Source organism: Miscanthus floridulus, chromosome 18, assembly GCF_019320115.1.
Source record: "Miscanthus floridulus cultivar M001 chromosome 18, ASM1932011v1, whole genome shotgun sequence".
NCBI classification, from domain to species: Eukaryota; Viridiplantae; Streptophyta; class Magnoliopsida; order Poales; family Poaceae; genus Miscanthus; species Miscanthus floridulus.
The window spans coordinates 116,627,926-116,695,228 of NC_089597.1; the positions used below are offsets into that span (position 1 = coordinate 116,627,926).

Below are 67,303 nucleotides of genomic sequence, written 5' to 3' on the forward strand. Positions count from 1 at the left end.
TACGCATCGCAGAAGTGGCACCCTGCGTCATCGGCTGAGAAGAGCCGACTGGTGTCCTCAAAGAGGCTGAAGATGTGCCACCCGACCGCGCGGGGAGTGGCAGTTCCTCATAAGGAGTGTCCATGCAGCTCAACTTCTGAGCTAGCTTCCTGCAGCTCTTCTTTACCTTCTGCATAAATAGACGTTAAAGTTAGTTCATTAGCCAAACGCATATACAATAAAGACATATTTTCGAAACGGACAAGTTTATGTTTACCTCCACAAAAGCTGCGAGAATGCCTGGCCCCTGCCCTCTAGACTCGTGAAGCCAGAACGCTGCTTCGTTGGACAGCCTTGCCAATTGTGTCGCCTGGGTACAGAAACGCGGTTGGACAGTTTTAGTACACATACTTAATACCAAAAGGATAACAAATTGTACCATTTAAGTATCTTACCATGTATCTTTGAAGCGGGGCTCTCTGTAGCTGTGTGTCCTCCCTAGTGGTAACGTCGTACACATCTTCGATGACATCTTCCTCCGAGTCCTCGTCAATCGCCACGTTAGTGTACGGAGGCTTGATATGTGTCCTTGTAGACCTGTGAAGCCACCGTAGGTACTCATCGAAGGTGTGCTGGTCATGTGGAGGACCCGCATGGACTGCATGTGGTACCCTGGTCTACCACAAATGGATGTACGAGCTGTGTGTCACGCGCCAATCCTTGGTCTTGTACCTCTTCCTACGGTCAAACCTGCAACAAAACGATATTAGTTGTACCAAACACACCTCTGAATTGTAGCATTGTTATTAATCAATAATGCACCCGTACAATACTTGATTGGTGGAGTAAAGCGGTGGTGGGTAGCCTGTCATTCTTCCAAACTGTCTGTAGACCCGGATGGGCAAGTGAATCTCGACCACATGGAAGAAAATAAGAGGGACGTCGTAGCGATACTCGTGTGACTCGTCCCTAGTGACAGGACTCAGATAGTCCTGGAGCTCCGGAGAATCTCAAGGACACCAAAACACCTAAAATTTCATAATTGTGTTAGGTTGTGATATAGTATACATCGAAGAAGACACTAATACGATAGTATAGAGAGCGTAACCTGGTGCTATGTGAGGACGTCGAGACCGTTCGTATACTCCCTGTACTTGCGCCATGCATTCCCTCTAACTAACTGTGCTTCCGTCCAGATATAAAGAGCTGTAGGGAGTGTATCATGTCCCTTCCATTGCTGCATTGAACACGATAATAAATTAGCAACAAATAATCTCATCATATCTAACTGCCTGGAAGAATATAATGAACCGAAGTACTTACCGGTAAACCATTATTAAGGGGCCTCCCAACGGGCAATCGTTCCCAACACCAAACCTGGAGTAGGTAGGAGCAACCCCTAAGGTTTGCATGTCCTGAGGTGCGATGGCAGGCAACGCATAGCTGTTGGTACGTCCATGCTAGGACTACGCTGCCCCAGCTATACCCCGCTATGTTCTCCCACGGCTAGCGAAGTATGTCAAGGAAGATCCAGCTGATGGCGTTGCTCGTGGCGTCTAGGAAGAGGAAAGCACCAAGAAAGTGCCAGAGCCACACTCGAGCGAACCTGTCGATCTATGCCTCCTCAGCTTGTGGGTCCAAGTACTCAAAGCGCTCTGTGATCCAGGACGATGAAACACCGGAACTTTTCCTATAATTGATCAAAGAAAATGAGACCCGATGCCAGCTGTAAAGCAATGTAAGTATTAAATAGGCTTGAATTACTCACTTATTTTTCTTGGAAGCATCGTCATCCGATGGAAGAAAATCAATAAACTGAGCCACCAGCTCCCTCCAGTGATCGTTGTCAACTATCCCTGTCACTGAAAGTTCCTCCAACCGAAGGCCTAAAATAGCCTTGACGTCCTGCAACGTCAAGGTCATCTCGCCACAAGGTAGGTGGAATGTGTGGGTCTCAGGCCTCCACCTATTATAAGAATAGAACGACTGTTAGTTGCCTCCAATTTGTTACAAGAAAGTTTACGTACAAAGAATGCACTCGCACATGTCCACAGCTGCAGTAAGTAGTGCTGGATCAAGGGGCGGAAGACCGTGGTTGACAACACGGACAAGCTCGAGGAAGCCGGCACGCCGTATGTATGGCGTATAACGCTCGTCCCACTGATGCGCCCTAGTGTGAGTGCAGGGCCTCAAAGGAGGCAAGGACACCTCTGCGTCATTGTCACTCAAGATGTGTGCTCGGTGCTGGTCGTCGTACTCCACCTCCAGAATGGGGTACAACGGGTGCTGCGTGGGAGGGGCCATCCTGTTACAAATTGATAAACAAAGCGTTAGAGTATTCAAATTAACAAAATTCAAGTTAACATTAGTAAGTTCACAAACAAATCATAAACAAATTCACTAACCTAACTAGCCTAAATCTCTAAACCCAAAATCCTAACTATACTAGATAATAAATACATAATCAATCCATATAAAACTTTGGTTCTAAAATTATAAGTAATCTCTCCGTCTCAAAATAAATACACATCTTGCTTCTCGAGTAGTCAAATATGTTTAAGTTTGATCAAAACTAAATAAACGGTATCAATATTTCTATCTCCTAATAAGTTTATTACGAAAGTATACTCCATGCTTAATGTAATAGTACATATTATGTTTCATAAATATTAGTACGCTATTATATAAATTTGGTCAAAGACACTAATAGTAGATACAAAAAATACTAACTATACTACATAATAATAAAAAAATATGAAATCGAGAGGAGAGGTACCTTAGGAGCGGGCGGTCTTGATGCGCCACATTCGTGGCGTGGCCCGGCTAGGGCATTGCGTGGCAAGGGAGTGGGCCGAGACGCGGCGTGGGCGAGGCCAAGGCCGGCTGTGCGCGCGGGCGCGAGGAAGCCGGGCGCGTGGGGCGGGTGACTGGCGGGGGGCGCTGCGTGCCGGGCGGCGGCGCGGGTGCGGGGGCGCGTGCGGCGTGGGGGCAGGCTTTCGGTTCGTCGGGCGGCCGGGCAGGCCGGCGTGCGTGCGGCGCATCTGCTCCTGCGCGGGGTATATATATGCTCCTGACCGCGCCATGGTCGGTGGTGCTGTAGGACCCAGCCATGTCAGCGCCCCCCCGGCCGGCCCGCGCCACGTCAGCCCTGTGACGCGCCACCATGCATGGCGCGGCACATGCATTTGGCTGCGCCATGGCAATAGGCGCGGCCAAAAGTGTTAGTTTTTAAAAAAACGACAGTGTTAGATTTAAAATTATATTAAAAAAGGGTTAAAATTAAAAAAAATTATCATAGTGTTGTTGGTTTCATTATTTGTTGTCATAATATTGAGTTTAATATTGCATAGGTAGTGAAACGAGCTCACGTAGTGCAAATAAAAAGTAACGAAGTAGTAGATTACCTAATTCAACACACACAACACATGAAATGGCATGTGATAACATGTACCAAACTAGGGTACAGAGATCGTGGACTAAACCAAATATGCCTTAGGTAATTGAAGCAAACAACAAGCACATGAAATGACATGTGAGAACACGTGTCAAACAAGGGTACATAGTTCCTTCGACTAACCCTAACATGCCTTAGGTGATTAAACCAAAAAAACAAACACACGGATGTGGCCCCACTACTAGAGAACAGACTTTAGAATGATGTCCCAATTTGGCATTAGCCTCAGCATTTTTTGCCCCCGGGACTAAAGGTTCCTGTCCAACGATCGTTCGCGGGGCAGGGATCTTTAGTCCCGGCTGGTATTACCATCCGGGACTAAAGGTGGTAATACCAGCTGGGACTAAAGCTTTTAGTCCTGGTTTGGGTGATGCCCCGGGAATAAAGATTAATCTTTAGTCCCGGTTTGGCCCCCTAACCGGGACTAATTATCCCGGCCTATAGACCAGCTCATTTCTTCCTCTCCGAGCCCGAGCCATTCCATTCAAACTCATTGTCTCTATTCTTCAGCTCAGTGTTTTCCTAAACGCAAAACGGTAAACAGTCGGTCACCTACCGTTTAGCCATTATTTAGGCAAAACGTCCCATTAAACGGGCTAAATGGCCAATTAAACGAAGTAAACGGGTGATTAAACGAAAACGGTGCACCACCGTGTAGCGTTTACACGGTGTTCAAACGGGCTAAACGATCGTTTAGGCGAACAGAGTCAGCTTGCTGTTGTTCTTGCTCTCTCCTCCTCCATTGGTGTTGCTCTTCGATTTTGGAGGTAACAAACTTAATCCTCTTATGTTTTATTAGTAGCTTATCTTATTTTGCGATGTAGATGCATGTGTAACTTTATATGTTGGACTTTATTATGATTTTATGTCATTTTTAGCTCAAAATCACATGATGATTTGCATATATGTTTGGATAAACAAAAGTTAAATTAGTTCATCAAAATCACTTGATAGTTTAGTATTGCTAGTATATGTAGTACATTTCATGGTTTAGTTAGATAAATAAATATTTTTATTTTTTAATATATTACTTTAGAAATGAGAAATTTACAATAGTTTACAAAAATAAGTATAGAAAGTAACTTGATATGGTGGATTTGATTATGATTTCTATGTCATTTTTAGCTCAAAATCACATGATGATTTACAATAGTAAAATCACTTGATAGTTTGGTATTTTACTATTATACATAGTACATATTTCATGGTTTAGTTAGATAAATAAATAATTTTAGTTTTGTTTAAATATATTATTTTAGAAAATGTGAAATTTACACTAGTTTGCAAAAATAAGTATAGAAAGTAGATGACAACTGGTACCGGATCCTCGGCCTCTCGTTCGGTTGCGAAACGACTGAGGCCAGAACTCCCTCTCATTATCTGCGGCAAGTGTAAGTAGAAGATTGTGATGGAGTACCGAGTCAAGAGATAGGGACCCAACAAGGGTCGTGTTTTCTACAAGTGTCCGGATCGCGATGTGAGTTTCTTACGCATTTGATTATTATGGCTAATTGACATGCTTTTCTTGAATATTTTTGACTAAATATTTTTTGGCTTTAATTTCAGTGGGAGGGCAATGGATGCGATGGTTGGTACTGGGAGGAAGATTATGCTACATACAGTGCAGAATTCGGGTGCGCTTGAGGTAGCGACTGCTGATGATGAGGCAGTGAGCCAGTAGGAGAAGCTTATTGATATTCAATAGACGAATGATTTGTCTGTTTTAGTTGCGTACGGTCACGAAATAATTATGTTACTGAAGTGCATTGTAGTTTTAGTTTGTTTAGTGATAGTTGGGATTGCTTACGTTGTAGCCAGGCTTAGTTAATTAATCAACCGTGTGTGTGTCATCTATGTTAGTGTAATAAAATACTTAATTATGTTCAAGGTTTTCATAATTTGTCGTGTAATGCAGATTATGTCACACCATTGGATGTACAATGCCGATCGCCGCTCCCAAGGACTTTATTGAGGGCGTGCACTATTTCTTAGGTGTGGCCGAGGCAAATAAGCGGGATGGTTTCATGTGATGTCCATGTGCCCTATGTAAGAATTTAAAGGAATATTCAAGCTCAATGAGTCTTCATTCACATTTGCTTAAGTCAGGTTTCATGTCAAACTATATATGTTGGACTAAGCATGGAGAAAGCGGGGTCATGATGGAAGAAGGTGAAGGAGAAGATTTAGACATTGATGACATTATTGCTCAGTATGGTGCCTTTGATGATACTACAATAGGGGGAGATGAAGAAGATGTAGCGGCAGAAGATGATCTCGGTGATGCTCTTGGCGATGCCATTCGTGATGCACAACAAGAATGCGAAAGTGAAAAAGAGAAAGTTAAGTTCGAGCGTATGCTTGAGGATCATAGGAAGTTGCTATACCCAATGGCCGAAGAGGGGCAAAAAAGGCTGGGTACAACACTGGAATTGCTACAGTGGAAGACAAAGAATGGTGTATCCGACTAAGGCATTTGGGAATTTATTGAACCTCATAAAGAAGATGCTTCCGAAGCCAAATGAATTGCCCACCACTACGTACGAAGCAAAAAAGGTTGTCTGCCCTTTGGGATTAAAAATCCAGAAGATACATGCATGTCCTAATGACTGCATCCTCTACCATGGCAATGTAATACGAGAATTTGGATGAATGTCCGGTATGTAAAGCAGCACGGTATAAGATCAGGCGCGATGATCCTAGTGACGTCGAGGGTGAACAACGTCCTAGAAAGAAAATCCCTACCAAGGTTATGTGGTATGCTCCTATAATACCACGCTTAAAATGTTTGTTCAGAAATAAAGACCATGCAAAGTTATTGCAGGTGGCATAAAGAAGACCGTAAGGTAGACTAATATGCTGAGACACCCAGCTGATGGGTCCCAGTGGAGAGCGATAGACAGGGAATTTCTAGAGTTTGCAAATGAGGCTAGAAACTTAAGGTTCGCCTTAAGTACAGATGGTATGAATCCTTTTGGGGAGCAGAGCACTAGTCATAGCACTTGGCCAGTTACTCTATGTATCTACAACCTTCCTCCATGGTTATGCATGAAGTGGAAGTTCATTATGATGCCGATCCTCATCCAAGGTCCGAGGCAACCTAGCAACGACATTGATGTCTATCTGAAGCCATTAGTTGAAGAACTTCTAGTTTTATGGAACAAACCAGGTGTACGTGTCTGGGATGAGTACAAACAAGAACACTTTGACCTACGAGCAATGTTGTTCGTAACAATCAATGATTGGCCTACTTTAAGTAATCTTTCAGGTCAGACAAACAAAGGATATAATGCATGCACACATTGTTTTGATGACCTTGACAGTATATATTTGAAAAGATGTCGAAAGGTCGTGTACCTTGGCCATCGTCGATTCCTTCCTTTGAATCACCAAGTAAGAAAGAAAGGGAAGCATTTTAAAGGTAAGCCAGACCACCGGAAGAAGCCTCATAACCGAACTAGGGAAGATGTACTCGCAATGGTCAAGGATGTGAAAGTAGTATTTGGAAAGGGACAAGGCAGCGAATCTGTTCCCAAAGATGCTAAGGGACACGCACCCATGTGGAAGAAGAAGTCCATCTTTTGGGAGCTACCCTATTGGCAAGTCCTAGAGGTCCGCAACACAATCGACGTGATGCACCTGACAAAGAATCTTTGTGTGAACCTGTTATGATTCATGGGTGTGTACGGGAAGCCAAAGGATTCACTTGAAGCACGCCAGGACTTGCAGGGCATGAAAGAACGAGACAACCTTCATCCAGAGAAGACAGATGATGGACGTCATTACTTAAGTCCTGCTAGCTACACGCTTAGCAAAGAAGAGAGGGACAGCATGTTCGAATGTCTAAGCAGCATCAAGGTCCCATCGGGATTCTCCTCCAATATAAAGGGTATAATAAATGTGCCAGAGAAGAAATTCCTAAACTTAAAGTCCCACGACTGCCACGTGCTTATGACGCAATTGCTTCCAGTTGCTTTAAGAGGAATTCTACCTCCACATGTACGTCTAGCCACCGTGAAGCTATGTGCATTCCTCAATGCAATTTCTCAGAAGGCAATCAATCTAGTGGAACTAGCTACTCTACAGAATGATGTGGTTCAATGTCTTGTCAGCTTTGAGTTGGTGTTCCCTCCATCCTTCTTTAATATCATGACACACCTCCTAGTTCATTTGGTGAAGGAGATTAGTATTCTTGGACCTGTGTTCTTACATAACATGTTCCCCTTCGAGAGGTTTATGGGAGTCTTGAAGAAATATGTGAAAGTCCGTTCTAAGCCTGAAGGAAGCATCGCCCAGGGCTATGGAACAGAGGAGGTCATTGAGTTCTGTGTTGACTTTATTCCTGACCTTGCCCCGATTGGCGTTCCCGAATCAGCGACACGAGGGGAGACTCAGTGGTAAAGGAACTTTAGGGAAGAAAACATATATTGGCATGGAAGACGATTATTTCAATAAAGCACACTACATAGTTCTTCAGAACTCGTCATTGGTGCATCCGTACATCGAGATACATAAGGAGTTCTTACGATCCAAGTTTCCAGGGAAGACTGAAGCTTGGATTAGGCGTCAGCACATGGAAAGTTTCAGTGGTTGGTTGCGAAAAGAATGTCAAGGCGATGACAATATTGATGAGCAACTGTATTTGTTGGCTAGGCAACCATCGTGGCATATCCTCACGTACCAAGGGTACGAGATAAATGGGAATACATTTTACACAGTTGCCCAAGATAAAAGGAGCACCAATCAAAATAGTGGTGTTCGCATAGATGGCATAGATCCAAATGGGAATATACAAACATATTATGGCCGCATAGAAGAGATATGGGAACTAGACTACGCACCTAATTTTAAAGTCCCTTTGTTCCGGTGCCAATGGGTGAAGCTGACCGGAGGAGGGGTAACAGTCGACAAAGAGTATGGAATGACAACAGTGGACCTCAACAATATTGGGTACAAAGACGAACCATTCGTCCTTGCTGCCGATGTGAGTCAGGTGTTCTATGTGAAAGACATGTCTACAAAATCAAAGAGAGGAAAAAACGAAGACATCAACTCAATGATCAATGAGCCAAAGCGCCACATAGTTCTTTCTAGGAAAATAAATATAGTGGGAATTGAAGACAAGTCAGACATGTCAGAAGATTATGAAAGAAATGTCCTGAATTCCACCCTTCATAGTGAAGAAAGATCCAAGCATCATGTTAAATGATGAAGACACTCCATGGTTACGACAAGATCATAACCAAGGGTCATACGTCAAGAAGAAATTCACTGTTGTGCCCGCATGATACAACGATGCATGTTTAATATATTATGTTTTAGAGACAGATATTATGTAATATGTTATGACTTCACATTGTAATATGTTTAATATATGTTTCAAATTTCACAAGTGTGTGACATAGTTTTAGAAAGTCTATATGAGATTCAAGAATTTATGACTAGTGTTTGATAAAACTTTCTCAAATGGGAAAATGAGCTATGTAACAATTGTAGATCTTGCTGAGATGATCAAACTTGGTATTCAGAGTTTTTTCATCTGAGGTCATTTAGTGTCTCATTTGAGCAAGTTTGACCAAGTCAAATTTGGTCAAATGAAAAAACAACACTTTGACTCTAGTATTATGAACTCTAAATGACTTCAAATTGAAAAGTTTTGAATATCAAGTTTGTTAAACTCATCAAGATCTACAATTGTTGTTTTGGTCAACTTTCCATTTGAGAAAGTTTGGATGGTTCAAATTTGTGATTTTTAAATTTCGACGCCTACAAACTAGTTTTCGGAACCCTAGATTGTCTCAAATTGAAAAGTTTTGAATACCAAGTTTGTTCAGCTCATCAAGATCTACAATCCTTATATAGGCCATTTTTTCATTTGAGAAAGTTTGAATAAAATGTAGTTCAAATTTCACAAGTGTGTGACATAGTTTTAGAAAGTCTATGAGATTCAAGAATTTGTGACTAGTGTTTGATAAAACTTTCTCAAATGGGAAAATGAGCTATGTAACAATTGTAGATCTTGCTGAGATGATCAAACTTGGTATTCAGAGATTTTTCATCTGAGGTCATTTAGTGTCTCATTTGAGCAAGTTTGACCAAGTCAAATTTGGTCAAATGAAAAAACAACACTTTGACTCTAGTATTATGAACTCTAAATGACTTCAAATTGAAAAGTTTTGAATACCAAGTTTGTTAAACTCATCAAGATCTACAATTGTTGTTTTGGTCAACTTTCCATTTGAGATAGTTTGGACGGTTCAAATTTGTGATTTTTAAATTTCGACGCCTACAAACTAGTTTTCGGAACCCTAGATTGTCTCAAATTGAAAAGTTTTGAATACCAAGTTTGTTCAGCTCATCAAGATATACAATTGTTGTTTTGGTCAACTTTCCATTTGAGAAAGTTTAGATGGTTCAAATTTGTGATTTTTAAATTTCGACGCCTACAAACTAGTTTTCGGAACCCTAGATTGTCTCAAATTGAAAAGTTTTGAATATTAAGTTTGTTCAACTCATCAAGATCTACAATCCTTATATAGGCCATTTTTTCATTTGAAAAAGTTGTAGAACAAAAATACTATATTTTCTTTATTTTTATAGGTTCAACAAAAATTTCCTGTCATTTTGGTCAAAAAACCGAGAAAAAATTGAAACATTGACGTTACAATAATGTGATAATAAATTTCCTATCGAATAATATTAGTTTTATTAATTTTAAGTTACAAATATATTTTTGCATTAACAAAATACTTAGTATTAGTAACATTTATATTCTATATTCATAAAAGAAATAAAAAACTTTAGGTTACAAAATTTTCCTATTTACAATAAATAATTAGTTAATCAATAGTATTTTTTAAAATAAATATTGCAAAGTATTGAAGTTGCTATATAATTAATTGATTAACCTAGTATTAAACAAGGAGAACAAAATCAAAATCCCAGGCCTTTCCAATTACTCTGGCGGGCTGCTAAAATTTTCAGGCCTTCAGTCCCGGCCCAGGCCAGGAACCGGGACTAAAGGGTGGGCGGAATTGCCCGCTCAAAAATACCTTTAGTCCCGGCTGGTAACACCAACCGAGACTAAAGCTCCTTTAGTCCCGGCTGGTAAGCCGAGCCGGGACTAAAGGGTTGGACCTTTAGTCCCGGTTCGGCTTACCAGCCGGGACTAAATGGCGTTTAGTCCCGGCCTATATATATCGAACGGTTCCTGTTCTGTTCATCTTCTACTTTTCGATCTACACGTCGATCTCGTCTCTGCCGCGCCCGGCCGTCGAGCTCGTCTCTGCCGCACCGCCGTCGTCGTCTACCCCCGCCCGGCCTCGTCGTCGAGCCCCGCCCAGCGGCCGTCGAGCTCGTCTCCGCCATACGTCGTCCTCGCGTGAGGTGCTCAGCTCAGCCCCATGGCCGGCCAGCACGCCCTGCCCGGCCCGCCATCCACCCCAGCTAGCCTGCTAGCTAGCTGCTCTCGGTCATATTTTTTTTACAAAGTTTCTAGTTTTTTAGATTGTTTTTGATATATATGTTAGATTAAAATGTATGTTAAATTTAATTACTAGTTTATTTAGATAGTTTTTGATAGTTTTTTAGATAGTTTTTGATATATATGTTAGATTTAAATGTATTAAAATTTAATTAGTAGTTTATTCTTAGTTTTTTAGTTAGTTTTTTAGATAGTTTTTGATATATGTTAATTAGATTTAAATGTATTAAAATTTAATTAGTACTTTATTTAGATAGTTTTTTAGATAGTTTTTTATTATAGTTTTTGATATATTTAGTAATTATTATTCTATCTCTCTCTATATATGTGTTAGATTTAATTTTGATTTAGTAATTCTATCTATGTATATATGTTAGGTTTAATTAGATTTAGTAATTAATTCTATCTAGATATATGTGTGTTATTTTATTTAATTGGATTTAGTAATTATATTCTATCTCTCTATATATATGTTAGATTTAATTTTGTTTTAGTAATTGACACATGCATATTTTATTAGTAATTCTATCTCTATATCACATGCATATTTTATTTTAGTAATTCTATCTATATATCACTTGGATATTTTATTAGTAATTCTATCTATATCACATGCATATCTAGAGAGAGATTCTATATGTATACATATGTACTTAATTATTTCTATGTGTATATATACATGTACTTATTTCCATGTGTTGAGAGAGAGAGAAAATTGTATCTAGAGAGACATTCTATGTGTTATCACATGCATATCTAGAGATATATACATATGCACTTATTTCTATGTGTTGAGAGAGAGAGAAAATTGTATCATTCTATGTGTATATATACATGTACTTATTTCTATGTTTTTGGATCGAAAGTGTTTTTGATTCGATTCCAAAGCCTATACCTTATTATTGTTTATCCTTATGAAATATTATGTGTTATTATATTTAATTGGATTTAGTAATTCTATATGTGTTATCACATGTACTTATGTTATGTGCCATAGTAATTCTATCTATGTGTTATCTTGAAGATACAAATGGCTGCTCCGGATGATAACTTGAATGATGACATAATGGCGGATATTATCAACGCCGGCACCAATGCGGATGTAGATGACACGAGTCAGTACTTTGCTGATTATGAGGATATCCTGAATATCCCGGTGGTTGAAGATCAACAAATTGTCGCGCAAGAAAATACTGGCGAGGTATATTCGATTATCTATCATCTCTTATAGATGCATGCGTACGTATATTTGTTGTTAATCGTTGTGTTTCTACTCATGTAGCCGGTCTCTAGATCTACATCAACCACCGGCAAGAGTAGGAAAGTCCGAGGGCCAAAAAAGCCATTAGAGGGCCGTTTCATAATATCAGAATTCGACACCGACACCGGCAAACCATTGGGACCACATGCTCAGACATATGTCAATCAATGTGGGTTCATTGTAAGGGATAGGATCCCAGTTAGTGCTCGTGAATGGAAGCAGAAGATATCCGCTCCTAATGTTAGTTTTGTATCTGATCATGACAAGAACCTAGCTTGGAGAGATATCACTCAGCATTTCACATTACAAGCAGATGATGCTTTGAAGGAGCTAGTGAGGGATTGGACAATGAAGAAGATGGCAACATTGTTCCAGAGTTGGAAGAAGACATTGTATAAAAGGTTTATCTTGAAGAATGATACGCCGGATTTCAATGCTAAGGCGTTTGTCAAGTTGGAGTCCCATTGGGATGACTTCGTACAATACAAGACATCTCAAGAGAGTGAGGAACGTGTGATGAGGAATCAGCAGAATGCCCGACAGAAGCAATACCATCATCGCATGGGATCAGGTGGTTATAGGAGTGCTATTCCCAAGTGGCAGAACCTAGAAGCAGAGATTACTGCCAAGGGAATCATACCTGAAACAATAGAGAAGAACTGGCCTCAACGCGCGAAGAATTGGTTCTACGCTCATGGGGGAAGCCTAGACCCAGACACTGGCAAGCTAATTTTCGGCCAAAAAATTGAGAGAGCAACACAGAGACTAGCTCGTGCTAGGGAAGAAGCTGATAGTGGTGTTTTCAAGCCCAACAGAGAGAAGGATGAATTGACATATGCCCTAGAGAATCCCGAACACGGTGGTCGAACAAGAGGCTATGGGGCGGTTCCGTGGCTACAAGCATTCCCAGCAGACAAGGATACCTACAGAAGCCGCCAGAGAAAGAAGGATGAGGAGGCAGACCGAATCCGTGTATTGGAGCAATTTGTTAATGAGTCACGACAAGCATTGCTTGAATCACGTGAACGAGAAAAATCTCTTGAGGCAAGAATGCAGGAGGAGATCAAGAGGCAAGTGCAGCTAGCAATGAGTCAAATGCAATCGCAATCAACGCCGAGGAGTCACCATTAGCCCCGTTGGTCAGATGAAAAGCAGTTGTGCTTCCACGGAGCTGCCAGTTATTCAAGATGACGCTGGGTTGCGCTTCCCTGTTGATGACATTACCGAGCCTCTAACAACATGTGAGCTGCACATTCAGATGGTAATAATGCATCAATCATGGTGGCTGTCGGGGTTGTATCTCCAATAGACCGAACGAAGACACCAAGAATCCATGGGTCAGTTATTCAACCTAGATATGCTAGCGTCTCGGTCGATAGAGTGCTCAAAGGTTACAGCAATGTTCCTCTTGACATTGAAGGCGGTGATGGGGAGAAGACACTAGGAGAAGCAGAGAAGACATTTATTCAATGGCGCAAACGCTTCATCATCATTCCTGGGGCGCCACCGCTTCCCCTACCTCACCCTAGGTACGAATGAAAGTGAATGAAATATTATTTTCCATTAATTTTATATTGGCTTCAAAAATAATTGACTCACAACTTGTTTTTGTAGCAGGGTCTCCCCCCAGCCTAGCCCAATCATTCATTCCCCATCTCATCACAGTGTCGCGGGGGGCGAGACGACTTCATCCCCACGGCGATCTCCAACTCCTACACCGGCCCCATCGCCTCCACAACGATCTCCAACTCCTACACCGGCCCCACCGCCTCCACAACGATCTCCAACGCCTCCACGCCGGTCTCCAACACCGGCCTCATCGCCTCCACGCCGGTCTCCAACACCGCCCCCACCCCCTCCACAGCGACGCACTACAGAGACGTCTAAGGTCCCAGCGGCAAAGAAGACCCCAAAAAAAGAGTTATTTCTCAAGAAATACTTCCTGAAAAGACTGATGAGCAAATAGCAGCTGAAGAAGACAAAAAAGTGAAAGATTTTTTTATAGATATCCAAAAGCAGAGACAAGCGAAGCTTAAGGAGAAGCCGTACTTTTACATACCACGAGATCTGCTGAGGCAGAAGGTCGAAGCTCACAAGAAAAAGATGCTTAAACTTCGTAAGCCTCCGCCACTATCAGACTATGACCGCTCCCTCGTGAAGTCACATGATGCAGATAAGAAAAGGAAAAGAGCATCAGGGAAGGATGTCCCATAGCTCGGACAACAGAAGCAACCAATGCAAAATCTTGTTGTTGCTAATGAATATGGTTCCAACATAGAAGTCTATCGACCAGACAACTCTGGAGAAGTGTCGGTTCAAGACCTTAATGCTTTTTTTGAACTAACTGGTTTAACCTTGGATCAATTGACGGGCAAAGCTCCAATCCAGAACCTAGAAGTTGATACCTGGAAGACTTATAAATTTGGCAAAAGTCTGTACAACCCTGTGGCTCTGAATGAATTGGGTACGCAAATGTACTTGCTCAACAAGTGGTACATGCAGGCGTGTGGCAGGGGTGAGGAGTGGATCTTTGTCAGATTTAGAGACCATCATTACTTCCGTGGCGATGACATCTTACATATTAGTTTCGAAGAATTGCATCAACTATACCACATGGACGCTCTGGACAAATCAATCATTAGCTCCTTTTGTTTGTAAGTGATTCTTACTTTTATTTAATAAACTCACTTCCATGCGTACGTGTATATAATTATCCTCACATGTAACTTATATTTATATACAGATTCCAGATGTCAGAGCTCCAAAGAATACAAGACACCAGTGTTGGCTTCATTGATCCTTATATCGTATTCAAAACCGATATTATTGTCAAGGAGCAGTGGGTATCTGAAGCACAGAAGAATATCATGAGGTTCTTCGTGAAGCAGCACGACAAGACAACAATACTTTTCCCGTACAACTTTGAGTAAGTGTTAATAATAATGTAGTCTACACATTTTATGTAATATCAATACAACTTATATGCATGTACGTGTGTGTATAAACCAATGCAGGTTTCACTGGATACTCATTGTCATTGAGTTAAACTCAAGTCGGTTAGTAATCTTGGACTCGTTGAGAAAAGAGCGGGCACTATACCAAGATATGATAGACATTATCCAGGGGTAATTTCGATCTCTCGCGCACAACTATTATTGAATAGACTTTGCCATAATTTATTAACGATCGTACATTATTGGTCGCACAGGGTTTGGAAAGAGTTTATTCGGCAACACCGCAAGGATTGCAAGGCACCACTTAATGTAGTTGAAATACCAGTAAGTTGTACTATATATACTTCCCCACGTGTTTAATTACTATATCGTACTTCAATTTACGTGTGAGATGATGAGAATAATCTTCTTCTCGTACAGTGGTGTTTGCGGCAGCAACCAGGTAATAACTTGTGTGGATACTACGTTTGTGAATTTATCACTGCACACATAAGAAGAACTCCTGAAGATGTCCTCAGAGTACGTATATATCAATTTTTTATTTATTTTTAAATGAATATATATATATATGTATTAATACTTTTCCTTTTATTTCAAATGCAAGACTGAATGGTTGAAACAAAGGGTCATGCAAAAAGACCATCTGAAAGCAGTTCAAGAGTCAATAGCAGGATTTCTTCTAGAAAAAGTGCTAAATCCCAACGGCGAGTTCTACTTTGATCCTAAGGAATAAATGATGTAAATTAAATGTTTATTGATATCGTTATTTTCGAGAACAAGATTATGAAAGTGTTGTATATATACATATATATCTATAATATATATAGTTTCATACTTTATTCGAATATAATAATGCTCGAGATGAGAATTAGATGTAATTATATGCGTGCGTGTATTTATATTAGCAGCGTAGAATACGTACATAAAAACATATTATATATTAAACAAATATGTGTAACTGAACTGAAAACAAATTAAACAAAAAAAAGAAAAAGAAAAGGAACCTTTAGTCCCGGTTGGGGTTACCAACCGGGACTAAAGGGTGCGGCCACGTTTGCTCGGCTAGAGGGCCTTTAGTCCCGGTTGGTAACACCAACCGGGACTAAAGGTCCCTCTTTAGTGCCGGCTTCGATGACCCAGGGACTAAGGTTTCACCTTTAGTCCCGGGATCGTTGTCCCAGCGCGGTAACCGAGACTAAAGGCCGTTACCGCCTGGGACAACAAGACCATCCTGTAGTAGTGCCCGTTAAAAAGATTGGTTTGTCCTAGTAGTGTGGCCACATAACAAATTGTGTTGCACCTTTTCCACAGTATCCTCCCATTGTTGGTGGTGGTGGCAGCGGGGGTGGCGGCGGAGGACCCTTGTTCCTGTGATTAGGGCAGGTGCAATATGGATCATTGCACAGTGCCTCCTGTGAACTGGCACCATTGTTGTTGTCGTCCTGTTCGTCGTTCTTGTAACCGCTACTAACTTCCCTTTCTAGATCGAAGATACAGTCCTACAGGTAGTAGATGTACTCCGCATGTGGATAAATAGGTCGAGGATCGACCCACCTAGTGAACCCATAGTTTTCTTCGGGCAAGGAAGACTGCAATAAGTATATCATGTAAGTTGTATAGAAGAGGAACATATTGAAGAAACAAATAGTAATAGCAATTACCCATGCTCACGGGTATTTGAAGAAACGATGACCTCCATCTATTCTCTTAGTGAACATCTGCACTAGGCAGTCCTCACCATGCATGCATTTTAGCCACTCTTCTTTTCGTTCATCGTATCCTCTCAGTGGTGCCTCTTTGGTGAAATCACTTTTACTCTCAACTAGGAACCTCTCATAAAGAGCTTCCTCAAAGAAATTGAGACTAAGAGAACCTTCCCACACAATGGTAGTTCCCTTCCCCTTTTCTCTCCCTCTGGACGACCCTCTAAACATTGGTACTGCAACAAAAGAATATACAATTTGGGAAGTAAGTAGCAATGCATCCAACATTGCGTATATATAGCCGGAGGCAGGTTTAGTTGCTGTTTCAATGTGTATACGTTTGTCACAAGAAGCCTAATTAGTTTCACTAAAGAGCCTATTTCAATGGATACTGAAAAGCCTAGATTCGTTTCCTGAAAAGTCTATTGGTCGTTGACATGATAAATCACTGAAAAGCCTATATGCTATAGGTGTACTATGTAAGTGAAGTGATAAATCGTTGTTGTCATCGTACTCCTCGTCCTTGTAACCAAAAAGTTTATTTTCATTGTCTGAAAAGCCTAGATTCGTTCACTGTTACTGAAAAGCCTAGATGCTATAGGTGTACTATGTAAGTGAAGTGATAAATCACTGTTGTCATCGTACTCCTCGTCCTTGTAACTGAAAAGTCTATTTTCATTGTCTGAAAAGCCTAGATTCGTTCACTGTTACTGAAAAGCCTAGATTCATCTGTAAAGCGTCTGTACGATACGATTTGACTATACACGTTCTAATGATTTTACATTTAATCTGTGTACTACATTTGTGCTTTTTTAGAAGTGTAGTATAATTAATGATTCACGGAAAAAATTCGCAAAAGTTTTCCTTGTTTCAGGAGCATCCATCATTATATAATCCAAACATTTCATCGTTCAAAGGGCACAATACAACCACATCGAACATCACAATCAACATAACATGTCCTGCATAGTCCAAATAGTCCACAATGTCCTTACAGTCCTAAATAGTTATAGGAAAGTAACTACATACTTTCCAAATGTCCACACATGCAAAATAAGCAAAGTCCATGCAGCCCAAATAGTTGTGGCATCGAATCTAAGTTGGTAGCATAGTCTTAACCTACAAGTCGTCGTCATTGCCTACTAGTCTTACCCTTACCCTTGTGGCCAAGAGCGTCGGTGCCTGGAGTGTACTTGCAAGGCGGACGGCGTCGTCTCATTCCTGCAACCTGCGTAGGCTCAGTCGAAGGAGCGTCCTAGAGCTGAGACTCGGCAAGCTCATCATAACCACGTTCCTCGGCCTCCTCCTCGTCTTCCTCGTCGTCCTCGTCTCCGTGGCCTTGGAAAGTGTCCACAGTCGCAGCGCTAGTACCTTCGTGAGAAGAAGTACCGAGGCCTACAGGTGTGTCCCATTGTCGTGCGTGTGTCCAGTGTACGTCCATCGCAGCGCTAGTATCACAACCACAACGAGCTGCAGCACGCCGCAGCCTACGTGCTAGCCTCTATCATGCAAAGATGCAATTAGTAAGCTGTTGAGTGCATATAGATAAGTTATTATTCAAATGAATGACATATCATCATCATACTACCTCTGTTATGCTAGATGTCATGCTTGAGCAGTGAGATATTAAGTAGAAAACCACTAGCTCAAACAACTTACTTAAGCATAAAACAACAAGAGGGCTAGTGTCGACTTACTCCAAAAAAGTTGTTTAGTGCGTGGTCGTCCACGCCTGTCCTTAGAAATCATTCGATCTCAATCACAGATTGCTTCAGCACGTTGTCCTGCAAAATAAAACAAATATTAATGCGCTCAAAACCTTGGTAGGTGTACCTTCTCATAAAATGATACCTTTCTCTTGTTTTAAGATGCGACAATTGTCTTTTTTATACTAGTTCGTTTAGCCTTTGATCTTACTTCTCGGGGTTCTCCATATTGTAGGTCTTTTTGTTTCAAAAGTCCGCACTTCACAAGTGCAACATGGCTGGAAGCCTGCTGTTGTTACTTGTGTCGTGGACAGCATGACTGACAACCTCAGGCCTACTCGTGCGGAGGCAACTGATGTGGCAAATGCAGTTCTCGACGGTAAGTTCTTGACAATTTTTAGTGGATTTCCAAAAATCTTTGGTGGACTCTGGCCTTTGTAGCCTGACATACTGGTCCATGGTGCACTTAGAAAGGACAGTCCAATCATGATGAACAATTGCTTTTACAGTGGGCAGAATTTGTGCTGAGGTAAAATTTCTATTGAGTTGTATGTTTTCTTGATGAAGGATTTGCATTTCAACAATTATCTTTACTTCTGTGTACTTATTTTTTGGGGGTCTAAAATACCATAACTACTTTTCTAGGTGCGAGCTGCTATCAAAGTTAAGGCATCAGTCATCATTTGCTTCACCTCTTCTGGACCGGCTGCAAGGTATATATATAGATACAAATGAATATTGCTTGTACAGGGCTGTAGTTTAAGTTTAGTGAAAATTAGGCTCATGTATATCTAAATGATTTGCAGGCTCATTGCCAAGTACAGGCCCAGCATGCCTGTTCACAGGTGCTTTTGAGGTGCGTGAACAACCTTTCACAGGTACTGACTACAGTGAAGTTAAGGCAACCTGGCCGGGAGTCCAAAATTTCAGGCCTTGCTTAGCTACAAGCAAAATAAGTGGACACCGGCAGAAGCAACTGCATGCAATGGTATTTAAATGATGGGGTTATAGTTGACATTACCACTCGGTCCAGGATCGGTGCAGGCTCCACCTGTGTCCCGGCCCTCATCGCAAGGTCGTAAGACGTTTGTTCATCGTCGGAGGACTCAATGTCGGCATAGTCTGTTTGGGTCCATTGCACCGTCAGCTTGGTCCTTGTTGCCCGTTTGTACCAAGATAGGTACGCTCTGAAGTTCTCGTTCGTGTGGGGCTGGTCATTCTTATACAAGTTCTCATGAAAGTTTTCCCAGTGGTCAATGTAGTCACGGTGCAAGGTCTCAAAGTCCGTCTCCTTATTTTGTTTCCGACAATCGATCCTGTAGGTTGACAGCAATGAAAATGCAAACTTATAGGCTTCAACGGGATATCATAACAAAATTGGAGAGCGGACACTATAACTAGTTGAAAGTGGCCCTCACATCCATAAGTACAGAAAAAGACAAAAACATCTTAAGATTAGTTGATGATATCTATTGGTGGCTTGGTGGTGGGATATACTCTCGTCGGGCAAAGTGGAGCTACAATTGTTACTGTGGCCATTGTTTGTGTGCAGTCAAATTGTTGGACCATCAGTGCTACTACTATGGCCACAGTCTGAGCAAACGTATCTTTGGAGCAGCAATTTTTAGGTTCGACAACCAAAGCCATGGCATGGGACAAGCTACTGTCAAGCCAAAGTGCAATTGATATCTCCATGGCTGCCGCCAGAAAAGACAGTGACCTAATTTACTGTATTCAGAACTTGGCATGTGTGCACGTCATAATATTCAATAAAGTATACAATAGTTCAAACACGTTTACTTGTGCAAGTCTATTGACGTCGAGAACGGCTCCACGGGTCACTCCTGCCTCAACCCAAATTGGCGTACAACCCGGTGTGGCAGGTGGAACTCAACCATGTAGAAACAGGTCAACGGGCACGGCATCAGGTACAGGTCTTCGTCCATCTTGCACATGATGCTGAACCCAATGTGCTCGTACTGTTCGTCGTCGTACGGCTCCCAACTAACCTGCATTTGATTCTTTAGTCAAGTAGTGCTTACATCGGCAAAACAAATTAGTATGTGAAATGCAGCTAACTCACCAGCCCTGGCGTGAGTGCGTCGAGCTCGTTCGCGAACTCGATGTAGGCGCGTTTACACTAGGCGAAGGGACCCTTAACCTGGTCCCAAAGGTAGGCATACGTCGGCCGACGTTGAAGGCCATGCACCTCGAACCAGGGACGAGGATCAAGAACTTTGGGCTGACCGACCGGTAGATGAGACTACATCCAAAGCTGAAGCAGGTAAACACATCCTCCTAATGAAGAGTTTGGCGAACTTTGGCGACACGCCTCGCAAAGCTGCCGGTACTAGTACCCCAGCATCGTGGAACCCTAGCTGTAGCCCCCGCCGTGTGCCAGTCAGTAAGATAGGGCAGGTACATCCATGACGCGGTGTCTCCCGTCCTATTGGGGAACATAACACAACCAAAAAGGTGCATGATCAATGCCCTGCAGTAGTAGGTAACTGTCTGCTCGTCTGCATGATCAGGACACTGACCAAAGTTCTGCCTCAGCCAACAAATGAGTACTCCAGAGGAGTGGGTACCCGGTGTCTCTAGAGGAAGCTCTCTTCCAAGGAAGAGCTTCACTCTACCTCTCCAACTAGCAGCAGTGCAGTGGCCGATAACGGGGCGGCCACTTATATGGACACCCAGGAACTTCTGCGTGTCCTAAAGAGTAACAGTGATCTCACCGCAAGGTAGGTGGAAGCTGTGAGTCTCCAGCCTCCATCTACAAAACAAGAAAGAAGTACTACGGTTATATGCACATCAACAATCGAAAATATAAATGGAAGTGAATTAGTTCATACTTATGGTACCTGTCGACTAGAGCTGAGATCGCCGCGGGGTTGAAGGCAGGCAACGCACGGCGAACCTGGAACGATACAACGTCAAGTCCAGGGAGTGTACCTGTCGTCATACCGCATGTCCTCAAACTTATCGTGGGTTCGAGGACGAAGAGGGTACAGTTCCTGCAAAGAATAGAAATTATTAGATTAATTCGTGAACACAAGTACATATGCAGAGGAAAAATAACAAGTAGAAGTAAAGTCGTTACCTCCCCCTCCGCGGTGAGTCATCCTCGGTGGTTCTCCTCGTAGTACGGCTCTAGTAGGTGGAACGGCTCCATCCTACAAAATATAATGAGAATGTACAGATTTGTTTTATATGAACAAATAAATAACTTTTTGGTACTACTAAACATGCATGTGAAACATTAGTTATTTTCACCTGACTAAGCGGCCAATGGCATGTACGTGAATTATGCCCAAGTCTACCACATTTGCCACATTGGTTCTGCTCGAGGTCAGTAAGAAAGGGGGTTGCTCTCCCTCACCTCGTTCTACCGGAAATCTGGTCCATGACCATCTTGTGCCTCGTCCTCTTCCGGGTTCCACGTTTATCCCAACGTGTACCTAGATCCAGAATGTATTTTGGCCCAGTCTAAGGTGGACACTGACCCTCGTCTAGGAAAGGCTCAAAACGGGGAGACCAAGTTTGTACAAGGCTGACAACACTGAACTCCCACGGTATCTGGGTCTCGTAGGCAAAGTTGCGATGCTGAGATACTGCAACATAAGGAGAACAAGGAAAGTGGTACTGCCTGGTTTTCCCACATCCACATGAGAAATTACTAAGTACCACAATATAACTCCTTGATGGCCGGACCTCACCATCGGACGTTGTACCACCCCTTTTTGTGACCTGGTACTTATCGGTGCTGTGGTCAAAGCAATCGACATCATGTGTGGTAGCTCTTTCCTTTGCCTTGTCAAGATGCTTCTTAGGTTTAGGTGCTCATTTATGATTATTACTATGTAGTGCCATTGCTTGAGCGTGTCTCTCGTTAAACCATGCAACTAGCCTATAAAAGGTGAATGATACAATGGCATTGACGGGCATGACACGTATACCCTTGAGTGCACTATTAAATGACTCTGCCATGTTGCTAGTCTGAAACTCGTACCTCCATCCACCATCATCGTAGGCTCTTGTCCATTTCTCATGTTCTCTCATCAATCCTCTTAGCCACTGCCTACCTTCTGCGTTTGTTGCCATTTTTAGCTGCTCCAACTTCTCCTCGAAGAACGACACCTCAAGCATGCGAGCAACCTCCTCGAATAGAGGAAAGTTATCCTTCATACCATCCTTCTGAAGTAAATTCTCGGCAAGGCGTCAAGTGCACCAACGGTGGTGCAAAGGTGCATACCCCAGAATCTGCTCCTGTATGACACTGAGTATGCCCTGGTGTCTATCAGATATGACACCAACCTCCCTATGAGGGCCAACGACATGTATCCTAACAAGCCGCAAGAACCATCCCCAGCTATCTTTGTTCTCCCTCTCCACCAAAGCGAAAGCCAAAGGAACCAATGCACTATCTGCGTCACACTAAATGGCTATCAAAAGTGTGCCCATATACTTGCCAAGCAGAAAAGTACCATCAATGGATAGCACTGGACGACAGTGCCTGAAGGCCTCGACGCACTGGGAAAAGCACCACAATGTATGAAATAATATCTGCCTCCCGTCCTTCCATTCATTCGGCTTTGGGATATACACGTAATGCATGCCTGGATTTGCTGCTTTCATTGCATTGAACATTGCAGGCAACTGCTCGTACCCCTCCTCCCAGTCCCCATATATCATCTTCTAGGCCCGTTGCTTTGCCCTCCATGCTTTCCCATACTTTATGTCATACTTAAATATCTCCTTAGTCATCTCCATAATTGTCATGACCTTCAAGTTGGGCCGACTCTTCAAAGTCGTGTATAACTTTCTGGCAATGAGGGTAGAGGTCAACTATCTATGCTTCTGTTTTAGATCTATCTTGGCACAAGTGTATGGACCTACAATTTTGGTGATCTTGAATTTCCCTGTGGCCTTTTGTTTGCGAGCATAGACTCTCCAATTGCAATCTGCCATCTCGCACACCACCGCGTAATGGCGCTCCACATAGGAGTGCCTCACCTTGAATGGTCTCTTATGTCTCATAGAATATTCCTATAGCCACCTTCTTAAGGTGGGCAAGTCCTTGAAGACCATGCCGTTCTGAATTTCCACGCTGTCATCGGCCTCAGGAGCCTCTAGCAGCTTGTCATCTCTTCCTTCTCCATAAGCATGTTGAGAATGACTAAGGTCACTGAATTCATGAACCAGTGGATCACGATCAGGACACAAGCGTCTGATGAGCTCCATTTCTTGTTCGCTCAAAGCTACAACTGGGCGGTCATCATCAGAATCAACGGCCCTTGCTGTGCCATAAGGCTCCTCATCATCCACAATATCAACATCTACACTGTTAGAGGCCATAAACCCTAGGTCTACATTGGTTGATGGAGGAACAGGAGCACAACCATCATTATCAGGATTGTCTCATGCATTTAAAGCACAAATATGGATAGCATTGAGACAAAGGAATGGAATGAACAAAGAATAAGGAAAGCTAAAGTGTTACTAAATCACTTACTAGGATGATTTTGGGTCAAAGGGATCTCCTGAGGGGCACCAACAACATCATCAGTCCTGCATTCTGCACGGACACCAGGACATACACCAACCTCATTCGGGGCAAATTGAGCATTGGGCACCACAACCACATCTTCCACATCCACCTCACAGTTGGGTAATAGAGACTCAGAGGGTGCCGGATTCTCTGGTGCTGGCGACAACCCATGAGGGGGTGAATGAACATTAGGGGGTGAATACCCATGAGGGGTGGGATCATTGGACAACTTCCACACAACCAAATCCAAACATTGAAACTCATTCTTTATGACAGTTTTGACATATTTGTCCCATTGAGCCTCTGATGCAATTGGGACCAACCGCCTCAAAATTGTCCCTGACCTGCCATGGTGAAGTACCCTCTCAACTAAGATGGCATCTTCATTTAAATTGTATTTAAGCTCATCACGAGCCCTACCAAACAACTCAGAAAACAATGGCCGATCATCGAATATCACTGGCACCCTTTGCATTCCAACAAAACTGACATTCACAAACTCATCTTCCTCCACACTTCCTCTATGATACAGGGTGACTACGTTGTCCATCTAGTTAGTATGCACAACACCAAAGTTATTACGGGTTTAACTAATATGGGTATAACTAAATTACATACATATAAAAGTTTCTAACTCTCCACCTAAATAAATAAGTATCTAATCTAAACCACCTATTTATCTAACTACATCTACTACAAGTACTACCTATATAACTAAATTACGTAACTATCTAACTATCTATCCAAATTAGCTAAATAAATATCTACCTAAATTAGCTAACTAAATTACATCACTAAATCACTAAATAACTGTAATAGCACATCAGTAGTAGAATAGAACTAACAATCTAGGATAGTTCAAATAATACAACAATACTATTCTCGATGTTGGGCTTATGCTTCCTAACAGCCACAAAAGTCTCCATTATATCATCTTCATTCACACCGAAGAAAACATCTTTACAAATTAATAATTGCTTGCGAATTTTACAAATTTGCATTCCTACCACATAGCTACCAATGTGCGTTCCTAGTTTCTCATAGCAATGTGCAATGTGCTACCAATGTGCTAGTACAATCCTATGTTCCTAGTTTCCTACCATATGGCTACCAGTGCGCAAGGCTGCTGCAAGATACCAAAACATGTTACCAAGAAGTGAGATTAGTGAACTACCTCGCAGCTTGCCAGTCGGCTTGCTGCTGGGGTTGTCTACTTCCCCGCCGCTCCTCAGCTCCTGCTCCACTCCAGTGCGACGATACGCTAGGTGGCCGCCGCAAGCCGTGCTGGCAAGCCAGCCAACCACCGGATCTCCTCCTAGCCTCCCTTTTGCCAGGCACCGGGCCGCTCCTCCTCCCGTCTGCCCTCCCTAGCTTCCCCTCCGTGGAGGCATCGCCGGAAGATCAGGTCTAGTGGGGGCTGGCCACCGCGCGTCGCAAATTTGCCCCCAATTGGCGAACCCTCCCTAGGACGCCCCCCTACGCTCCGCCTCGCCCTCATGCCTCCGTCTAATGGTTGCCGACCCCCAGTGTCAAAGATGAGTTTACGTCTCCTAGAGGGCCTAACGTAAATTTTATTAAAAAAAAGAGCTAAATTATAAAAAATTGGGTCCCATTTGCGTGCTTTTGGCGCTGACCCGCCCCTTCTCCCGCTATAAAAGGGACGCATCCAGCAGCACACACATCCACCCACCACACCTGACACTCCTCATCAGTCCTAGGCTCCAAACCAGCCCCCCGCACGAATGGCCAACCAGGGAGAGCTGCTGCCTAATCACGCCGACGTCCAAGCACAAGCAGGCCACCGCGACCACCAGCAGTACCACGTCTTCAACGCCGCACGCGCGCTGATGCTGCAAGGAGCAGCCGCCGCCGTCTCAACCTCGACCGTGTCCGTGTGCAAGAGTGACCCCGACACCACGTGGGTCTTCTTCCTCGCTTTCTCTGGTGCCAGTGGCAGGTCGGTTCCTAGAAGCTGATCGTTTGGCCGGCGCTGCCATCAACAGCACCGTCAACGCACTACTAAAAAATTGTTTATAGCAACGGAACAATTTTTTTTTTGTAGAGGCAGCGGGTGGGGCGGCTCACTCACCAGCCGCTCTCGGTGTTATGATTTATAGGGACAGCTCAATCACCAGCCGCCTCTATAAATCACGCTTGTTCATCATTGATCATCATGAACAGTTGTGATTTTTCTTTTTAATCTCTAGGTAAAATTTGTAACTAGTCTTTCTCCCTCGTACTAACTTCAAATATGATGATATTTTCTCTAAAATTTTCTAAAATCATGCCCTATCAAGTACCGTGTTGATTTGGTCATTCTTTTCATTTGTCAAAGTTTGAGCAATTTAAATTTTCAAATTTAAAATAATGATAAGTTCTAACAAGATTTTGAAACACCAAATGATTTTAACCGAAAAAGTGATGAATACCAAAGATGTATAAATCATCAAGATCTACAACTTTTATTTTGGTTATTTCTTCATCTAACAAAGTGATAGTAAACATTATTCACAAATCAACATGTCTCGCATATAGTTCATGAAACTATGAGTGATATGTGAATTTATGAACAATGTTTACTAACACTTTGTCAAATAAAGAAGTGACCAAAATAAAAGTTGTAGATAGTGATAAGTTCAAGAACTTTTATGTTCACGACTTTTGTAGTTGAAATCATTTAAGGTTTTAAAATCTTATTTGAAGTTGCCATTTATTGAAATTCAAAATTTGAACTGTTCAAATTTTATCAAATGAAAAGATGACCAAAATAAAAGTTGTAGATAGTGATGTGTTCAACAACTTTTATATTCATCACCTTTACAGCTGAAATCATTTAGTGTTTGAAAATCAGGTTTGAAGTTGTTATTTTCTTAAATTTAAAATTTGAATTATCCAAAATTAGTGACAAAGATAGATGACCAGACTAAAATGATAGAGCATGATTTTAGAAAATTTTAGGAAAAAAAATCATCACATTTGGAGTTAGTATGAGGGAGAAAAACTAGTTACAAGTTTCAGCCACAGATTAAAAAGAGAAATCATACTTGTTCATCATCGATCCTCGTGAACAGTTGTGATTTTTCTTTTTAATCTCTGGGTAAAATTTATAACTAGTCTTTCTTTCTCATACTGACTCCAAATGTGATAAATTTTTTTCTAAAATTTTCTAAAATCATGCCCTATCGAGTACCATGTTGATTTGGCCATTCTTTTCGTTTGACAAAGTTTGAGCAATTCAAATTTTTAAATTTAAAAAATAACAAGTTCTAACAAGATTTTGAAACACCAAATGATTTCAGCTGAAAAAGTGATGAATACCAAAGATGTATAAATCATCAAGATCTATAACTTTTATTTTGGTTATTTCTTCATCTGACAAAGTGATAGTAAACATTGTTCATGACTTTCTTATTTGAAATCATTTAAGTTTTCAAAATTTTGTTTGAAGTTGCCTTTTATTGAAATTCAAAACTTGAACTTTTCAAATTTTGTCAAATGAAAAGGTGACCAAAATATAAGTTATACATCTTGATGAGTTCTACAACTTTGATGTTTACAACATTTTCATTTTAGATCATTTTTTGTCTTAAAATTCAATTCGAAGTTCACAAATTCAAATTTAAAATTTTTAAATATGTTTTTTTATTTTAAATCTCTATATATAAGCAAGTAATTTTTATGTGTACGGGAAAATATAGCAAATTATTTTTATTACATTTATACATTTATATATACATTTACACATTTATAAAAAATATGCAGAAGTAATATTTAAAAATATGCGAAAATATTTATAGGGGCGGCTGAATCAGAAACCGCCACTATAAATGCATTTGTAGGGGCGGCTAGTCTTTAGAGCCGCCCCTACAAATGACTCTAAGTATATATTCGAGAGCACAATCGGCCCACTCATCCCCTCCTCTCTCTCTTATGCTCCCGAGTCGCGACGCGAGCGAGGCGACGGCGCAGGGCGACCTCGGCAGTGGCCGGCCCTCCACGCGGCGGCAACCACCCTTGTCCTCCTCCTCCTCCTCCTGGTACTCCACCACTCCCCTTCCTCCTCGCGACGCAAGGCAGCGGGTTACAGCGGCGCGAACGGCAGCCTAAAGTTTGGCCCCCTTCGTCTCCGGTCGTCCCCACAGGCGCGCACCACCGCGGTGGCATCGCAGGTCGTTCCCACGGACTGTCCCCAGTGGTGGCGCCCCAGGGACGGCTGATCTTGGCGCAGCAGCTCTTGGCGGCGGTGGCCTGCCACCGGAGCCGCGTGGTGTCCTCCTCGCCTCCTCGCCGGTCGCCGCCCTCCACCTCCGCCTGGCGCGCCGTACACCTCCTTGTTCCCTCGTCTTCTCCACAATCAGGACCCACCGGGCACCGTGGCCGGCGCTGCCACCCCGTCACTGCCTGCTACAGGTACCGGTGTTCCTCATGCCGTTCAGAAAAAAAGGAAGCCTGAGGATTATTTTGCATAAGGCACATAAACTATTCCCCAATTTTTTGATGATCAAGTACCTGCCTTAGTATTACCACCTCAGAAGTTACACACACACACACACTTCTTAAGCACCTGCGCTGTAGCATGGTACAGATCTAGCTCTAGATGTACCTGCCTTGGTATTACCACCTGAGAATTTACAAATAGGTAGATAATACATTGAAGTGCTGACAAATATATTTTCAGCCACAAACTGTATGTATGACTGCCAGATTATTAGTACTTGACGTTTTCCTAGCCTGGGTTAGTATATAGATTGAAATACATTTGATTCACCAATCACTATGGGTTTATATTTTGTTTTATTCTCAGCTGAATCCAGCAAGGAAGTGTTTATACCCCAACATAGAAACACCAATCCAATATAACATATCAGCTTAAGCATTTCTTAGTCATGATGCCTTCCTATCTTGGATTAGTAGATTGGAATACATTTGGTTCATCATGTGTTCATAATTTGGTTAAGGTCAGGCAGAATCTCAAAAAAAATGTTGACCAAATTATTTTAATCTAAATCTTTAGTGTTTGCAATAAGAATAAATGTTTCTCCTTATAGATCTTCAGGTAAGAATATGAGTGTACAGACTACGGAGTCAGGAAATTTTTATAGCTTTGCATAATCTGTGTCTTGACTAGGACCTATTAGAGTTAGGAAATTGGAAGTATACAATTGATAAACAATATGTGTGGAGAATCTTGGTGTCTGTTCAGTTAAATCCCTAATAGTACACTGTACAGTACCTGTTTGTTTCAGGATTTAAGCATTATGTTACATATATGAAACATGGCAATGTCCAGATTCTGGATATATAATGGTTGTCATATGACTCATATCCTTTTCATGGTAAATTTGCAGAGCACATGTTGGTCTTTAGGTAATTAACATATCGACATTCTGGATATGTGTTGGTCTCTAGGAAGAGTTCTTTGCCATGCAGCTTATATGGTGGTTCGTTTGTTTAGTAGGAATACGACTCCACTATTTACATTTATGAAACGGAATGCCATACAATTATTCGTATTCATCTATCTTTGAAACATATGGTTCATGTCTGATGGCTGCACCACAAACAATTTAGTGTGGGGTGGGTACATACAGTTTTTTTTTCAGAATTGGAGGTCTTTTATTTACTTGCATACCTCAGGATTTCTGCTTCCTATCCAAATATAATGAACAGTTCTTTTGTCAGCCCATTCACATTTTGCAGGTCCCTTTCCTTGTCTCAGGAATGCGCTGATTCTGGTAAGGTCAGATAGGTGCAGTACATGCATTGGACATGTACAACTCCTCTAAAATAATCCCATAGTTACCATTGAAAATTTTGTGAGCAACTACGTAATCAGAGGTAAATTAATCAAGTACTTTCTTATTGTTTCAGTTGCAGTCTGAATTTTCAGCATGTTTGGATCTGACTTATATATACTATCTCATATATTAGGCTGCAATCTGAATTTTTAGCAAGTTTTAATCTGAATTATATTAATCTGTATATTTAGCAAGTCATGATCTGAATAATAATATCTCTTATAACATTCATTACCTCTTGTTCTAAGTTTTTTCTTATAATATTTTATTTAGATCACAAGCTCTCAATATTGATAAGGGACATCAATACATCATAAGGCCTCAGGGGATGCTCCAAACTTCTAGTGAACCACTGTCTTTAGGAGTCAAGACCCTTTTGAATGAGGAGTAGTAAGCCAATAACAGTGAAGGCAAGCTCAATTGACTTCTCATATATCTCAAATTTCTGATGCTCAACTACTGTCTTTAGTGTTGGGCCTCTAAACAATGTCACTGCCTCTCAAATTTTTACTGCATATATGCATTAGTAACTAAGATATAAGTTGATTTGTAGTAGCTGTTGCAGAGTCCTCTACGTGTTTAATTTTAGTATGTAACCTGAGTTTACAGCATGAGTCAAAACGGTTATTTGATTTTGAGAAAAATAATATATTGTAGTCTGAAAGTCTAATGCTCTAGGGGTGTTAGATGCAATCACTACATTGAGTAGTGGCACACTTCTTGGTACACCGTACACAGAGGAGCTGCAGCATGTGTCAAGACGTATACATATCGACAATCCTTATTAGCTTATATGTTTGTATACATACTTGTAACGTTCACTTAGGTAGAAATCCTCAGTACCAACACCTTGTGCTCTTGTGCTTGTGGTCAGATTTGAATTATATATATTCCGTTCAGATTTGAATTATATATATATATATATATATGTTCTGGTCGAATTTAAATTGTAAATTTAAATTTTTTTTGCGAAAAATGTACTGTAGGGGCGGTTCTAGACTGAACCGCCCCTACAAACAGGTATTACAGGGGCAGATGGTACTACAGTCGCCCCTATAAATCGATTTTATAGAGGCGGCTGGTGTTACTAGCCGCCCCCTACAAATCGATTTGTAGGGGCAGCTTATAACATCAGTCGCCTCTACGAATCGATTTGTAGGAACGGTCTGAGAACCGCCCCTACCAGGGCCGTACCTATGATTTGGAAGACCCTGAACGAAACTCGTGATGTGGCCCTAAAATCTATAAGAAAATAATATAACAAAAGCATAATTTTACTTTATTATAAACTTTTAAATATACGTTGTTCTTACGGTACTTAGAACATATCAAATCTTGATGCTAAAACAATACAAAAGTACTTAAGCAACAAACTGACCTTATATTCTAGTTTCTACTGAAAAGCATCATTCTCCTAGTATTCTTCGAAATGAAGTCTTTAATTATATCTTCATACTTGATCATCTCCAAGATATCATTTTCAAGTGCTATTGTTGCCAACCCATTGAGTCTTTCTTGTGTCATTGCACATCGCAAGTAGGACTTCAATAACTTGAGTTTAGAAAAGCTTCTTTCCGCAGATGCAACGGTAACTGGAATGGTTAACAAAACTCTGTATGCGATAATGGCGTTTGGGAAAGAACCATGTTGTTTCAAATAATTAAGAATATCAAGAGGGCCCATAGATCTGTCAATATGATCTTGAATGAACTTTAACTCCACGTATAATTCTCTTCCAACAATATCTGAATGTTCTCCACTTTTAAGTTTAGCTTCTAGATTGGCACAAGAAGAAAGCAATTTTCTATCATCCAAGGAACGCAACTTATCTGAAGTAAATAGGAAACCAAAATTATTTTGGAATTCCTCATATTGTTCAAATCTCCTAGAAAGTGAAACTATGGCTTGATCAACAACAGGTATAAAATAATCACGCCGAAATAAATCTTCTGCAGATTGCGAAGGAGAAGATGCATCATCAGGGCTCTCACCAAATTGTCTTTTCCTTTTGATCTTACGTTTGGTGCGAAAAATTGGATCAATTTCCATCTCTAGTGCAATTTCTGTTACAACTTGCAAAGCTTTTGAAAAGCCCGTTTCTCTGTACTCTTTGAAAAAGGATATTAGCTCTCGTACATTCTCAATGGCAGTATCAATAATCATATCCTTCGCTTGTAGCTGCTTGCTGACCAAATTAACAGCAGATAATAGTTCATACCAGATGAGTATTGCCACTAAAAATTCAAAGCTACCAAGCTCATTGTCTACTAAGGATTTAGCCTCACTACTTGACAATGGATCATCATCACTTTCAGCCACTTGCAGCAAGGCCTCTCGTATTTCTTGCATCTGGAACCTTATAGCCTTAACACTATCAACACGACTCTCCCAACGAGTAGTTGACAATGGCTTGAGTGTCAATCCTGTAATGTTATCCAAAAGAATCTACCATTTCTTAGTGGATTTACCAAATGTCATATAGATGTGTTGTATGACTCCAAAAAAAATCTTTTGCTTTACCACAAGACTTGGCCATATCACATAATGTTAGATTCAGACTGTGACAGCCACAAGCTGAATAAAAAGCCCTGGGATTTATATCCAAAAGTTTCTTTTGTACCCCTTGATGTTTCCCTTTCATATTTGACCCATTGTCATATCCCTGCCCTCTCACATTGTCTATATCAAGGTCAAGATTCTTCAATTCATTCTGTAAGACATCAAACAATCCTTGTCCACTAGTATCATTTACCTCCAAAAATCCTAAAAAGGATTCTTCAACACAAACAGAATCTGAGGACATATCAACATACCTTATGATCAAAGACATTTGTTCTTGATGGCTTGCATTAGGAGTGCAATCAAGTATAACCGAGAAGTACTTTGCTTGTTTTACCTTTCTAATGATTTCACTCCTAATTGCATCAGCTAGCAAACTTATTAACTCATTCTGGATGCCATGACCAAGATAGTGCTTATGAATTTCATCATTGGTGATGCGCCGAACATGCTCTTGGATAACAGGGTCAAATTCAGCAAGCAATTGAACCATTCCTAAGAAATTTCCATTGCTATCTTGGTATAACTTGCTATTACTGCCACAGAATGCTAGATTATGTGATGCAAGAAATTTTACAATCAAGATAATTCTGTACAAAACTTTTCTCCAATGCTCCCTTTCCTTTTGGATTTCTCTTTGAGCAACGCTGTCAATTCTTTGATCATTCTGCAACCTGAGGTGCAACTCATACCAAGAAGCCATATTCGAGACATGCTCTGCACTAGTTTCATGCTCTTTAAGTGAATCCCAATATCTTGGATCATATATGTCAAGCTGCAAAGAACTATTGTTGTCATTGTCACTTTCAGTTCTAGCATGTGCTTCATCAACATGTCCAATACCTTCACTGTTAATTTCTACCCCAACTTCTACTGTGTTTCTACCATCATCAGCATGACCCTCGCCAACATTAGCATCAGGGGTTTGATTTTGAGAAGTAAGCTGAGAATCTTTCAAAACATATCTATCAAGAGCACCCCTTTGAGTTTGAGCTGCTGCTTCTAATCTCTGTTTCTTCTTACGTTTTTCATGACCAGATTCAAACCTCCTATTTCTTGAAGACATGATGCAAATCTGAAATCTCCTGTGAAATTCCCTAATTATAATGCAAATCTAAAATCTTTTGTACACAATTGTGGATGAAATTTGTGTGCGTACCGACTACCGAGCTGCCGCCAGCGACGTGTTGGTGTTGGTTCTCGGCGCCAGTGGATGACAGCTGCTTCTTGGCGATGCCGATCTTTGCGTGATCCGTGAATCGTGATCGCCACGAGCCCGCGATGCCGTGCTGAACAGCCGCGTCTAGGTCTAGCAGCTCCAGCTGTAGCCTGCAGCGGCACAACGATGAAAGGATTGCGGCAAACATCACTGCCAAGTGCCGACTGTTAGATTAATAGCCAATTTCCATGTCATTTTAATTCCATAATTTAACAGCATGATGATGACATGTAAAGAAATATTAATCATTGAAATCATGATATCGATTATCTCCATGGTGAAAATACATGCTAGATCAGTGTATCATGTGAAACATATAAAAAACAGAAATATGTGAACTTGATTCATAAATCATAACAGAGAGAAACTGGCATGATATACATCTCAGATTTTCAACAAGCATAAGGCTACATATGAAGCAACATGACTGTAACGATAAAGCACATATATGGAGCATATATTTGACTAGAAACAAACTGGTAAAACTGAACATAGGGAACAAACTGAGAGAGGATGAAACGATCATTACCCTCCCGTCCGTGATTCCGAAGTCGACATGCTGTAGGAGAAGAATCCTCGACAAGAAGAAGACGTCGGTGATCGGGAAGAAGACGAAGTACTCTTGGGCAGTCGCGTAGACGCTCCCCAAAAACCTAATTGCCGATCCCCCATGCAAGGTCCCGAACGACAAGGGCTTCGGAGGCACCTGCCCTCTCGCTCCTCCGTGCGCGTAGAGTTAGGAGATGAGGAAAGCTATCGAACAACTGAACTAGTTTCTGGAATGTGTTCTCTCTTTTTAACTGGAGTTGGAAGAATAGCCAGGGAAGCCGAGAAGCCGTGGAGGCATGGAGGCATGCGCCGGGAAGACCAAAAGACTCAGGGAGATCAAGCATCAGGTCATGTGGGTGCTAAAAATTAACACACCACACACCACGCCCGCCTGCCTGCCTCACCCCGGCCCGAGCCCGAGCCCGGCCCGACCGGAGGCGGCGGCGGCGGCGGCGCGCGCGCGCGTGTGTGGCACGCCCTTGTCCGTTTCTCAACCTCTCAAATTAGAAGGATCCATTCCAATCATTTAAGTTGAGTCAACGTCCTTTTAACTTCCAATCCGGTACAAATAATAATACACACAATTACAAGCCATAGAGTTATTGATTTATTAGATATATAAATGGGCCTAGCCCATAATAAATCCAACAATCCCCACCAAACTCTAGGGTTTGTAACTGTATAGTTCTAGAATCACAATTCTTTGATATACCAGTGTTTCGATGGAGACTGTTAAGTTGAACATCCACCTAGAACAAGAGTTTCACTCAGTCACAACTGAACAATGGACTATGCCTTGAATTGACAGTTTTGTGTGAGGTGAGATTCACTCAAGTCCTTTGCTGGTACTAGGTTGCAACAAGCATCCCCGTTGTTTGAAGCATATAAGTCACACTTCTATGCCTTTCATGAGTGTTTAGGGATAACCCAGGGCCCATAGACTGTGACCAGCAGTCTGACTCATATAGGTGTACTTCTCAAAAGATGTTCTGTAGGACAACATCTCATCTTTATAAGACTCTCGAAATACATTAAGGTAAACACCATCCTGCCTTATAGAAAGAAAGATATGCATCAGAGATAGGTTCATAGGGAACTTTCCTCTCAATCTACTTATAGCTTGTTTCACCACTCTACTTCATGGGATCTCCGATCACATAGAGCAGGTTACCACTACAGTAGACTTTCACGTGGGTCTCATACCCATCTCTCTCGATGCACTTTCTATCACATTTCGTGACAGTCCCTTAGTGAATTGATCTGCCAGATTATTCGACGTGTGGACATAGTCCAACGTTATAACTCCGGAGGTTTTCAACTTTCTGACAGTCTTTAATCTTCTTTTAACATGCCTTGTGGACTTCATGTTATTCCTGGAACTGTTGACCTTTGTAATCATAGTCTGGTTGTCACAGTTCATTGAAATAGCCGGTATCGGTTTTTCAACTACCGGTAAATCCAACAGGAAATCACTGAAGCCACTCGGCCTCAGCTCCAGCAGTGTCCAATGCAGTGAGTTCTGCTTCCATTGTAGACTTCGTTAAGATAGTCTGCTTGCAAGACTTCCAGGAAACAGCGCCACCTGCAAGCAGAAACACATATCCGCTCGTGGCATATAGCTTCATCAGCATCAGAAATCCAGTTGGCATCACAATAGCCTTCCAGCACTTTTGGATGTCCTAGTATAATGAATACCATAAGTCATAGTACCTTTCAGATAATGCAGCACTCTCTCAAGAGCACGCCAGTGATCATCTCCCGGGTTTGACACAAACCGGCTCAGCTTGCTCACAAGCATATGAGATGTCAGGCCTTGTCGCACTCGCAAGGTACATGAGTGAGCCAATGATCTGGGAGTATGTCAGTTGATCCCTTGCTATTCTTCGATTTTTCCTCAATAGCACGCTAGGATCATAAGGCATGGGAGCAGGATCACAGTCACTAAAACCAAAGCGACTTAATACCTTTTCCACATAGTGGGACTGTAACAGAGTTACCCCACCATCACCTTCTCTAATAAGCTTGATGTTTAAAATAACATTAGCTTCTCCCAAATCTTTCATTTCAAAATTGCTCGACATAAGTTTCTTTACTTCCATAATCACATTGAGATTTGATCCAAAGATCAGGATGTCATCAACATATAGGCACAGCATAACAGCTTCACCCCCACCATATCGATAATACACACACGTGTCAGCTTCATTCACAGAGAAACCATTAGATGTTAAAGTATTATCAAACCTTTCATGCCATTGCTTAGGTGCTTGTTTTAGGCCATATAATGATTTTAACAACCTGCACACCTTGTTCTCTTGACCATCCGCAATGAACCCTTCTGGCTGATCCATATAGATCTCCTCTTCTAACTCTCCATTCAGGAAAGCTGTCTTAACATCCATCTGATGAATGATAAGACCATAAGAGGCAGCCACGGCAATTAAGGTGCGAATTGTAGTCAATCGAGCAACTGGTGAATAGGTGTCAAAGAAATCTTCACCCTCTTTTTGGGTATATCCTTTGGCCACAAGCCTTGCCTTGTACCTCTCAATTGTACCATCAGGCCTAAGCTTTTTCTTGAAAATCCATTTGCAACCTATAGGTTGACAACCATAAGGACGGTCAACGACCTCCCTAAGTTCCATTAGACATAATAGAATCCATCTCACTCCTTACTGCTTCCTTCCACAAGTCAGCATCAGGAGAAGAATATGCCTCTCTAATGGTGGTTGGTATGTCTTCCACAAGGTACACTAAATAGTCATCACCAAAGGATTTTGCAACCCTCTGTCTCTTGCTCTTTCGAGTGACTATAGTGTCATCTTCCTCAGGGATGTGCACATGAGAATCTTCAGCATGATCTGTTGGAATAGACAGTTCATGTTCATGGGGAATTATAGTCTCATGACTTGTTTCACTAGGTGTATTCTTCATTGGAAATTCATTCTAAAGAATGTAGCGTCTCTAGATTCCATGATTGTATCAACATACATATCAGGAACTTCAGATTTTATAATTAAGAACCTATAACCAACGCTGTGAAATGCATAACCAAGGAAAATACAATCAACAGTTTTAGGCCCAAGTTTACGCTTTTTGTTGATTGGCACGTTTACTTTAGCCAAGCAACCCCAAGTGCGCAAATATGAGAGATTTAATCTTCTCTTTTCCCATTCCTCAAATGGTGTGATCTCTTTATTCTTTGTTGGAACTCTGTTCAGGACATGACATGCTGTCAAAATCGCCTCACCCCACCATTCCTTGGATAATCCCGCTGTACTCAACATGGCATTCACTAACTCTGTTAGAGTGCGGTTTTTCCTTTCAAGCAATCCCATTGGATTGTGGTGAGAATGGCGGTGTCCTCTCATGAACAATACCATGTTCCACACAAAACTCATCGAAGACATTAGAGAAATATTCTCCACCTCTATCGGACCTTAACCGCTTTATTTTCCTCTCAAGTTGGTTCTCAACTTCAGCTTTATAGGTCTTAAAATAATTAAACGCTTCATCTTTTGTTTTTAAGAGATACACATAGCAAAACCTGGTGGAGTCATCTATAAACAGTGATGAAGTATCTTTTATTGCCTTTAGTCAAAATTCCATTCATTTTGCACAAATCAGAATGGACAAGTTCTAGAGGTGCTAAATTCCTCGCCTCAGCAGGCCTTGTGAGGCTTGCGGGGTTGTTTTGATTCAACACATACATGGCACTTAGACTTTTTGACCAAATTGAATTTAGGAATTAAATTTAGATTTGCTAACCGCATAAGACAGCCAAAACTTGCATGACAGAAACGTGAATGCCATAAATCCGACTCATCAGAAATATTAACACAATTCACCATTTTATTACACACATCATGCATTGATAAGCGGAACAAGCCTCCGCAATCATATCCTTTACCAACGAAGGAACCATGTTTCGACACAACACATTTATTCGACTCTAGAACAATTTTGTAGCCATCTCGACATAGCATAGACGCACTAACAAGATTCTTCTTGATGGAGGGCACATGCTGCACGCTCTTCAATGGCACCGTCTTTCCCGAAGTAAACTTCAGAATGACCGTACCAACACCAAGAACATGAGCACGCGACCCATTTCCCATCAACAAGGCGCCAGACCTCTCGACCTGGTAGGAAGAAAACAGAGAAACATCAGCACACACATGAATATTTGCACCACTATCCATCCACCACTCAGGTGAATTACATACTGAAAGAACAAATGGTAAAGAATTACCATACCCAGTTGCTCCTTCTCCAGTATCAGTAGTGACAACATTTGCTGATTTCTTTTCCTGCTTGAACTTGCGCTCAGGACACTCACTTGCCCAGTGCTGTTCACTGCCACAAACAAAGCAGCCTCCATCTCTCTTGTTGTTGTTCTTCTTTTTAAACTGTGCTGTTTGAACAGGCTTAGTTGTGTTCTCTTGCTTGTTCTGGTTTTTCTTCTTTTTATACTTGCGGAATCCAGAGTTTCTCTTCTGTACCACATTAGCAGTAGAGGTCTCAACACTCTTTCCATTGTCTTTTGCTCTCGCTCTCTCCTCAACATCAAGAGTACCAATGAGCTCTTCAACATTGAACTCCTGTCTCTTATGTTTGAGTGAGGTAGCAAAGTCCTTCCAAGAAGGTGGTAACTTGGCGATTATACCGCCAGCCACAAACTTGTCAGGTAAGACACATGGAAAGAGCTCAAGTTCCTTAGCTAGTGCCTGAATCTCATGAGCCTGTTCCACTACAGATCGGTTCTCAACCATCTTGTAGTCATACAGCTGCTCCATGAGATACAGCTCGCTACCAGCATCGGTAACTCCAAACTTTCCCACAAGTGCATCCCACAGCTCTTTCCCTGTAGGAAGGATGATATAGCTTTTCTGGAATTTTGGATCAAGTGCGCTAATCACTGCACCTCGAAAGAGGTTGTCATCAGCCTTAAACTTAGCCTCATCCTCAGGAGGCAAGTTAGCAGGTTTGCCATCAGAGATGTGATAACATGACATTGCAGTGAGCCACAATTCCATCTTAGCTTTCCAAACCAAGAAGTTTTACCATCAAAAGGATCAGGCTTTAACACAGCAGCAAAACCTCTGATAGAAAAATGCCTATAATTAGGTTTTTGGATTGTTAGATTAATAGGCAATTTCCATGTCATTTTAATTCCATAATTTAACAGCATGATGATGACATGTAAAGAAATATTAATCATTGAAATCATGATATCGATTATCTCCATGGTGAAAATACATGCTAGATCATGTATCATGTGAAACATATAAAAAACAGAAACATGTGAACTTGATTCATAAATCATAACAGAGAGAAACTGGCATGATATACATCTCAGATTTTCAACAAGCATAAGGCTACATATGAAGCAACATGACTGTAACGATAAAGCACATATATGGAGCATATATTTGACAGAAACAAACTGGTAAAACTGAACATAGGGAACAAACTGAGAGAGGATGAAACGATCATACCCTCCCGTCCGTGATTCCGAAGTCGACATGCTGTAGGAGAATCCGAAGAGAATACCTCGACGAAGAAGACGCCGGTGATCGGGAAGAAGACGAAGACTCTTGGGCAGTCGTGTAGACGCTCCCCAAAAACCTAATTGCCGATCCCCCGTGCAAGGTCCCGAACGACAAGGGCTTCGGAAGGCACCTGCCCTCTCGCTCCTCCGTGCGCGCAGAGTTACGAGATGAGGAAAGCTATCGAACAACTGAACTAGTTTGAATGTGTTCTCTCTTTTTAACTGGAGTTGGAAGAATAGCCAGGGAAGCCGAGAAGCCACGGAGGCATGCGCCGGGAAGACCAAGAGACTCAGGGAGATCAAGCGTCAGGTCGTGTGGGTGCTAAAAATTAACACACCACACACCACGCCCGCCTGCCACGCCCGAGCCCGGCCCGGCCGGCGGCGGCGGCGGCGCGCGCGCGCGCGTGTGGCACGCCCTTGTCCGTTTCTCAACCTCTCAAATTAGAAGGATCCATTCCAATCATTTAAGTTGAGTCAACGTCCTTTTAACTTCCAATCCGGTACAAATAATAATACACACAATTACAAGCCATAGAGTTATTGATTTATTAGATATATAAATGGGCCTAGCCCATAATAAATCCAACACCGACTTCCACTTTCCAGGCCTATATGCGTACGTAACTACGTATGGGCTATGGACTATGGGGAAGAAGGAGTCCGATGGCCTGCCAAGTTTTATGGGCTGATGGGCTGATGGACTATATGTGTACTAAATTTGGTGGCCCTAGAAATTTGGAGGCCCAGAACAGGTGCACACTTTGCACCTGCTGATATACAGGGTTGCCCCTACAAATCGACGATTTGTAGCCACGCTTTGGTAAAAGCGGCGGGTCAAACCGCACCTACAAATGCCCATGAGCCACCCCTACAAAACCTATATGTAGTAGTGTCGTCTTGAGGCGCTTCTTCATCGCATGGACCTAGCTTTATCATGTTGTGCGCATGGGCAGTGAGCAGGCGGTGGTGATACCCACGTTTTAGTGTGCTTTATTATTATGTTGCTCGATAAGGATCTACATACGCATTATTTATTTTTCTTTGTTATTCCTGCCTTCCTGGGTACTTTGTCCGTCTCTCTCCAAGCTCGCTCTCCTCCGAAGAATGTATTATGTTCGCTGTGTAATAATGTATGTATATGTAAACTTTGCGTGAGTGATCAGGTTGTTGTGCGTGCATGTTAATTAATGTTAAACGGGCTGTGCCATTACCACTATAGTATATGTTGGGCCGGTGCTTCCTCACTCTACCAGGTCCCATAATTTTAAGGAACATAAGCCTCTGTTTCCGCGGCCCAATCAGTCCAGGCTAGGTGAGGCCCGGCCAGACGTTAGCAGGAGAACAGGCCTGTGTAACTTAAGGCCCATCCAAATTTGCCGAGCAGACAAGGCCCAACGAGCGTGAGACGCCCCCCCTCCCTATTGGCTGGCCAGTCACAACACTAGACATTTTCTGGCGGTGGACTGCCCTTCCCCTCCATCATATTCCACAGCAGCTTGTGTGCCCTCCTTTCTCTCTCTCTCTCTATATACAAACAAAACAAACGATTGGGAAAGACACAGACGGAGACACGGAGAGAGAGTGATGACTCAACTGATGAGAGAGAGGTCCTTGTACCCCTCTTGGACCTCGGAGTGGGCCCCACTAGGTGAAAAAGGTACGTTGGGTCCCGCTGTTTGCCATTTTCTCGTTGTTCATTGGGCACCCTCTTTTGAGGATTAATGTGAAAGGCCTTCGGTTAATAATATTAAGATATGCGTCGTGATCCTTTACATTGCACCTTTATTTTTGGCTCATCTATGCAAGGTGGAAACAACAAAAATCATTGCTCTAACTTCTCGGTAAGTGATGAATGAAATTGAAGTTAAGAAGCTTAATAAGGGGGTAGTAAGATCTTTTATCTTGTTTGCTAATTTATCCTAAACTTGCTAGAAATAATCTATTGTTTCATCTAGGGACAGAGGGAGTATCTAACTGTTATGAAGCTCATAACTACATATGGAGTATATGATTAGGATCACATGCAAATTGAAAGACAACAACATGTAAAGAGGCTGGAGATAGCTAGCTAGAAATATATTTGTGGATGTCCCGGGTAACTGGGTTTCACATTAATTATGTACTTGCAGGCAATCTTTTTTTTTTATTCAACTTGCAGGCAATCTTAGCAAGGTGAAAAATAGGCATCTTGATCATTAGTTGGTAGTAGTAAAAAAGATGATGATATGGTGTAAGCATCATAAGATGACGGCGGCCGTGTGACTGGGACTACTCCGGGAAAGCGTGAAAACCTTATCTGCTGCCGCTTGGACATGCTTTAGGACAAGGCCCAACGAGCGTGAGACGCCCGCCCCCTCCCTATTGGATTTGTTTTAGATAATATAAAGCTTTGTGAATTGTGAACGAGCGAGATAATTCCAGCTGAACTTTAGCGAAATTTGTATGCACTTATGTAGATGATGCAGAGGTCACGTTGGCCTCGAGGATGCCAACGGATCCGGATACATACAGGGAAACCAACTCTGATTACCAAAGCCGCCCCCTCCCTATTGGCTGGCCCACTAGACATTTATTGGCAGTGGACTGCCCTTCCCCTCCATCATATTCCACGGCAGTTGTGTGCCCTCCTTTTTTTCTCTCTCTCTCTACACTCTCTCGGCAGTTGTGTGCCCTCCTTTTTCTCTCTCTCTCTCTACACTCTCTCTCTCTCTACACTCTCTCGGCAGTTGTGTGCCCTCCTTTTTCTCTCTCTCTACACTCTCTCTCTCTCTACACAAACAAAACAAACGATTGCGAAAGACACACACGGGGACACGGAGAGAGATGAGAGAGAGTGATGACTCAACTGATGAGAGAGAGAGAGGTCCTTGTACACCCCACATGATTGCTTAGTTCAGCCCCAGGCTCCTTCCCATTATAAAAGAAGCCACGCATTCGGCAGCGCACACCCTCTTTTTAGGATTAATGTGAACCTTCAGTTAGATTAATGTGAACCTTCAGTTAATAATATTAAGATATGCGTCGTGATCCTTTAAATTGCACCTTTAATTTGCCTACTTTGCGCCACGCTACTTTGCGCACAAAGGGACATCCGCCGATACGCTCCTTCCTTTCGCTCTCATGGGCAGGGCAGACAGACGCGCTTTTAGGAATGTCCCTACTCCTACCAGCCTTGTACACACCTCATGGACGACATCGTTTTCTAGGACCCCACATGATTCCTACTTCACTGTTCGATCCGGTCCGCCGCGCACACTTCGCTGTTCGATCCGGTCCTTCCCATTATAAAAGAAGCGCACGCCCCTCTTCAGCCCCGCACACCCACCCACCACACACCCCTCTTCAGCCCCAGGCTCCAGCACCGTCCGCAGGCCCGCACGAATGGCCAACCAAGGAGAGTTGCTGCCTAATCGCGCCGTCGTCGTCCAAGCACAGGCAGGCCACCGCGACCACCTCCTCGACGCCGCACGCGCGCTGATGCTGCTAGGAGCAGCCGCCGCCGTCTCAACCTCAACCGACGCTGACGCCGCGTGGGTCTTCCTCGCTCTCGTCACCTGGATGCTGGGCGTGTGCCTCCTTTCTTTGGTGCCAGTGGCAGGTCGGTTCCCACAAGCTGATCGTTTGGCCGGCGCTGCCATTGCCAACGCCGGCGCCGTCATCAGGCGCTTCTTTATCCCATGGAACTAGCTTTATTATGTTGCATGCGCGCAAGTGAAGAGGCGGTGGTGGTACGTACGTGTACGTTCTTTATTATGTTGGTCAATAAGGATGGGATGATCTAGATACCCATTATTTACTTTCGTCGTTTCCCTTTCGAAGCATGTATGTTTGTTCGGGTACTAGTATTTTTTTTTTGAAACTTCGGGTATTAGTATTTGGTCAGCGTGACTGCGTCTGCGTGAGTGATCAAATTGCTGTTCCCTGTGCGTGTTAATGTTAAATGGGCTGTACCATATAGTGTGTATATATATATGTTGGGCCGGACGCTGGTGCTTTCTTCAGTCCAGCAGGTCCCATGATTTGAACATAGGCCTCAGTTTCGCCGGCCCGATCGATCAATCCAGACTGGGTGAGGTTCAGTCAGTCAGGCGTTAGCAGGAGAACAGGCCTGTGTGGAAATTAAAGTCCATCCTAGTTTGCGACCACGCCCCTCCCTATTTTTTTTTGGGGGAACACGCCCCTCCCTATTGGCTGGGCAGTCACTACACTATTCTGGCGTGGGGTGTTCAATCGTATTCCACAGCAGCGCTTGTTCTGGAGTAGTGTATATATACCTCCGTGTATATATACGCCCCTCCCTATGCGCTTGGTCACGAGCGAGCGAGATCTGCAAGATGGTTGGTCTATGCGAAATTATTTTCTAGCCGCCACGCCTTCTGTTGACGGCGACAGGCGACTTGATGATATTTAAACTCTGGTCCATGTTTCTGATCTAGTAATATAAGAGAGCGCTGGCTACCATTCATGTCCATGGCCACCACCCACCATGCTTCTCCTACCTAGCTAGCTCCGCTGGCCGATCCCCTCATCAGGTCAACACGCCGGCGGCCCGTGCTCTGCCGCCGCGCCGCCGTCCGCTATGATGATTCGTATCGTGATCATGCTCGGCATCTACATGTACATGTACGTCGCTCTTGTCTTTTGTTCGTTGCTGATGAGAAACTTATTCACTGTGTTGCAGCGTGTTCTTCTTTTTCCCATCCCCTCTTGGATTCTTTTTCGGGAGATTCTTTTTTCACCCCCTGGAATGAAACTTCACTATATTTTCACACGCTTTGCTACCTTTTATTTCATGTTTGCCTAATCCATGCAAGGTGTGTCACCTGTGCATGATGATATGCCTGCTACCTCTATATATGTATGAGAAGATGCGTGAGGGGTCCTCTAGAATTAAGCTCCGATCCGTCTATCTGGCCGTGCCTGCACGGCGTGCTGTTTATTCTACTTTGCATGCTTCGGTCTGAAAATATGCAGAGACTGATGGTTTGATGCATGTCGATCGTATAGGATCCATATACAGTTGTTCAGGAATTGATCTTTCAATTAATCTCATAAAAAAGAGGATGAAGAGGGAGAAGCATAGATAGACAGATCATAGCACAAATCATCACAAATACCGCGTGCATAAATCAGAATTAACTTCTGTTTTCCTTGCCATGCTAGCACAAGATGCGCAGATCTACTTGTTGGTCAACGGTAGGTGCGGCCGGTCGTGCTGAGGCTACACAGATGGGACATGGGAGGGAGAGGCTTTCAAAGTCGAAAGGTACAGCACACCTAGAAAGCCTGTGAACATCTTAAACAAAAAGAAGATGAAGGCCCGTGTAATATCTCAGGCCCATGACATTGCTCCAACTGTGGGGAAGGCGGGAAGCCCAAGCCCACGAACATGCCGTTCACGCCGCGGCCGGACCGGAGCCACCCCGCTGCCACTGCCAGGCGGCCAGGCAGCCAGGCCCCACCCCCAGCTCACTCCTCTACAAGAGGGGTCAGTGTACAAGTGAGAGGAACCGAAACCCTAGTAGGCCTAGAACCATCCACCCGACCCGAGGCGAAACCAGCCGTCGCCGCCGCGGCCGCAAAGCTACCTCGATCGATCGATGGAGATGCCGACGACGCTTGTGATCCGCGAAGAACCCCGCCCCGCCGCTGCTGGGGGCCAGCAGGGGGAGGCCTCAGTCGCGGCCCTGCGGGAGCTGCTCGAGCTTAAGGACGGCCGCATCCAGGCTTCGGCCTTCTTCTTCGCCTGGGGAGGCTCCGTGGTGCTCCACGGGACCGTGCTCAACCGTGCGGATAATCCGGAGCATGTCCTGGCTGGATACGGCCTGTTCGCCATAGGCGCGGCCCTTGGGTTCCTCACGCTCAGCGGCTCTGACCGCCTCGGGCGCGCTGCGGCTCGCGCCGAGGAAGTGCTCAAGGGATTCTTCCAGTAGGCGGTAGCTGACCGGCTACATCCGCAGCGAGATAAATCGACGATGCGTGTGTATTCCCCTCGATCTGTTGTGTTAATAGTTCTAGCGCTTGGGCTCACGAAGTGTATATGTACTTTTTGAGAATATGTGCTTTCGATATATGTTACAAGACATGATACTTGCATATATGGCATGCTGTCAGTTTCCGAGTGGCTAAATGATTGCAATTAAAGTTCTCCTTAGGGTTGTATTTCCAATATCCCTGTGAATATAATGCCCACAAATTGTCCCTTCATTGGACGTTCATGTGCACTCATGTCCTCAATTTTCATCAGATCTGAATATGTCCTGACTCCTGAGCTGAGAGAGAACCGGGGGAACGAGTAGTTAAGCTGTGATTGTTATACAAAATAATGCTGCCGGTCTTGCGTAAATTATCAATTTCTGTCCCTTTTTGATATTTTTTCTCATCCCAACAAAGAGATGGTTTTGATTTCTCTTGTTTTTTATGTCCCTACTAAAACAAACACTTGCTGTGCAGATGGTGGCACGCTAGACAGAGGGCGCATACTGGATTCAATGAGACCAGGGCTACAGGACATCAAAACAATTTTTGGACTAATCACTGATCAAGTGATCATAACCTCACAACAAACTGCATCGATTTGCATGCCTCTGCATCATCACACAATTAAGGTATATGGCCATGGATCCACATATGCGACTGGAGTCTAGACTCTAGAGACTGCTCGCAGGATGCTAGCCAGTAACCATTTCTAAACTATATATGGTAACAATTACCAATAGTAGCATCTAGCTACTTGTCAAGTTGCACCGCTATTTAGCTGCATATCAAGTAGTGTTACCGATTTAGCTGCAGTAACTTAGGAGTTTCAACTTGATGCATCATACTTTGACAGTGTTTTAATCATGAGTGACAACATATGATAAGTGAAGCATCCAGATGGTGCTGCTTAATTGTAAGTTATTTTCCTAGAGTAGTTCAGGATATGACACTTTAAAAACATAATATAGGATTCACGCTACTCATTGGCGTGGCACCCTGATCCATGTGTATGGAGTGGCAAATTAATTCCTGAAGGTGCCAGTCAGAGATGGCAAATAATGTGCATCAACATGTGTTAAAATATAATATATCATTCCTTAGCATGATCATAGAGTTAAAATCTATATTGTAGCATAGATGATTCCACCATTTATTTTCAGGCAGAGAAGTTTTGGCACAACTAAAAGTGAAATAATCTCAAATTTGGTGAAGTATATATGCTTTCAGTGCTAGATGTTGGGATATATATATAAGTCTACATATAGACGGGTGTGATAAGTAGACAAAGAACTGTGCATTCCTTGTGCTATGAGTTAGAACTACCGTTTTATTGTAATACAAAGTTTTGGTGTCTACTTCCCTCCTCCTTTTGGCCATTCTTCCAGTTGGGCGAGGCAATGAAAACAAATAAACGTATACAGCGAGGGTCCGAGGATGCAAAAGTGATGAATTGAATCGTTATGAACTTGATGGTGTTTATTATTGTGCAATCAATCTATTTTCAAGTGGTCAGATGAAGGGCATTGTTGCAAATTTGAGAAAAAATAAGTTAATAAATGTCTTATATATAGACCCCCTCTGATTCCAAATATTAAAAAGTTGAGTACACTGTTGCATGTAATTAAATATTGCACCCATCTGTTCGGGCATATTAGGAATCAAGAAACTCAATTATGCGTATTTAATGTACAAAAGTTGTACTGATACATTCATATTCAACAGATACACATTTATTTTGTTATAGTTGATGATGTATTATAGGAGACAAATTGATGGTCAAAGAATGAACTTAAGACTTTTTTAGTTCTATCATTCTCTTCAAAAAGACATAGGTAGTACCACGTATCAACCACTATTGTCTATTGTGCATAGTCAAATATCATTCATCAGGCAGCCTGATATGATTAATCAGAGTTTAGTTTATCATGCTTTTCATTATGTATTAGTGGCAAATACTTACTTTTAATTTACAATGATCTCGATGAGCATTCTTATTTTTACAAATTACAAATAATTAAATACCCACATACTAATTAATTAAAGAGATTGACAATAATTATCTTTTTTAGCAGAATAGTAGGATATGATCTTACTGCAAAAGTATATTAGAAAAGGCAATTTTTATATGACAGGAGGAAAAAGTTACTATATAAAGTTATATAGTTGTATATTTCCATGATTATATAGCTGCACTATAAGCTAGCTAGCTTTTTTTGAATGAACGGGCACAAGAAAGTGCCTATTTCATTGATATAGCAGAGAAAGGTACAACTATATTAGAGGATATCCGAGAGACTTTTTAAAACTCACACTCTAAATCATCATTTTGAGAGCCATTTGAATAAAAAAATTCTTTCTAATCTTTCAGCTCTTCGACAGCTTTTTTATATCTTGTGTACACTCTAAAGAGTTAACCTCGCTCTCCATCTTTGACTTGCGAGAAATCCTGAATAGATGAAGGCTATATTTGGATAACCAATTAAATAAGCTGTTGGAGAGTATTTTTTCACCAAAATCTCTATTCCTAACTATTATGAAGGATATAAAGAGTCTTTTAGAGTTGCTCTTAGAAAGGGCAAAAAAGAAACGAAAAGAGGTAGGGACAAAACCGAAAGCCAACAAAATTACTAAGGTTTTTTGCGCCCGTTTTACCGGTTGCCGCTTCCGTTTTATCTGTGCAAGAAGTGACAGAGGGCTTGATTCTCGCTTAGCAAAAACCCTTTGCGTTTCTCTCCTTCTAGATCTCCCAAATGATAATATGATAATTAAGGAGGGGGAGACTTCCTAAGCTAGCTTTTGCATTGCATGAATGTTGGATAATAACAAGTTCTTCCTAAAAGGCCAGCGTATGGTTTGGACTTGAATAGTGAAAACCACGTGTTATTTGGGTGATCCAGATACTTCAAGGTGTACAAGTTCATACTGCATGGTTAGACATTATATACACACACACACACACACACACACACACACACACACACACACACACACACACACACACTTTCTGGTACTAGAAGATGTTCATAATGGTTTGAGTGTTTGAGATTTAGCTTTCCCCTTCTTTCAAGGGAAAGGCATCATATATATATATAGAAGCTCAAACTCCATTGCATGTTTCCCTTCGTACATATTGATATATATGCACCATGCATATGACAGTGAGATTATGAGTTTGATCGACATGTTCCTGGTTTTGTCCACCTTTTGCATATGCAGGCTAATTAAAGGTGCCTTCGTTGAGATGTGGCCAAGGTAAAAACATGGCCTGAAGAAGAGTGGCAGCTCCCATATAGTATATGGGATCATATCGTCACAGCTTCCGTGATCGTTCTGATCCACGCCACCCCAAAGCACCCACCTGCTGATGCTTCCACAGGTAGCGGCCATCGTCGTGTTCCTGTGTGCCGTCTGCTTCATTTTTGCCACCATGTTAAGCAGATTGTGTGAGCAAGATAGGTCTTGTTCATATGCATGTCTCATCACCTCGAGAGTGGAACGCGGTCAAGTCATGGTACCACGTTCCCCCGTGCTGCCGAGCGCGTGCCTGTCGTGTTTGCGGCTTTTGCGCTGCACAATGCTCGAACGGTTTCAGCAGTTACATTAATTCATATGCACGATTGAACAAAAGGTGTGTTTCAGACATGTAATAATAATTCCAGGATATGTTCGACTGTTGAACTCCAGAGCTCTCCTGGCTCTTTTTGTTTGGTTGTTGCTAAGTTTTGAGACATCGGTCTCTGTTACTGCAAGTACGGACACGTTTATCTGGTAATTCGATTCAATCAATGTACATTTTGAGACCGACGATGCCCTCCTCCCCATTTCAGCTCGTCAATTGCATCCGTCTCAGCTTTCCCAGCCCAACAAGCTTAGGCTCGGCCGGGGTACGTACGGTGCTGCCCGTGCCCGGTAGAAGAAACGACATGGCATATTGGCATATATATACTAGACATTTTCTAGACAAAAAAATTATTTACATTTTCTCTGCAAAAATTAAAAGCTGCAACCCAATTGGGAACCGAGTCCTTGTTCACAGCAGCTTACTGTGTATCCTAGCGGGTGGAGTGTTCAAATCGAAACAACTAAAATTCAGGGACCACTTGTTGTCCGATGACTAGATCCGCGTAGCTGAGTGGTGCAAAATTTCTAATTTCTCCCGCTAGCAGCCACACACCACACCCGGCCCTCCCTCCTACGTACGGTGACTAAACTAGTTGCTAGTGCACACGTCCATATCTGAATCTATCATCAGCGTTACCTATAGCACGCATGCACCTACTAGCTCTACCGACACTACGTAGAAAACGATTTTTTTAGGAACGGTTCGATTTTTTTTAGGGGTGGCTGATGATGGAGCCGTCCCTACAGTAACGTACTAGGGTGCTCAGACACCAGCCGCCCCTACAAACGGAACAGCAGGGGCGGCTAGTGTTACGAGCCGTCCCTACAAATGGGGTCTGATTTGTAGGGGCGGCTCAATCACCAGCCGCCCCTGGAAATGGTATTTGTAGGGGCGGCTGGTGATTGAGCCGCCCCTACAAATGGCCCCGTATTTATAGCACCGATTTGCACCAGCCACCCCTACAAATGCCCTCCATATAAAACAGATGCAGCTCCTTCTTCCTCATCGGGTCACTCACTCCAACCCGTGAAAAAAAGGTGGGGAGACCTTGGGCACCTCCCAAAAATTGCTCTACTAAGGGGGGAAGGTTTTGGTCTCAAATCCTTTGGTGGAGAGGTTGTAGAAGGTAAGAAAATGATATTCCAAACTTTTTTTGAAGTTTTAATGGTTGGTTAGTGAGTAATTAGAGTTTTGTTTTCTCTCTCTCTTCTATGATGCTTGAGCTATTTATGAGCAAATTAGACCCAACTTGTAAATGTACTAGGGTAAATTAGGGAGGGGAACAAGATCATACCCTTATTTGGTCCATGTTTCTTGATTTTAGTGAACCATTAGTTAGTTTTATGGATGTTTCATGTGCATGTGATCTAGATCTAGGGTTTGATTTTTTTATTAATTTTCGTTTTTGTAAATTTATGTTTGATAAAATTGGACTAGGGTTTGTATGAAAGATATTGGGTAAAGTATAATTATTGCTAATTGTTGTCTTTGAAATTGTTTATTGTAATCAATAAATATGTATTTTAATTATTTATGGATAAATGGGCCATTAATTAATTTTTCTCTACCATGGTGTGTTTGTATGCTTCATGTAATTATATTAGATTTATATTCATATATATCTGAGGTATATACAATTATTCTCAAATAATTATTACTTTGATTCATTTTTATATATATCTGAATAAGTAGTCCTTTAATGTTTGTTTTGTTGTTGTAAAAGATGGAGTACAGGAACTCTTGGATGTATGGTTCGTTAAGGTTTCAAGCAGGTTTCCGTGAAGAGGTGGATAAATTTATTGAAGCCGCAACGAAGCATGCAACGACATTGAAAGAGAATAAGGATACAATTATTTGCCCCTGTAAAGATTGCAAGAACCGTATAGCATGGACAGATGTGACTATCATCAGATCACATTTGATTATGCGAGGATTTGTTGAGGACTACACAGTGTGGATTCATCATGGTGAAACGGTTATTGTTAACGACGAGGATGAGGAGGAATACGACGACGAAACCATAGAATCCCTAGTCCCAATATTCAGCAGAGCTTGATGCACTGAATGGATTTTGAGTTTGGCAATGAACAAGGTGGTGATGCTGGTGGTTGGGATGGTAACGACGAATGTGGTGCCAATAATGATGGTGGAGCACGTGTCGGAGTTGAAGATGATTTAGATGACTATGATTCGAACCCTTGGACCAGAGATTTTACTAAATAGCCCGAAAGGTCTAGAAAATTTAGGAAAGAGTGACAAAAGCATCGAAGGAGACTGTGTATGGTGTTGAAAAGGGCTGTCCGACACATTGGACATTACTACGTTTCGTGCTTGAGCTGCTCATCCTGAAGGCTAAGTACGGCTGGTCAGACTGTAGTTTCAATGATCTATTGCATCTCCTGTCATGGGTGCTGCCACAACCAAACTCAGTTCCCGTCAACACGTACCAAGCGAAGAAGGTCATAAGTCCATTGACAATGGGGGTTGAAAAAATACATGCATGCCCCAACCACTGTATACTTTTTCGTGGTGAAACGTTCAAGTCATTGGATAAATGTCCCCAGTGTGGGGCCAGCCGGTACAAGAACAATGACCTTTATGGTGGGGACGAACCATCCACGGGGAAAAAGAGGAATAAGAAGGGTACAAAAAAGGTGGTACAAGAATCTCAGCCCCTAGAGGACACTCCATTAGGCAACGATGCAAAGCAGAGAAGAATTCCTGCCCTGGTAATGTGGTACCTGCCAGTGACCGACCGCTTGAGACGTATGTTCCTAAACCCTAAAGAAGCCGCACTCATGACATGGTGGGATGATGAGCGCAAGGTGGATAATGATAAGATTACACACCCGGCTGATTGTAGTCAGTGGCAAAGGTTTGATGAGAAGCACAAAGAATTCAGCGATGACCCAAGGAATGTACGGTTTGGCCTGAGCACCGATGGAACTGAATCCCTTCAATGAGAGGATGAGCAACCACAGCGCATGGCCAGTGATCTTGACCATGTACAACATTCCAACATGGTTGTGTCAGAAGAGAAAGTACCTTCTCCTCACTATTCTTATTTCTGGCCCTAAACAACCAGGCATTGATATAGACGTGTTCCTCGAGCCCTTGATGCAAGAAATGGAGAGGCTATGGAGGCATGGGGAGCAGATGTACGATGCATTCCGAAAGGAGGACTTCATATGTAGAGCAATAATATTTGTTACTATCAATGATTACCCCGTGCTATTTGCTTTGTCTAGACAGATCAAAGAGAAGACGGGATGCTTGGTTTGCTTGGATGGTACTATATGGGTGTACCTGGATGCATCCAAGAAGATAGTTTACCTAAGGAACCGACGCTTCTTAAAGACAAGTCACAAGTACCGTAGCAAATTGTTCTTTAGATTTTATGACAACGCCCCGGAGATTGAACCCCCTCCGGAGAGACGTCATAACGGAGAACATGTGTACAGAATGGTGAAAAACATACGCGTCGTCTATGGAAAGAAGAATCCGGATGGGACGAACAGAGATAGAAGCACACCTGCTGTCGAAGGCGTACCTTTCAAGAAACAATCGATCTTATTTCAGTATCTGCCTTATTGGCCAGACTTGGAGGTCCCCCATGCCATTGATGCTATGCACGTGCAGAAGAATGTCTTTGAGAGTCTCATTGCTACCTTGATGGACACATGCAAGTCAAAGGATGGTCTGAAAGCACGGAAAGACATGGTGCAGCTAAACGTGATGCCACTAGCTTCACCCGGTACCTGAGGCTAATGGAAATACACTCTGCCCGCGGCGTGCTTCAACCTAACACCAGACGAGAAGAGAGCTATATGCACTTTCCTGAGGGGGATAAAGTTCCGGATTGGGTTTTCAGCAAATGTGAAGAAGCTAGTGTCGATGAAGGACTTGTCAATAACACACTGCAAGGCTCACGATTGCCATGTGATGCTGACAGTGTTTCTACCTATTGCAATCAGGGCTATAAAGCCAGAGTTCTTAAAAATGGCCATCACCCGCATGTGCTACTTCTTTTCGAAGATCTCACAGAAGACGATTCGGCAAGGAAGAGCTGAGTGACCTACATGAATTTGTGGTGGAGACACAAAACCAACTGGAGATGTGTTTACCTCATGCTTTTTTTGATATAATGCCACATCTCATGATTCACATGGTTCATCAGATACAGGCGCTTGGCCCTTGCTACTTGCATGAAATGTGGTCATATGAGCGGTTCATGTCGGTTTTAAGTCGATACGTGCATAATCAAGCATACCCAGAGGGCTCCATGATAGAGGGTTACAGTACTGAAGAAGTCGTCGAGTGCTGTCAAGAGTACCTAAAAGTACAGAAAGGGATTGGTAAACCCGATTCTCGTCACAAGGGTAGGCTAGCTAGGAAGGGCACCAGTGGTAGAAAAGTGTTCATCGACCATGATTACAAAGAGGTGAGTCGGGCGCATTACAGTGTCTTGCAGAGTACACAACTGATGCAACCGTATATTGATGAACACTTGGCTATCATTATGTCGGAGAGAAATGGTCCGTTCGGATGATTGGGTCATGAAACAGCACAAGCAACGACTAACTACATGGTTGAAGGACCAAAACATACCGCCTGAAGAAACCATAGACTCTATTACCATCAGTAGGTTGACGGAGGGTCCATCGAGACAAGTGACATCTTGGAATGCTTATGACATCAATGGGTACACGTACTATACCCACGGAAAGGATAGTAAATATGTGAACCAAAACAGCGGCGTTCGAATAGAGGCTCTCGATGGATTAGGGCGAAAGATCCAATACTTTGGCATCATTGAAGAGATATGGGAACTTGACTATGGAAGGGATATAACGGTGGCCATGTTTCGATGCCGCTGGATCAAACAACACCAACTGAACGAGATCGGATTGAGAGTCCTAGACCTCGAGAATCTAGGCTACCAAGATGACCCTTGGGTGCTCGCTTCACGTGTCGCACAAGTTTTCTATATGTCTGACCCACAAAGTAACCTCCCCACGAAGAAGAAGACAAAGCACGTGGTTGCCTCCGGGAAACAACACATTATTGGAGTTGATGGCGTGGATGATGTTGAAGCTTACAATAAGTACGATGAGATGCCGCTATTCACAGACTTTCCTAAGAAGATCAGTGTTGTGGAAAAGAATCCTCCCCAAAGACATAATGCCATGGGAACGAAAAGGTGTCGAAGGGAAAGTCGTTACAGCGGGCTAGCTAGTTGTTGAACGTGGAGTGTTTGTGTAAGTGTGTGTTTGTAAGACTTTATTTATGCATGCGTGTGAGACTATATATTTATGTACGTGTGTAAGACTACATATTTTTGTATGTGTATGAGACTACATTTTATGCATGTGTGTGAGACTACCCTTTGCAACATCCAGATGACTCTATTTGAACATCCACTTTATTACTACAAAATTTCATATTACTTTGTGTTTTTGTGATATAAAAAATAGAAAATATTTGTAGGGGCGGCTGGATCAGGAAATGTGATGAATACCAAAGTTATATAACTCATCAAGATCTAAAACTTTTATTTTGGTTATTTCTTCATCTGACAAAATGATAGTAAATATTGTTCACAAATCAACATGTCTCTCATAGTTTATGAAACTATGAGTGATATGTGGATTTGTGAACAATGTTTACTAATACTTTATCACAAGAAGAAATGATCAAAATAAAAGTTGTAGATAGTGATGAGTTCAACAACTTTTATTATGACTTTTGTAGTTGAAATCATTTAAGGTTTCAAAATCTAATTTGAAGTTGATATTTATTGAAATTCAAAATTTGAACTGTCCAAATTTAGTCAAATAAAAAGATGACCAAATTAAAAGTTGTACATCTTGATTAGTTCTACAACTTTGATGTTTACAAAATTTTCATTTAAGCTCATTTAGTGGAGATGGAATTATTTTAGTTGTTTTAAATTTTAAATTTTAAAATTTTAAAATATTCTTTTTGTAAAGAACAAAATATATAATTATATCTGTATATATATCATGAAAGTATTTATATATAGAATAATTAAAAAAATATTATATAAATTTTCATTGTGTTCTTTATATATAAATTACAAAATTATTAATTAAAATAAATTGAAAAATATTTGTAGGGCGGCTTACTCAGGAACCTGCCCCTACAAATCGATTTGTAGGGGCGGTCGGTGTTTTAAGCCGCCCCTGCAAATCGCACCGAGCATATATGCCGCCGCGCGCCCAGGCCTGACGTTTGGCTAAGTCCTGGGCGCGACTCTTTTCACCGACGCCGGCAGGCTGCCAAATCTTCTCGCCGCCGCCGCCTCCCTGACCTTTCCACCGCGGACGCGCTCCGCGAAGCCACCGCCCCGACGCTGGCGCCCGATCTCCTCACCCTCGGGCCGGAGCTCGACATCCCTAGGCCACGACGGTGCCGCCCCATCTCCATGGCGGCTAGGGTTTGAGAGGCCAAGGCCGGCCGGCCCACCGCCGCCCCATCTCTGACCTTGACCTCCGACACTGCGACCTCCTTCCCTTGGCTCTGTCCTTGAGGTCTCTCGGCCCGCTACCGCGCCGTTCTAGCTTCACCGCGCGGGGTTCTTCCTCTGACCAAGAGAGCCGCCGCCGCCCGTCTCTGTCCTCGACCTCCCTCGCTAAGGCCTCCGTCTCCTCTAGGTACGCCAATCCCCTTCTCCATTCCTGCTTCTTCTCTAGGTATGTGCTATAGGGCACTGAAAATTATATGCTAATATTCATCAATAGAAACCAATGTGGTACTTAGTGACATTCCCTGATAGCCAATTTATGCATTACTTGTTCTAAACTGATGGTACTTAGATAGTGATGGTACTTTCCGCATAGTGATGGTACTTGTTTTCAGATGATGGATTGATGGATTAGTTATGTCGATCATGTAAGGTACTGAAGAGGGCTTTGCCATTGTTAGTAGGCAATGGTGCTGATGTATTGCACCTGTTAATTTGGGGATGATGATATAGTCATAGTGTCATACAGAGAAATTATACTTGTTGGACACACAGAATTTGTTGAAATTATTTGTAGCAGCTATTGCTCATGGAACCACTACAGAACTTGCCAATACAGAATTTGGAAACATTGATTGTATCTTTTACTAGTATGACTGAAATTCACGCCTTTATTATTTGTAGCATCTATTGCTGATGGAATTATAATTAGTTTTGATGGAGTGATTGTTTCAGTTACACTTAGTTTTGAACTGCGGCACTACCTAGTGGGAACTGGATTGCTGTTTTGGTAATAGTCTATTCATGCATTATATAGTGTGAAGTGAAACTGCATTGGTACTAGTCTATTCATGCATTACCTAGTGTTGTTTTCTGAACTGCATTACAGGGCACTAGTAAGTATATTCATGCATTGGTACTGAAAGTAACTATGCTAAGTGTCTGTAGTGTTGTGTCAGTACTATTAAATTTCTAAAAACAGGATAGTGGTCATTTCAGCTAAGTGTCAGTGCTCATTTCAGTTAAGTTTCGGTGCTCATTTTAGTTAATTTTCAGTGCTCATTTCAGTTCAGTTTTAGTGCTCATTTCAGTTTCAATTTCAGTGCTATTTTCTGAATGTGAACTACCTGATGCTGTGATCTACCTGATGTGTTGGTTGTATTGTGCTCTAGAATTTCAAATTCCAAATAATGGTCTATTGTTGTGACGACCTGTAGCTAGTTTCTTGACTCGCCTCGAGTAACTGGTAAGCTGCAGTTGGTTACATATTGCCACCTAATTGAGACATACTGAAAACCTGAACCTAGACAAACTGTTAGCTTGTGCATGTGGCTCTTGGATGGTACTATCAGATTAAATTGACTTCATTATTTTTTGCTGGTTAAAAGAATGAGACATGGAAGTAAAATCAATTACCAATCACATATATTTCCATGTTTTTAGACTGCACCTAGAATGATTAATTAATAGCACTAAATTGAAGAGGAAATGTCATTAGCAGATGCCAATGTCAGTTCCACACTGCTATCACAAGTTTTTACAGATGTATTGATCAAAGCCTTGCTAACCTATTTGCATAATTATTGGTAATTTGCATAATTACTTGGCTTATCTTTGAGGTTTAAGTAAATCAATCTTCTGTACTGTACATGGAAATATATCTATCAGAATTTACATCATCAAGCATCATTTGCTTGCCTATTGGCCTCAGCATGGCTTCTATCGGCTACTAACACTTGTCGGCTTCCTACAGGCCGATTTGTTTTTGCTTCCTACAGGCTTACCGATAGTACTTGCCTATCGGCTTCCTGCATGGCAGCAGCAGCTGCTCTATCGTCTCCACTCAGTTTCTTATCCTCTCCTCTATGTTTGGCAGCAGCAGCTGCTCTATTTGTTTTGTCAAGCTCGTGCTGCTCTATTTGTTTTGGCAAGCAGCTGCTGCTTTTTTTTGGCCTCCTCTCCTCTCTCTCTCTCCTCTCCTCTCCTCTCCTTTTTGCCTATGATGAAATTGTCATCTCCATATAATATCTGAAATGAGCTGATGATCAAATTCTTGTGAGGAACTAGGCATCATCTACCTTACCTTCATGCACTTATTTGTTACGATGCCTTGATGCTCCAAGATCATGATCAAATGATTATTGACATATTTCTAAGGCCTCTTACTCATACTCCTCCTACTTCTACTACTACTACTAGTACTACTGCTTCTACTACTAGTACTACTTCTACTACTACTGCTGCTCCTACTACTACTTCTACTACTGTCCTACTACTACTAATTTCTGCCTTTTGCTTATAGCAGTAAGTGATTTACTATGTTTTCACATTGTCCGGTCTTTTGCCATCAGCTGCTGCGCTATGTTTGCTAAGCAGCTGTTGGTTTTTTTTGCCAAATCTCCCTCCCCTCTCCTCTCCTCTCCTCTCCTCTCCTCTCCTCTTTGTTTTGCCGATGATGAAATTATCCAAGTCCATACATTATATGGAATATGAGCTGATGATCAAGAACTTGTGAGGAACTTGGCATCATTAGCAGCCGCCCCTACATTACCTTCTCCTCTCTTCTCTGTTATGATGCCTTGATGCTCCAAATTCAAGATCAGATGATGATTGACATGTTTCTGAGGCCTCTACCACTGCTACTTCTCAGTTTTTATATTGTTGTTTTATAGGACTACTTTGGTTTATAGACCTTTTTGATTTCTTATACCTTCTCGCGTACCTAAAGCACACTTTCTTGCATCTTTTAGAACAAAGCGCGAAATAATGTCATGGACAACAGACAGTGCAGCTCGATGCCCCGAGCATGATGAGCAGCCAACCCTTGAGGAGCAAGCACTAGAGGACCAGCTTACTCAGGAACAGTTCGATAACGAGGTAGAAAAGGATCTAGAAGTGATGCTTACTCAGGAGGAGTGTGACAAGGAGGAAGGCCCCGAAGGAGAGGCTACTGAAGGCGAAGAAGAAGAGGATGATGAGTCAGAAGAGGGATATGAAAGTCCTGAGGATCCTTTCCCACCTGAAGCAAGAAGGAGGCCAACGGAGGAAGATTTGGACAAGGATTTTGACCCGAACGAGGAAGGTAGGGAAGAAGCCTTAGCATGTAAATTTTGCTAAAGCTTTGGCTTGTGTTACCCCTGCTAACACTTTGACCTGTCCTATATACAGGTCCCTCCTGAAACTCTGAAAAGACAACGTCGACGTCCGCGACATCTCGCTGGACAAGACGAAGTAGAGGAAAGGAGAGCAGAGGCAACAACCACAGAGACAGATAACGATGCCTCTGCTCCACAAACTCAAGACACAACCACGACTACCAAGCCTAAGAGGAAACGAGGGGATATAAAAGGAAATCTATATCCAGATAAGGCTTGCTATGTGATAACGGAGGTTGGGCCAGCAGGGGAGATCCTTGAGCCGAAGGAATTAAGAGGACGATTCCGTAATGCGATCGGGGCCCTAGTAAGAGATAAATTGAACCCAGCAATCTCTAACTGGAAAGAGGTACCAGAGAACATAAAGAATGCACTATGGGATAGGCATCTGATGGTCAATTTTAGATTTCCAGAGGATAAGCACGAATTGATAAAAAAAATGCTATCAGGATGATGGGAGAGTAATTTCGACGTTGGAGGTCGGAGCTCAACACGAAGTATATCCAAAAGGGGTTAACTCCCTTCAACGAGTTTGGCAAAATAACTCCTAGTCAATGGGAGGAGCTCGTGGCTCAGAAGACTTCAGCGGAGGCATTGGAGCTCAGTGCCCGTAACACCGAGCTGGTGAAGAGGAACAAACACCACCATCATCTAGGCCCCGGTGGCTACTATGCCAAGGAAGAGCAATTTAGGAAGATGGATGAAGAGGCCGCAACTGCTGGGAATATCAATGTGACGAACTTGAAGGTACGCTCAAGGAACTGGATATATGCGAGGAGTACAGAACCATCCGACAGTAATCTTAAGTTTGATAAGCCGGAGACCCAAGAGGCGGTATCAAGGATACTGAAATATGCTGAAGACAAAGAGACGGGCTCATTCAATCCTTCCAGAGAGAGGGACGAGCTTAGCCTTGGCTTGGGAAACAAGGAGCACACAGGCCGCACCAGGGGGCTAGGGAAAAGGATGACCTAGGAAGTAAGGATTCGAAGAGGATAGGCACATGTACAAGAAACATGGCCGAGACCGGGAGACTAGTCTTGAGCTCCAAGTGAAGGCTCTAGTTGCGAAGGCGTTGGAGGAGCAAGGAATGTCTACGGAGCCACGTATATTAGTGACGCTGCCGGGAGAACTGACATTAGTTGGCAGCCCTCCGAAAGTTCCTAGCAGCCAAGGTTCCACTGCAGCCACAACCCCAGTCGATCTCATACGGGAACCTACTAGTTGCACCTTGGTGTTTCTCAGCGGCCGGCAGAACACTATGATGGAGGTGGCAACGGGTGTGGCACATCCTCCTGGTGGCTTACACCACAATAATAAGATACCGTCGGAATACACTAGGGTCGAGGTGCATATAGTGAAGCCCGAGTTCATGCAGTGGAGGATAGACTACGCAACTCCCGAGGGGCTGGTGTTACTCGTAGACGTTATGGGGCAGTTCATCCTTTGGCACAAATGGGACATTATATTGACTGCTTCTTCGCCTGCCTCCCCCTCTCTCAAATTTCGAGCGAGTTGTTGAGGCCGGGGAGATATTTTCACCGTCTCGTGACCCCCGCATTCCTGAGATGCCACATTCTTCCCCGCCTCCTATCGAGCATGTGCCTGATGAGATGCCACAACCTTCTCCAGCTCGTACCAGGCAAGTGCATCATGAGATGCCACAGTCTTCTCAACAAGCACAACCGATACATGAACAACGAGTGCCTCCTGAAGAAGGTGATGCACAAGAAGATGAGGACGTGCCTGAATGGGAACTCCAAAAGAAGATTCCAATCAACATAAGGCCACTTTATGTTCCAATCAAAGATGTCTCGTCGGTGTCCAAGTGGTATTCCTATGATCAGTTCAAGCCTGAAAACCAAGTTAAAAAAGTCCCATCACGGGGTTCTGAGGAGGCCGTCAGTAGCAAACTCCACCAAATTGCAAAGGAGTATCCAAATGTTGATGACATCGAATGGTCAAAGGATTGCCCGAAAAAATATGAAAGAGGCAAGCCCTTCCTACCAAACCGGGACATCCAGCGCCCACCACTTGGAATGAGAAGGTTCCATGATTGGTACTTGCGTGTTCTCCCAACGAGCATAGATATCATACAAGCATGCTTTCCCACCGGCACATTTGGAAGCCCAGCCGGGAAAATTGTCTTTGCCTTCAATGACATGCACACATGCTTTCACCTGGGAGAAATGGAGATGAATCTAATTCGCACGTGGTGCCTATAACTCCTTGTCCTCCCGATATGATACGAATGTAATCTTTGAATTTTGTTGTAACTAACCCACGCCGTGATTTGTAGAATGCAAGTGCACATTGTCAAACAAATGCCAAGTGTGAAAGCCGGGTATGTAGACCCTCAAGCTATAGCCCAAACAAATTTTAATTACCCTAAACGGTGGACACTGGATGCCAAAGAGCTAGCAGCTGCAAAGACTCTTGTAGGGGCGGTTGTAGACCATTTGTAGGGGTGGTTTACCCAGCCGCCCCTACGCAAGGGTCTCTACAAATCATGCATTTGTAGGGGCGGCTGTAGTACTAGCCGCCCCTACCAACGGATATTTGTAGGGGTGGTTCAATCTAGAACCGCCCCTACAGTACGTTTTCCCGCCAAAAAAAATCAAATTTTCAATTCAAAATCGCTTTGCCGAACGTCCCACAACCAACGTTCCGAACCGCGTTCGCGTTGCCGAACGCCCCGTGACCAGCGTTCGCGTTGCCGAACACCCCGCGACCGCAACTACAAACATAAGAGTATTCTATAAACTACAATTACAAGTCCAATTCCCGAAGAGTCTTTGTAGCTGCTAGCTCTTTGGCATCCAGTGTCCACCGTTTAGGGTAATTAAAATTTGTTTGGGCTATAGTTTGAGGGTCTACATACCCGGCTTTCACACTTGGCATTTGTTTGACAATGTGCACTTGCATTCTACAAATCACGGCGTGGGTTAGTTACAACAAAATTCAAAGATTACATTCGTATCATATCGGGAGGACAAGGAGTTACAGGCACCACGTGCGAATTAGATTCATCTCCATTTCTCCCAGGTGAAAGCATGTGTGCATGTCATTGAAGGCAAAGACAATTTTCCCGGCTGGGCTTCCAAATGTGCCGGTGGGAAAGCATGCTTGTATGATATCTATGCTCGTTGGGAGAACACGCAAGTACCAATCATGGAACCTTCTCATTCCAAGTGGTGGGCGCTGGATGTCCCGGTTTGGTAGGAAGGGCTTGCCTCTTTCATATTTTTTCAGGCAATCCTTTGACCATTCGATGTCATCAACATTTGGATACTCCTTTGCAATTTGGTGGAGTTTTCTACTGACGGCCTCCTCAGAACCCCGTGATGGGACTTTTTTAACTTGGTTTTCAGGCTTGAACTGATCATGGGAATACCACTTGGACACCGATGAGACGTCTTTGATCGGAACATAAAGTGGCCTTATGTTGATTGGAATCTTCTTTTGGAGTTCCCATTCAGGCACGTCCTCATCTTCTTGTGCATCACCTTCTTCAGGAGGCACTCGTTGTTTATGTATCGGTTGTGCTTGTTGAGAAGACTGTGGCATCTCATGATGCACTTGCCCGGTATGAGCTGGAGAAGGTTGTGGCATCTCATCAGGCACATGCTCGATAGGAGGCGGGGAAGAATGTGGCATCTTAGGAATGTGGGGGTCACGAGACAGTGAAAATATCTCCCCGGCCTCAACAACTCGCTCGAAATTTGAGAGAGGGGGAGGCGGCGAAGAAGCAGTCAATATAATGTCCCATTTGTGCTAGAGGATGAACTGTCCCATAACGTCTCCGAGTAACACCAGCCCCTCGGGAGTTGCGTAGTCTATCCTCCACTGCATGAACTCAGGCTTCACTATATGCACCTCGACCCTAGTGTATTCCGGTGGTATCTTATTATTGTGGTGTAAGCCACCGGGAGGATGTGCCACACCCGTTGCCACCTCCATCATAGTGTTCTGCCGGCCGCTGAGAAACACCAAGGTGCAACTAGTAGGTTCCCGTATGAGATCGACTAGGGTTGTGGCTGCAGTGGAACCTTGGTTGCTAGGAACTTTTGGAGGGCTGCCAACTAATGCCAGTTCTCCCGGCGGCATCACTAATATACGTGGCTCCATAGACATTCCTTGCTCCTCCAGCGCCTTCGCAACTAGAGCCTTCACTTGGAGCTCAAGACTAGTCTCCCGGTCTCGGCCATGTTTCTTGTACATGTGCCTGTCCTCTTCGAATCCTTGCTTCTAGGTCATCCTTTTCCCTAGTCCCCTGGTGCGGCCTGTTTGCTCCTTGTTTCCCAAGCCAAGGCTAAGCTCGTCCCTCTCTCTGGAAGGATTGAATGACCCCGTCTCTTTGTCTTCAGCATATTTCAGTATCCTTGATACCGCCTCTTGGGTCTCCGGCTTATCAAACTTAAGATTACTGCTGGATGGTTCTGTACTCCTCGCATATATCCAGTTCCTTGAGCGTACCTTCAAGTTCATCACATCGATATTCCCAGCAGCTGCGGCCTCTTCATCCATCTTCCTAAATTGCTCTTCCTTGGCATAGTAGCCACCAGGGCCTAGATGATGGTGGTGTTTGTTCCTCTTCACCAGCTTGGTGTTACGGGCACTGAGCTCCAATGTCGCCGCTGAAGTCTTCTGAGCCACGAGCTCCTCCCATTGACTAGGAGTTATTTTGCCGAACTCGTTGAAGGGAGTTAACCCCTTTTGGATATACTTCGTGTTGAGCTCTGACCTCCAACGTCGAAATTACTCTCCCATCATCCTGATAGCATTTTTTTTTACCAATTCGCGCTTACCCTCTGGAAATCTAAAATTGACCTTCAGATGCCTATCCCATAGTGCATTCTTTATGTTCTCTGGTACCTCTTTCCAGTTAGGGATTGCTGGGTTCAATTTATCTCTTACTAGGGCCCTGATCGCATTACGGAATCATCCTCTTAATTCATTCGGCTCAAGAATCTCCCCTGCTGGCCCAACCTCCGTTATCACATAGCAAGCCTTATCTAGATATAGATTTCCTTTTCTATCCCCTCATTTCCTCTTAGGCTTGGTAGTCGTGGTTGTGTCTTGAGTTTGTGGAGCAGAGGCATCGTTATCCGTCTCTGTGGTTGTTGCCTCTGCTCTCCTTTCCTCTACTCCGTCTTGTCAAGCGAGATGTCGCGGACATCGACATCGTCTTTTCTGAGTTTCAGGAGGGACCTGTATATAGGACATGTCAAAGTGTTAGCAGAGGTAACACAGCCAAAGCTTTAGCAAAATTTACATGCTAAGGCTTCTTCCCTACCTCCTCGTTCGGGTCAAAATCCTTGTCCAAATCTTCCTCCGTTGGCCTCCTTCTTGCTTCAGGTGGGAAAGGATCCTCGAGACTTTCATATCCCTCTTCTGACTCATCATCCTCTTCTTCTTCGCCTTCAGTAGCCTCTCCTTCGGGGCCTTCCTCCTTGTCACACTCCTCCTGAGTAAGCATCACTTCTAGATCCTTTTCTACCTCGTTATTGAACTGTTCCTGAGTAAGCTGGTCCTCTAGTGCTTGCTCCTCAAGGGTTAGCTGCTCATCATGCTAGGGGCATCGAGCTGCAATGTCTGTTGTCCGTGACATTATTTCGCGCTTTGTTCTAAAAGATGCAAGAAAGTGTGCTTTAGGTACGCGAGAAGGTATAAGAAATCAAAAAAGTCTATAAACCAAAGTAGTCCTATAAAACAACAATATAAAAAATGAGAAGTAGCAGTGGTAGAGGCCTCAGAAACATGTCAATCATCATCTGATCTTAAACTTGGAGCATCAAAGCATCATAACAGAGAAGAGAGGAGAAGGTAATGTAGGGGCGGCTGCTAATGATGCCAAGTTCCTCACAAGTTCTTGATCATCAGCTCATATTCCATATAATGTATGGACTTGGACAATTTCATCATCGGCAAAACAAAGAGGAGAGGAGAGGAGAGGAGAGGGGAGATTTGGCAAAAAAACCAACAGCTGCTTAGCAAACATAGCGCAACAGCTGATGGCAAAAGACAGGACAATATGAAAACATAGTAAATCACTTACTGCTATAAGCAAAAGGCAGAAATTAGTAGTAGTAGGACAGTAGTAGAAGTAGTAGTAGGAGCAGCAGTAGTAGTAGAAGTAGTACTAGTAGTAGAAGCAGTAGTACTAGTAGTAGTAGTAGAAGTAGGAGGAGTATGAGTAAGAGGCCTTAGAAATATGTCAATAATTATTTGATCATGATCTTGGAGCATCAAGGCATCATAACAAATAAGTGCATGAAGGTAAGGTAGATGATGCCTAGTTCCTCACAAGAATTTGATCATCAGCTCATTTCAGATATTATATGGAGATGACAATTTCATCATAGGCAAAAAGGAGAGGAGAGGAGAGGAGAGAAGAGGAGAGGAGGCCAAAAAAAGCAGTAGCTGCTTGCCAAAACAAATAGAGCAGCACGAGCTTGACAAAACAAATAGAGCAGCTGCTGCTGCCAAACATAGAGGAGAGGATAAGAAACTGAGTGGAGACGATAGAGCAGCTGCTGCTGCCATGCAGGAAGCCGATAGGCAAGTACTATCGGTAAGCCTGTAGGAAGCAAAAACAAATCAGCCTGTAGGAAGCCGACAAGTGTTAGTAGCCGATAGAAGCCGTGCTGAGGCCAATAGGCAAGCAAATGATGCTTGATGATGTAAATTCTGATAGATATATTTCCATGTACAGTATAGAAGATTGATTTACTTAAACCTCAAAGATAAGCCAAGTACTTATGCAAATTACCAATAATTATGCAAATAGGTTAGCAAGGCTTTAATCAATACATCTGTAAAAACTTGTGATAGCAGTGTGGAACTGACATTGGCATCTGCTAATGACATTTCCTCTTCAATTTAGTGCTATTAATTAATCATTCTAGGTGCAGTCTAAAAACATGGAAATATATGTGATTGGTAATTGATTTTACTTCCATGTCTCATTCTTTTAACCAGCAAAAAATAATGAAGTCAATTTAATCTGATAGTACCATCCAAGAGCCACATGCACAAGCTAACAGTTTGTCTAGGTTCAGGTTTTCAGTATGTCTCAATTAGGTGGCAATATGTAACCAACTGCAGCTTACCAGTTACTCGAGGCGAGTCAAGAAACTAGCTACAGGTCGTCACAACAATAGACCATTATTTGGAATTTGAAATTCTAGAGCACAATACAACCAACACATCAGGTAGATCACAGCATCAGGTAGTTCACATTCAGAAAATAGCACTGAAATTGAAACTGAAATGAGCACTAAAACTGAACTGAAATGAGCACTGAAAATTAACTAAAATGAGCACCGAAACTTAACTGAAATGAGCACTGACACTTAGCTGAAATGACCACTATCCTGTTTTTAGAAATTTAATAGTACTGACACAACACTACAGACACTTAGCATAGTTACTTTCAGTACCAATGCATGAATATACTTACTAGTGCCCTGTAATGCAGTTCAGAAAACAACACTAGGTAATGCATGAATAGACTAGTACCAATGCAGTTTCACTTCACACTATATAATGCATGAATAGACTATTACCAAAACAGCAATCCAGTTCTCACTAGGTAGTGCCGCAGTTCAAAACTAAGTGTAACTGAAACAATCACTCCATCAAAACTAATTATAATTCCATCAGCAATAGATGCTACAAATAATAAAGGCGTGAATTTCAGTCATACTAGTAAAAGATACAATCAATGTTTCCAAATTCTGTATTGGCAAGTTCTGTAGTGGTTCCATGAGCAATAGCTGCTACAAATAATTTCAACAAATTCTGTGTGTCCAACAAGTATAATTTCTCTGTATGACACTATGACTATATCATCATCCCCAAATTAACAGGTGCAATACATCAGCACCATTGCCTACTAACAATGGCAAAGCCCTCTTCAGTACCTTACATGATCGACATAACTAATCCATCAATCCATCATCTGAAAACAAGTACCATCACTATGCGGAAAGTACCATCACTATCTAAGTACCATCAGTTTAGAACAAGTAATGCATAAATTGGCTATCAGGGAATGTCACTAAGTACCACATTGGTTTCTATTGATGAATATTAGCATATAATTTTCAGTGCCCTATAGCACATACCTAGAGAAGAAGCAGGAATGGAGAAGGGGATTGGCGTACCTAGAGGAGATAGAGGCCTTAGCGAGGGAGGTCGAGGACAGAGACGGGCGGTGGCGGCTCTCTTGGTCAGAGGAAGAACCCCGCGCGGTGAAGCTAGAATGGCGCGGTAGCGGGCCGAGAGACCTCAAGGA

The 67,303-nt window shown here is 42.7% G+C and overlaps 1 protein-coding gene, 1 long non-coding RNA gene and 2 pseudogenes across 2 annotated transcripts; 2 read left to right on the top strand and 2 right to left on the bottom strand.

Annotated features, from left to right (window-relative positions):
* Positions 1-17,921: 17,921 nt before the first annotated feature.
* On the bottom strand, positions 17,922-20,492 carry LOC136520111 (uncharacterized; annotated as a pseudogene).
* A 757-nt stretch (positions 20,493-21,249) lies between these two features.
* Positions 21,250-24,635, bottom strand: LOC136524444 (uncharacterized; annotated as a pseudogene).
* Positions 24,636-44,076: 19,441 nt separating this feature from the next.
* LOC136519986 (uncharacterized) lies at positions 44,077-49,421 on the top strand. The gene is made up of 3 exons (XR_010775096.1): positions 44,077-44,387; positions 46,218-46,372; positions 48,960-49,421. It is a non-coding gene; the product is annotated as an uncharacterized lncRNA (long non-coding RNA).
* LOC136519984 (uncharacterized) lies at positions 45,365-46,001 on the top strand. Its single transcript, XM_066513386.1, has one exon. It carries the CDS (start codon positions 45,365-45,367, stop codon positions 45,695-45,697), a length of 333 nt encoding a protein of 110 aa, XP_066369483.1. The 3' UTR covers positions 45,698-46,001.
* Positions 49,422-67,303: the final 17,882 nt, after the last annotated feature.

What these genes read in the sequence shown, in the direction of transcription:
- LOC136519984 (XM_066513386.1), top strand. Translation starts at nt 45,365, where the DNA reads ATGGAGATGCCGACGACGCTTGTGATCCGCGAAGAACCCCGCCCCGCC.